Below are 68,929 nucleotides of genomic sequence, written 5' to 3' on the forward strand. Positions count from 1 at the left end.
AGTGAGTTCCAGGACAGCCAGTGCTACACAGAGAAACCCTGTCTCGAAAAACCATAGAAAAATAAAAAAATAAAAAAAAAAGAAGTCAATATGAACAGGATGGTAGTGGTGCATGCCTCAGGCAGATCTCTGTGAGTTCAGAGCAAGTTCCAGGACAGTCAGGGCTACACAGAGAAACCCTGTCTCAAAACCAAACCAAACCAAACCAAAAAGGGTGGGTCCAAGGGAGGGCTGACTGTGAGGAGAGGGACAATGGACCTGGAGGACAGGTAAAGAAATGCCTGGCAAACAGGGAGGGGGGAGGTCTCTCTTACACCAACAGTGCCACTATAGGGTAGAACCAGAAGAAACCCTGTGTAGGGCGGATGTGTGAATGATGAAGACTTGGACAAGAACAGACAGCCACTACCCAGCAAGAAGGGCCTCTTCCCTTCCATACCTGCTGGGTCCCCAGACTCCTGAGATCCTGGCAGTGACACTCCCAAGCATCCTTTGCCAGACTCTCTGGACCACAGCTCTTCCTGAAGGTTGAAGGTGCCTGGCCTTCTTGTCAGCAGCCCAGCTGACCACGTCGAAGCCTGAAGCTCAGGAGCACCAGCTGCGATCAGACACAAAGTTGTGCCTGTATAATGTCTATGTGAAGTTTTTGCAAAAAGGCAGGGAGCTGCGAGCGGAATCCTCGGGGGGGGGGGTGTAGAGGACCCTGAAGGAGACCTACAGTGTTGTTTGGCATGCCAGGTTTAGAATAGGGACCTCTGAATACCTCCTCTTCGTTCAGCAGTGCAGTGTGGAGGAGCAGAGGGTGGAGTCAGGGAGCCAATATCATAGTAGCCAGGACCAAACACATAGTCTGCCAAGGCAGAAAGTCCATCTGGGAAGCCCCACTGGTTAGCTGGGGGAAGGGAGCCACTCGGGGGACAGGCTTAGATTAGAGTTTCCCAGTGGGTCTTCACAGGGCATCAAATATCCCTGTCATACAAGGACCCAGCACAGAACAACTGGCACCATTACATGAAGCCTATTCCAGAAAGATCTATTTACACAGAGCCCTATAACAGACGGGTAGAGGTAGGAACCGCACGGGTGGTGCGGGAAGAAGCTGTTGACAGCATAGTTGTCACATCTGTGCCCAGGTTCACCTCACCCTCTCTAGCTGCTGCATCTGTGAAGGTTCCTGTGTGGGTGCCATCCTATCTGGGCCAGCTATCTGGCTCATGGGTTCAGGTAATGTAGAGCTTGATGGGCATCTAAGGCGAAGAGGAGGACAAGAAAGGCATTTATCCTCTGGGCTTCTTCCTTGCCGCTGGCACCTGGCAGTGTCTAAGAGGTCAAGAGGAGGTGAGCCTCCGCTTCTGGATCCAATTTCTGCTGCCTTCACTTCTTCCAGGCGAGGCAATCTCAGGCTGGCAGCCCCACCCCGGGATTTGGACACTCAGTGACCTATGTTGTCTTCTGCAGGCATGCTACTAGTTGTTACTGGTTTAGACTGAGAACGAGCCCTGCCCCTTCCTAGCCCCTCTCTCATATCTCCTGGGAAAGCCCACTGCAGCCAGCAAGGTTTCTGGCATCTAACAGCACAAGTCCATCAATCCTGGAGGCTCCCCACCCCCACCCCCGGGGGTACTTTTTGGCTGTGTGAGGGCTCACTGAGGAGGCCCCCGGTTCCTCGTTGACAAGGGAAAGACGTCTCTGCAACAGTCTGTGAGGCCCCTGGAAACTCATAGGTGCAGTCTGTAGCCACAGGGGGCACAGTCCACACAAGATAGTCCTAGAGTCGCACAGGACTGCCAGTGACAGCAACAAGGACACGGCAGGGACAAGGGATGCTGATCAACACACCCTGACTGCACACACCTGCTTCCGGGCAGCCTGACCATCTCCTCTGACTGCCAGCAGCATCTTCAGAGAAGTTGCTGCTGACTGCCTCCCGACCTTGCTCTGAAATCTTCCATAGCTCTCACTCTCTTGGGGGATGATGGGAGTTCTGAGGCTGCATTTAGGTCAAGGATTTCTCTCCCTGGCTGCAAACACCGTGTGCTCGATGCTTGGCGGGCTCCACTCCAACCTGCATGAGAACCAAACGGGGGAGGGAAGTTCTGCCTCGCTATCAGAAGGGCAAGCTGAGATTTGGAGAGGGAAAGCCATGGCTGGTCTGGAGCCCAGGCAGCAGGGCCCATGATACTATCCCACCTTCCCCCAGAGCTGCGGGACGGTGCCTTCTAAATAAGGCTAATCTCTGGCTTCATGGGCTCCCTCTGACCGGCACACAGTCTACTCTCCTCCACACAATGTGGATAAGGAATGAGGCTCAGAGGGACAAGTGACCTGCTAGGGACACACAGTCAGAGGAGGAGGAGGACCTTTATCTAAGCGTGTGTGGCCAGGAGAGGCCTGAGGGTACCCAGAGCATACAAGGCTGGCTCAACCTTCCTGAGTTATGAACTGAGACCCAGGAAGGGCAGGATGTCTTTGTCTTCTGGCCACCATTCAGTGTGGTCTCCAGTGGGACCATCAGCAGTACCCGGGAACTTAGACCCTAAATCTACTAACCCAGAACCCTGTGGGGAGGTCGGGGATCCTTTGGTAGGCTTGGAGTGAGGACTTACCTTGACCTTCCACGTCCATGGTGACCAGCCTGGTGTCCTGACCAGAGCAAGCTGCAGGACAGCAAGGGCTACACAGAGAAAATGAAAGAAAACACCCCACAGGTGTACCCATAGGCCAACCCAGTGGAGGCAATCCTTCAATTCAGGTTCCCTCTTTCCGGGTGTGTCAGCTGACAGCAAAACTAATCAAGACACGTTACAGGGCTTAAAGATAACTGAAAAGACGTCGTGGGTGTGGTGAACACACCTATGTCAATGTGATAACCTCATCCATGTCAACATGGTGACCACATCCATGTCAACATGATAACCACATCCATGTCAATATGGTGACCACATCCATGTCAGCATGGTGACCATATCCATGTCAACATGATAACCACATCCATGTCAGCGTGGTGACCACATCCATGCCAGCATGGTAACCACATCCATGTCAGCATGGTGACCACATCCATATCAACGTTGCGACCACATCCATGTTAGCATGGTGACCACATCCATGTCAACATGATAACTACATCCATGTCAACATGGTGACCACATCCATGTCAGTGTGGTGACCACATCCATGTCAATGTTATAACTACATCCATGTCAACATGGTGACCACATCCATGTCAGTGTGGTGGCCACATCCATGTCAACGTGAGAACTACATCCATGTCAACATGATAACTATATCCATGTCAATGTGGTGACCACATCCATGTCAACATGGTGACCACACCCATGTCAGCATGATAACCACATCTATGTCAATATGGTGACCACATCCATGTCAATGTTGTGACCACATCCATGTCAGCATGGTGACCACATCCATGTCAATGTGATAACTACATCCATGTCAATGTGATAACTACTTCCATGTCAATGTGATAACTACATCCATGTCAATGTGATAACTACTTCCATGTCAACGTGATAACTACATCTATGTCAGCATGTGACCACATCCATGTCAGTGTGGTGACCACATCCCTGTCAACGTGATAACTACATCCATGTCAACATGTGACCACATCCATGTCAGCGTGATGACCACATCCATGTCAGCATGGTGACCACATCCATGTCAATGTGATAACTACATCCATGTCAGTGTTGTGACCACATCCATGTCAGCATGTGACCACATCCATGTCAGGATGGTGGCCACATCCCTGTTAACATGGTGATCACATCCATGTCAGCATGTGACCACATCCTGTAGCAGAATTTTCCCCTAATTGATTAAATAATAAAGATGACAAGAAGCCAATCACTGGGCAAGTACTGAGGTGGGGCTTCTGGGCCTGGGAAAGGAAGAGGGCACACAGGAAAAAGGAAGTTCTTTTGGTCGTAGGGAGCAGAGCAAAGAAGATGTAGGGTGGGGGCTGCTAGTTTGGATGGCCACCGGAAGATTTCTAACATAGAATAGTTGGTGGATTTAGGTTGCTAAATTCCATCCCTAGGGATTGTGTTATCTGTTGACTCTGAACTAAGAGTGTCTGGTAACCGAGGCAAGCGTGGGTTTGTGAGAGTGCACTCCCAGCTAGCCACGGAAATTTGGGATTGCTGATCTGACTGGCAGCAGGCAGCTGTGGTGGTTAGATGACTGGAGATGTGAGTGGGTTCCACAGCAAACAAATGGCGAGAAATTGGGTGGACACCGCATGGGGTTAGCCATGGGAGTGGAGAGACCACTGGGGCTGGAGTCTAGCCGGTGCTAGCATGGATTGTATTTTAAGATTACACGCAACAACATCCATGTCAACATGATGACCACATCCATGACAACATTTCCATTATTACCACCAGAACGACTCTCACCCAGGACCACTCTGTAAACCTGTCTTCTGGGCTATGCAGGCAGCCGCCCCTCATCCTCCCACCACGGGCACTCTGAGACTGAGCCAGGCCGCACCTCCCACCTTGGCTCCTGGTCTTTCCCACCCTCCCCTGGCCAGAATGCCCACATCTAGGGCAGACGCTGTGTTGGGTGCTGTCCGATGGTGCCGCAGTGGGTTCCAGAATGGACGACTGGAGAAATGATGACCTGGGCATGAGTCACCCGTGAGGTGGGGAGGAACAGGGAAGCTGAGCCTTTTGGGGGAATGTGTGCCCAGGCCTCTGAAGCACACATCCAGATAGCATGTCAGTCACACTGTTGGCACCTTTTTTTTCATGGTTTCTGTGGGGTACAGAAGGCCTGGAAGGCCCCACTCCTCACCTCAGCATGAGATGAGACCAAGGCCAAAGTGGCTTTGCACTGCCCCCACCTGAGGTCCCTTCTGGAGCAGGGAGTGGCAGCATTCCCTACCTGACTGACTTTGGTCACGGGCTCTGCCTCTAGGTGTGCAGGGAATTTCAAGACGGGGCTTTTACAGTGCAGAATCTGTGAACCAGAAGAATCTGTTCAACCCCAGGCTGCGATGGCGGCAGGGTCTGGTGTCTGCTCTGGCTCATGGAAAGGGAGAATGGCATAGCTCTCCTGGTCCTGGTAAGCAGAAACAGCCTGCACAACTCAAGTTCAGCTTTTCCAGCTGGTCACCCTGAGGCAAGCCACTCACCCGCCCTCATCCTTAGCACTGCTGGGAGGAGGGGAGGTTCTCCACCTCTGTTGAGGTGTGGCTGAACAGTTTCTAGTTACTGAAAGGGATCATGTGATGGTTTGAATATGCTTGGCCCAGGGAGTAGCACTATTAGGAGGTGTGGCCTTGTTGGAGTAGGTGTTTCACTGTGGGCATGGGTTTTAAGACCCTCATCCTAGTTGCCTGGAAGTCAGTCTTCCACTAGTAGCCTTCAGATGAAGATGTAGAACTCTCAGCTCCTCCTGCACCATGCCTGCCTGGATGTTGCCATGTTCCTGCCTTGATGATAATAGACTGAACCTCTGTTGTCCTTATAAGAGTTGCCTTGGTCATGGTGTCTGTTCACAGCAGTAAAACCCTAACTAAGACAGTCATATCCATTTGGAGACTAACAAAGCAAGACATTCACCCCCTCCTATCCAAACTCATTGGGCTCTGGGGCCCCAGGTAGCTTTCCCACCCTCTCTGTGCTTAATTTCTTCTTCCACAGCATGGAGTATCATGGTGTCCTCATCAGGTATCATGGTTAAGGGGAATGATCTAGTACATCCTAGCCTGCCACACAGGAAATGCTGTCAGGCTGGCCAGAATTTTAGAGTATCCTTCCAGAATATTCCTATGTTATACAAACCTGCATAAGCTGCACACATTTCAAAACAATTACTGTTCATTTATTTAAGATAGGCTCTAGAGAAAGACCATCCCCACCTCTATGGACATAAGCTGCCATTTAGTAGGGTAGGTGTGGGGTGGCATGGGCTGGCGTGGGGAACTTCCCAACTGCAGGCTGGCAGCCACTGCCCAGGGTAGTGTTCTCAGAAAGCACTGTGGAGGCTGGAAAGATGGCTCAGTGGTTAAGAGCACTTGAAGTACAGTCATGAGGACCAGAGTTCAAATCCCAACATATGTCTAAAGAGTTGCGAGCCAGGCATCCTGTAAACACTTTCGACTCCAGCTCCAAAGGGTCCAACACCCTCCTCTGATCATGGGCACACTCAAGGACACACACACACAAATGAATAAATAGATAAATAATACTATTTAAAGAAAGCTCTGGGGATAAACCTCACTATTCCATCATGAGCCAGTCCATCTAACCCAGCAGGATGGGTCGGGATGGGGACAGCCAGTAGTTTCACCTGACCTTCACCTGGAGAGAGAGAAGGCGCACCTCCGGGTGGTGGCCTTGGGTGGCCATGTGTGGACTGTGGGTGATGGAATGGAGGAGGAGAGCATATTGCTGAAGCCAGCAGTAGGAGAAGAGTGTCCTTGGCTCAGCTGCCACCCTGGAGCCTGGAGGTGACCCTTCACGCCAGGCTTCACATTCAGCCATTCCAAGGTCAGGCCCTGTCCTGTGGCAGGTGCAGGTCTGTCCCTGTGCCCACTCCACTGTTGTGGGGAGGGAAGATGGTTCCTACCCCCAGCAGGCACCACGGGCTCTGGGCTCTCTGTGTCCCAGGGAACACTGCTCCTTGACCTCTGGGGCTGGCTCTTGGTGGGATTCTCTGATTAAAGTAGCTCAGAACTCTAAAGCTCAGAAACTCAGAAGCTTTCTACAGCCAACTAGTATTTCCTGAGACTTTCTTCTTGTAGTCACCCTGAGGCACAGGATGGTTGGATGGTCAGTTGTGGACCTGTCTTCTCATGATCAGTATACGAGGACAGAATGCAAGACTGTCATTTTTTCTGTTTTTGTCTTCAGACACACCAGAAGAGGACATCGTATCCCATTACAGATGGTTGTGAGCCACCATATGGTTGCTGGGAATTGAACTCAGGACCTCTAGAAGTACAGTCAGTGCTCTTAACCACTGAGCCATTTCTCCAGCCTGGACCGTTGGTTTTATAGCGCCCTGTAAAAACACTCCAAATCAGCTCACCAATGCCTTGTTTGTCTGTCCTGAGTAAAGCTGTGTTTTAGCCAAGTGGCCACCAGAGGGCGACAAGAGCAAACCATCCAGGCCCTAAGCCGACAAGCCCCCTCAGGGCTCTTCCCACCAGTCTCAGAGAAGCCAGAGGATGTCAGAGAGCTTAGTTCTTACCTAAGGGAGCCACTCTGTCCCTTACTCCATTGTCATTGTCAGCGAGGCCCAGGGAGTGGCACGGGTTCCCTCGGATGCACATACAGCCCTACACATAGTTCTGCTGTAATACCAGCTTTGCTGTTCTCTGTGGAGAAGGCCCCAAGTGGGAGCAGGAAGGTAGGAAAGCCCTAGAGTTGGAGACTAAAGCAAAGCTGGGCCCCAAGGTGACTTTGTAGGAAGCTCTGGTCTCTGTCCTGTCTTTACAGACACTCCCTGCCCCAACCCCTTACAGCATAGCACACACCTCAAAGCCTTGAGCATTTCCAGAGAGCTCTCTCAGGACGAAGCCTCAGCTGCTGCAAGTCTCTTGTTAGCTAACACCTTGGATGGCAGCTAACACCTTAGGTGGCAGTTGGCAGTTACACCCGCACTCATAAGCAAGGAGAGCAACTTCTGCCCAGGTGGGAAGGGGGGGGGGATGGAGCCGTGGGGGGCGGGGTATGTCTGCACAGAGCATTTCCTGCTGTGAGGCTATGGTGCAGCTGAAGCCCCAGTGGCCAGTGGCCCTGACAACCAATCATCTGGCATGGGAGTCTTTAGTTCCGACCTTTGAGTTCCTGTGCCTGGAGTGGAGTGTCTAAGTTTCTAAGAACTTGCCTCCCTAAAGTTCTGTTGGAGCCTTTGATGCCTCCATATCAGGGACTGATCCCCTCCCCCCCCTCCCCCCCCTCCATCCCCCCCCCTCCCTCCACAGCATCTCTGCCACAGTCTCTTCCCCTCTGGTCAGAGCACCAGGTCTCCCAGGATGCCACCACAGGTGCAGGGCAGACCTCTACAGACTCCCCTCTCCCTCTCCTCATTCCCCGGAACTTGGCCAGTGTGCTTCACCTGTCCCATACCCAAGAGACAGAGGCCCTAAAATTTACGTCAGTGCAAAGTACATTTCTAAAGACTTATGTTTAGGTATAATTACATGTTGCGTATGTGGCAGCGTGCACATGAGTGTGACTTTCTGTGGAGGTCAGAAGGTGTCCGATTCCCTCAGAGCTAACGTTACAAGTGGTCATGACCTACCTGATTAAGGTTTTGGTACCAGAACTGGGGTCCTCTGCGTGAGCAGTGTCTGTTCCCAAATGTGCATTGCTACTCTGAGACTCCATTCACTGATTTTTGGATCATCAGACCATAAATTAGGACTGATTTTTATTTATCTTCATGATTTCAGAAACCAGCACCAAGCAATGTTTATTATTTATATTGAATTTTTTCTTAGAGATTTATTTGTTTTATGTGTATGAGATTTTTTGCTTGAATGTTTGTGCACCATGAGCATGCCTGGTGCTCTCAGAGGCCAGAAGAAGGTGTCCCCATAGCTGGAGTTACAGACAGTTGTGAGCCACCATGTGGGTGCTCAAGAACAACAAATGCTCTGAACCGCTGAGCCATCTCTTCAGCCATATATATATATGTTATGGGAAATATTAAAAAGGAATGGCAAGTTCCCATGCTACACCAGCACTGGTAGGCCACATGGTTCCAGGGGGTGTTCTCATCTCGGCAGACTCTGGCCTGGAGCTCTTGAGATGTATATATTCATATACAACAAACATTTGTTGTTTTATATATATATATATATATATATATATATATATATATATATATATATATATAAAAAATATTTGTTTTTTTATATATATATATATATATATATATATATATATATATATATGTATAAGGAGGGTGGCTGAGTGGGGATGAACAGATGAACTGTAGATGTTGGGGGATGGGTTGAAGAGGGATGAAGTCAGTGGGTATGTAGTGAATAAGTCAATAAAATAGCAAGCAGGTGGATGGAGGGTAAAAGACAATGGATGGTGAACACCACATGTAAGGCAGACATGGATGGATGGTGGGTAATTAGTGTGTTGATTACTATGGGTCAGTTCAAATAAATAGATTAAGTGGAAAGTTGATGGGCACAGGATTGATGGATGGATGATGAGTGACAGACAAGAGCACATCTGGTGGAAGATGGGTGGGGCATGAGAATGAATGTATATACATATATGCCATATACATACATATACATAATCATATGTGTATATATCATATACATGTAAATATACACCATATACATATATACCATATACATATATATACATAATCATATACATATGCACATAAACACATACATATATGTCATATACATAATCATATACATACGCATCATATACATATATACATACATATATATGTCATATACATGTACATATTCATCATATACATATACACACAGACACACAAACAGACACAGACACACAAATATATATGGCGAATGGAGACACGGTAATAATAGATGACTAACTCTTGGAAAACAGATCCATGAAGGTTGAATGGTGGGTGGGTAGGTAGTGAGGAGACAGTGGCTGACCAGAAGGCAGTATGTGTTGCCTAGTAAGTGGGTAATTTAAAATACAGGTGGGTCAAGGGCAAGTGGATAGCAGGAGACCACTGAAGGCAGACAGCAGATGATAGTAGTAGATGATGTTGCATGGCTGCGGCCCAGCTGGCTGGGTGGAGAATTCAGGGATTGGGGGCGGGGCGCGAACAGTGGTGAGTGCTCAATGCTGTGTCTCCCTCCCCAGTGCTGAGAGCAATGCTGGATACAGAGGTGGAACTCATTTGTAGGAGGAACACAGGTCTCCCTGACAAAGTAGCAGCCACCTCTGCGCCTCCGCGTAAACACTAGGGAGCCACACAGCCAAACACTAGGGAGTCACACAGCTGCAGAGGACCAAACAAATCAAAAGCTGCCTGTGGGCCTAAAGGTCGGTAACACAGACAATGACAGCCAATCAGGAACCGCCACTTGGAGGATACGCTTGCTTGGGACCAATGGGATGAGGGTGGAGAGTATAAAGGGCGCTCAAGAGAATTTTTTTTTTTTTTATTGGTTTTTCTAAACAGGGTTTCTCTGTATAACCCTGGCTGTCTTGGAACTCACTCTGTAGACCAGGCTGGCCTTGAACTCAAAAATCCCCCTGTCTCTGCCTCCCAAGTGCTGGGATTAAAGGCATGCACCACTACTGCCTGTCTTTAAGAGAATTAATCAAGGAGCTTGCTTCACTGTTCTCTCCTGCTACAGGAGTCTGAGCCATTGATTCCATGCCACCTCATCCCCAACCCACAACGGGGAGTTCAGTCGGTGGCCAGCAGTTCAAGGCATAAAGTAAGCTGACATTTTCTAGCATAGAAAAGTGCATAGGTGGTCGTGATGCTTGGGTAGACTTGGGTAGAATAGCGCATTATTGCCGATAGCGCGTGGGTGGATATTGTGAGATGGATATTGAACTGGTGGACATCTGATAGATGACGATAAGATCAGTGGGTGGGTAGATGGCGGCGGGGTGTGGTTCGTATAAATATGGATGACAACTGGTAACTGAATTATAGGCAATGACGTGTGACTGATTGGATAGAGGACAGCAGATAGACAATACATTGACAGTTGAAGTTAGGTAAGGTGTATATGAATGCACGGTTGTTAGTTGATGTTACATGCTAGGTAGGTAATTCTGGAGAGACAATGAATGGGCGGTAAACGAACACCTGTTGGGTGTGTGTTTCATGGATGTGGACGTTCAGTGACGAGTGTGTGGATGGTGAAGAGACAGGTACATAGTAGTTGGGTGGGGTATAGGGTGTCCAGTTATTAGATGTTGGTTGATTCTTGGGCTAGTTCTACAGGAAAAGAAGCTGGCCGGATGGCCACCCTAGTGGCCGGGTGACTAGTGAGGGGTAGATGCTAGATGCAATGCTAGGGTAAGTATTTGGGGATGTGTGCAGAACGGCCGTGTGGTAGGTAGTGGGGGTGTGTGCGGAATGGCCGTGTGGTAGGTAGTGAGTGGATGTAGGATGCCAGATGGTGAGTGGGTGATGGATAGGGATTGGTGGCTGCCAGCTAGTAGGTAATGGTAGACTGACCATTGAACAGAGGTTGGGTTGTGGATGGTAGACAATGCCTGCTAATGAATGGTTGGGTGCATGGTGATGTTGAAGGTCTGAGAGAAATAGGACATTAGAGAGCCCTCAGTGGATCCTAGAAAGGGAGTTGTGTGGATTACGCATGTGGGGATGTGGCACTACGGCCTTGGGTGACAGAGTTGTTCAACAAATCAAACCAACTGTCTTGGGGTAGAGAATGGGCCTGGGGATCAATATGCGAGAGACGGAATGTGGGACAATCCTCCAACCTGCCCCACTTCGCAACACTTCCTCCTTGGGTAGCCGGGTTGGAGAAAATTCTCTTCCTACCGTATCTGGCGCCACACAATGCCACACCTTATATTCTAACCTGGAGATTGGAAGAGGAGGTCTGAAGTGGCCAAGACCAGGTTCTGGGGTAGGGTGGTGTCTAGAGAGGTGGAGGCCAGGTCCTTCCGGCGGCCCTGCAGAGGGGAGGGCGGGAGTGTGAATGAGAGGCCGGCTGCGAGCGCGTGTGTGGGCGGAGAGCTCCGAGGAGACCGAGGGAGGCGAGCTCCCGAGCCAGCGTGGAGTCCCCGCAATCGCCAGCGGTGAGTGTCGGTGAGTGTGCAGGAGGCACAACGCCCCCTCCCCACCCTCGCCCGCAGGGTTCAGTCCTCCGAGGTGCACCTTGGCAGCCAGGGGTGGGGAGGAGGGCGAGTGCGGTAAGGAGTTAGTGGGAGCATCCCGAGGAAGGGACGGGTGTGGGTTCCCCCCTGGCAGCCGAATGCGGGGGAAGGGGGGCTCTGGATCAAGCGTCCCTCTACCCGGTGCGGTCCACAGCACCTGGTCCTCTGCACCCCAGAGCGGCTAGAGGAGTGTGGGGCTCTCTCAGCGGAGGCTTCGGACACCAGGCACCCTGCAAGAGCAAGGCAGCCTGTGGGCACTTGCCCCATCGTGGCTCCATCCTTGCTGCAATCTTGGCTCCCCAGGACTCTCCTGCCGCTCTCTCCCTCTTTCTCCGTTCACTCTTCAGCTCTGTCACCTCTTTGCATGGCCTCCGTGGTCACTCTCCCTCCCTCATTCCCGAATGTCTCTGAGACATCTCTTTGGGTCTCAGAGGTTCTCAGAACTCTGGAGGTGTGCAGGAACTCTCTCAGCCTCTCAGACCCTCAGAGCCTGAGCCTGACTGAGCCTGAGCCAGCGGTCCGCGGGGGATCTGGCGGGCTCTGGGACAGAGGACCACTGGAATGACATGGCTGCCTACTGCCAGGGGGTGCCCATCACAGGGTGTGTCCCCCTTCCAGACTTCCTTGGGACTCTGGAACTTGAGCCAACCAAGGTGGACATCTGGTAGAGGGACCCTCTTTTTCTAGCAGTTGATCTTGTGGTGGTCCAGGGTCCCCGCACCCCAGCAGGGTGTCTCAGCCATTCTGCCCTACTGGTCAGTACTTCACCTTGGCCCAGTCTCCTTCCAGAGCAAGGCCTGGGCTGCCCGACTAAAACCTTCCAATGCCTGTTAGACCCGACTCGTTCCTTGCTCTGGCATTAGCTAGATGCCAAGAATACCCCCACACCCCCCACATCCCTCTACCCCACCACCACCTCACTACAGTGCTAGGGGAGTGTCCGAGGGCGGGCCTCTGGTTTCTGACAGGGACCCTTTCCTCACCCTGGAGGCTCCGATCCAGCCTCCCCAACCTGTGCCTGGGCTGGGTAGACATGGCCATAGGCAGGCAAGATGTCAGCTTCTCTTAGGGCATGGCCTGAGGGTCTGTGGGTGAAGGGGTGCTCTTGGGCAGGACCGGGGCACCTTGGCTTCTGGCTGGCTCATACTCAGTCCCGGGTTTCTCCCAGCCTCCGGACTCAAACCTGTTTGGGTCCCAGGTCTGCTGTGTTCTCTGCTTGTTGTTCATTGCCTCAACATATGACTCTCTCTTCTGCCTGCTCTCCATCCCTCAGAGGGGCCTCAGGCCAGCTGACCTTCCTCCAGGAAGCCTTCCTGGTTCTCAAAGCTGGGTCAATCTCTCCCCATCTTGCCACATTCTCTATGGTCCTGGGCACAGTATGGCAGGTCTCCTGTGCTCTTGAGATCAGCCCTGAGCTGTGGGTGCTGGGCCTGACTAGGCTGAGGTGGGGAGGGTTCCTGGAGGAGGAGGAGGAGGAGGAGGAGGAGGAGGAGGAGGAGGAGGAGACCTGGCACTGGCTGCAGTGGATATCTCATTTTTACTCTTGTCTTGGTGTAGCCCAGTAGCAACAGCAACAGCATGAGCACCCCACAGTCAGCCGCACCAGAGAGCCCCACTGAGGGCCCCAGAGGCCCAGAAGGGAAGGTAAGTGACAGGAGGGAGCCAGCCTCAAGCTCTGACCTGTGACTTCAATATGCTTCTCATCTCTATCAGCCTCCGTTTACCCTCCCATGTTGGGGAGGGCATTGCTGTTTTTGTAGAAATTCGGTGGATAGAGCAATTGGAAGCAAACTGCCCTGGCTTACTTAGCACCCCAGCTGAACCTGGGGCACCATGGCTTATTCCCCAAGCACAGGATCCCACTCTGCTCTTTAGGGTGATACAATTCTACGGTGCCCTCAGATTTTTAGGGGGCTGGGATGTTGATGCAGCGATGTTTAAAGCTGTAGTAGGGTGCACTGACACACCCCTGTAATCCTAGTAGTCTAGAAAGAGAGTCAGAGGATCAAGACCAGCCTTGGATACTTAGTGGGTTTCAAAGACTCTAGAGTATAAGAACCTGTTTCAGAAGTAAAATAAACTGAGATTCTAGTCCTGCACAGAGCAGCAGGGCCACGGAAATCTGCCTCAGGTCAACAGAGCCAGGGCAGGAAGAAAGAACAGCCTAGACTCTGGGCTCAGGGGCGCAGCTACCCTGACGGGCTGGCTGGCTTGGCCATCTTACCATAGCGGGTACCCTCCAGACAGAACCCGTGGCTGACAGAAAGGACTAGCGTGTAGTCAGGATGCCAGGATGGGGAAGGAGGCCTGGTTTGGCAAGGCCAGCAGAGTGTCAACCTCACAGGGTCCAGCTGTGGGGGCAGGATGAGGTCCCCCTCTGCTGTCTTCTGAGGCCCTTTATCTTTCATTCCACAGATAGCCCAGCCTGGTGACACCTGTTCTCAGACTTCAGGGTTACCTGAAGCACTTGGCTAACAAGGTCCTGGGTAGAGTGTGGGAGTGTATGGGGAAAACAGTGTCCATTGGTCCTAAGCAGCCATTCAGAGGCAGTGTGACAGTTTGCCTGCTCTGTGCCTACCTTGCTGGAGGACTGCATGCTACTGTGGGAAGGCATATACGTTAGGTAGCCATCTTTTCCAGAACTTCAGGAGGGCACAGAGGTGGACCAGTGCAGACAAGTCAGGGCCTCGGGGTACTGAGGGATGGAGCTGTGTGAGGCAGCCTCGGCCTTGAAAAGCCTTGAATGGGAGGTGGAGTTGCTGAGGGCACCCAGAGGGCGTGTGGGCACCGAACAATGAGGGAGAGCCAGCTCTGATTGCCATGGCAACATCTTCCTAGCTCCTTGGCCTGCCAAGTGGAGGGAGGAGGCCAAGGACCCAGCAGGGAAGCCCCTAGAAAGGAGTTGCGCTGGCTTCCAGGTACAGGAAGCAGCTGGGGTGCACAGTCCTGGGCTCCTGGTGACTGGTCTCTACCATCTTAGGCTCTGTCTGGGAAATGGGCTTCTCTGGGTCTGAGTCCAGGTGAGTTCTATGGTGTTCCCTGGGTACCTGATTCCCCAGCGGTGGCACTAGGCCGGGCTGTTCACCCTACCTGTTCTTGGCCTTCCTAGTAGAACAGGACAGAGGGTACAAGAGGCAGAGCCAGCAGTCCATGGCCCGGTATTACCCTGGTCCTTCCCCACTCTCTCTGTAGGCTGCAGTAGGTGTCCGGGAGAAGGGCCCTCGGCTCTGTCAGCGACTGCCCTCTATTGTGGTGGAACCTACTGAAACGGGTGCCGTGGAAAGCGGGGAGCTGCGTTGGCCACCCGAGGGTACGCAGAGGGGTACCCCTCAGATCCAGGCTGCTGCTGGTGTGAACACAGTGCCCATTTCCTGTCTGTGTGTGCAGTAGGTGTGGGACCCCAGCACCCAGAGCATCTGCCCAGGGCCTGGACTCTGCCTCACCTTTACCCACTCCTCTGGTGACTGCCCTTCCTCTCATCTGTACCTGTCCCCTTAATGCACACCTGTGGCTCCAGGCCTGGCACACGAGAGGGCCACAGGCCTCTCCTACTGTCCACACTGCTGTCTTTTCTCCCTGACTTGAGACCTTTGGAAGGATTCATGTTGCCCACAAGGACCTATAGGGGCCAGAGCTCAGGAGCACATTTGCCAACAGGGGTTCCTCATAGCTTGGCAGCAGGTGCCAGGGTGAAAGATTGGAGCTTCAAGAAGAAGGTGGGACAGGAGTGGGCAGTCCTCAGGGCCTCCAGAGTGGCTCGTAAGCCACTAAAAGCTGTGGGCATGAGGGCTGAGCGGTTCCCTGGGAGTCTTTATTTTCTGAAGCCTGTGGAGGGCCTCTCTCATTGTGAGGACGTGAGTTCGGCTCCCGTGACAGATGCTCAGAACCACACAAACCTTCCTCTCCCCAGACCTCAGCCTCTGGGCTAATCCTTATACCAGTCCTTATCCAGCTTGGCCCTGAAGGGATCTATACCCATGGCCCCCACTTCTGCTCAGAGCTCTCTCACCCTGCGTCAGGCCAGCAGCAGAGACAGCAGCAGTGGCTGCTGTCCTTTAGGTAACCACTGAGGTGTGGGCTGTGGGGAGACCCTCAGGCTGCCACACTCTCTCTGCCATACCTTTCCCTGACACACAGGGCAGGGCGGTGGAGGGTTGCTTCAGGCTTCCAGAGCTGGGCTTCATTCTCCTTCTCTTTCCCTAAAACGAGGGTGTGATCACCCCTTCCTTCCCATCAGCCCCGGGGAAGATGGCTATCCCATCCAGATGTCTGCCAAAGGCTCTCCTCAGATCCCCCAGGACCAGTCAAGCTACAGCTCTCACCAATGGAGAGGCTTTCTGGCTTTATGCTTGGTTTTTGTTTTTCGCTCCTTTGCTTGTTTTCAGCTCCTTCCCCAAGTCCATCAGGGAAGGAAGCAGATGATGATGTCATCCAGGGTGCTGACTCCGGGCACCAGGCATTCCCTGCTCCAGTAACAGATGCGGGTGTGGCAGGCTCTGCTCTCTGACCACCAAGAGGACCACCATCCCAGGATGACAGGCTGGTTCACAGAAAAGGCTGGGCCCACCCAGGAAACCCAGATCACCAAGCTTCCTGTCTGGCTAGGTGTGCCCAGGACTCCGGCCCCTGCCTTTGCACTCCATGGCCCAGATCTGGAACATACGATACCCCTCTATGTTCAGTGGCTTGAAGCAGAAATAAAAGCGTCCTTCCTGGTGGCTACGGGCACCTTCATGGGCACTTGAGCTGCTGGGCACAAGTTTGCTTCTACTAGTGGTATTCTAGTCTGTCTTAGGCTGGGCAAGTCAGAATGTTGGATGGCAAGCACTTGGTGCTTGGCAGTCAGCCCGGGGTGGGGAATGCCAGGCTGAGCAGAGCCAGAGGCTGCTCACACTGTCTCTGCCTAGGGACCCTCTCTCTACTCTAACTCCTCTAGACTGCCTATGGCCACTCTTCCTGGTGGCCTCCTACCCTTGCTAGAGATCCCCTGGAGGTCAAGCACCCTTGGTACCCTGCGTCCTGGGTACGTTAGGGCACCCGGGGTACCTAAGGTGAATCTTACCTCGTCTTCTTCCAGCCCAGACTATATTAATTCCTTGCAAAAGTCCCATTTTATAGATGAGTACATTTAGGTTCAAAACGAGGTGCCCTGGACCAGTTTTGCCCAAGGCTATGGAAGGACCCTCAAGCTGGTCACAGCACCCATATGTGACCTTGGGTGAGCAAGCACCTCCTCTTACCTTGAACGATGGTCTTGCCCCTCCACAACCAGGAGGGGAGCTATGGTATCTCATCAGGGCTGACTTGGGGAGCAGAAAGCTGACCATGCCTAGGGCTCCCTCTGAAGATGTACTGCCCTTCCTTGGCTAAGCCTGAGGAAGTTCAGGGCCTAGCCACTAGGAAGTTTCCATCATGTTAGCTCAACAAAGCCCTCAGGCCGAGGGCCCCACCGTGAGTGAGCTGGTAGGGCTGTGGGAGACACAGGCCTTCTGTTCTCTCCTGGCCTCCTTGCTAACCTCCAGGATGAATAAAGCAATTTCTCCAGCCCTCCTTCCTTCTAAATATAGCCTGGCCCCCAAACGCCAGAGGTGGGAGGGGAGGTGCGGAAGTTTGCCTGGAAGTCTGCTTTAAATTTAAAACCGTGGGTGCTCTGGGTCCAGGCTGTCAGCGTGGGCCCTGCCCGGGTTCACGGGTTAGAAGTGTTGTTGTCCTAGAACCTCCCTGTCCCCAGCCCTTCTTGTGGGTTTTGAGAAAGGGCAGTGAGAATAGGAAATGGGGAGGGAGTGTGGGGATCCTCAGGGGGCTGACCTTTGGCAGGAAGTGGTGTCCACTTCGAGAGGCAGAGCAGAACGGAGCGAGCGACAGGATTGCGCCACCTCTCTCCCGGGCAGGATTATGCCTAATTAAACAGCGTCCCACAGAAGACAAGCCCAGGGCCCTTGGAGGGGGCGGGGGTGTCTCCTGGGACCCAAGCCCAGGCTTTCTCCGTGGTTTACCAGGGTAGCCCCAGTGTAGTGATGACCCATTCCGGAGGTCCGAGAGCTAGAGGGGGCGGACCTCTGCCCACTCCTCCTCAAGCAGTGGGAAAGAGCCCGGGTGGGGCCAGAGCGGACGCCACACCCACTCAGCAGCCCAGCCTAGCCCAGCCTCTCCTTTGCACACAGGAGACCTGAAATCTGCCTGCGGCTCCCCCTAGCGTCCGCCGGAGTCAGTACTTAAAACCGCAGACGCCACCGTCTGGTGCCTTTAGGTCCACCAGCAGGCTGCAAATTGGCCTCAGAGGGGACAATCCACACCCACTCCGCCCCCGCTCCCGCCAGATCCCGCAGCCGCCAGGGACACAGGGTGAACTCCACCTCCCCAGTCTTAGAATGGATTCCAATCTGGGTCCCTTAGCATTCTGGGCAAAATTGACCCCTAGACAGGTAAACATCTGTGGAGGGTCCTTCCTGATCCTCAGGTGAGGTGAATCATGTCATCTCAGTAACAATCCTATTTACTTAAGAGTATATAAGGCTTAGAGACAAAGATGCCTCTCCCAAGGTCGTGGGGAGCTGGAGTTGACGTTCTTGGTGTCCTAGCTGTGACTTTCCTCTTAGCTGCCCCCTGCATGGCCCTCAGCTGACCTCAGTTTAACTGCCCTGGTGCCTGGGCTTCTCTTAGACTATGCTGGGACTTTTCCGCTGGGATTTTACTGAAAAAGCCAGGGGAAAGCAACATGGAAAAATAGAGCAAGTTGCTGGGTGTGATGGTACATCCTGTAGTCCCAACACTTGTGAGATGAAAGCAGGAATGGGAATTCAAGGTCATCCTCAAGTATGTAGCAAGTTCAAGGTCAGCCGACTTGGAGTTGAAGAGTTGGCCCAGCAGTTAAGAGCACCATCCACTCTTCCAGAGGACTAAGCCTGGGTCCCAGCACTCATATGGTGGCCAGAGGACGTGACACTGGCACCGGGAAAGCACAGACGTACATGTAGGCAAATCACCCATGTACATAAAAATAGACAGATTAAGGCTGGAGAGGTGGCTCAGTGGTTAAGAGCACCTGCTGCTCTTGCAGAGGACCTGGATTCGGTTCCCACCATCCACCTAATGATTCACAACCATCCCTAACTCCAGTCCCAGAGAGTCTGTTCCCTTCAGACCCCTGCAAGCACCATACATGCATATGGTGCACATGCATATTAGCAGGCAAAACACATAAAATAAAATAAACACATTTAATAAATTAAATACATTGTATAATATATATATATATATATATATATATATATATATATAATTTAAAATTCTACTTTGTTGAAAGAATGTTTAAGAAGACAAAAATACCACCCAGCAACAAAATCAAAGACGAAACTATCACAGCCTCATGGGCTTAGTCTGGGGTTTGGTGAGACTTGGGGGAGGCCTAGAACAATCTCCTGGGCCTTGGTGTTAGATTTCTGAGGCAACATAGACACAGAAGTCAGAAAGAGATCAAAGTCTTCTTGCTTGGACTTCTGAGGCTAGACTTCAAGCAATTCGAACCTGGAGATTCCAGGTCTTACATGTGACTTGGAGACAGTCTTGGTCTCTCCAGTTGACTGTGTGGTGATGGGTAGGTCCCTGAGCCCAGGGCAGCCCCCTGAAAGGGAGCCAATAGGCAGGTCAGGCTGAGCTGAGGGGAAAGGGCCAGCCTGGCACCTCTGGGCTTGCACTGGTGGTTCCACGTAGGGAGCTATAGTTACTGAAAAGTAATTAACTGGAGGACATCCTGGAGGTGGTTCTGATGGCTTCTGTCTGCTTGGCCTGTCTCCAATTGCATGGGGTGATGCAGTATGCCTTGTATCATCAAAGCTATTATTTATATGTTGAACCCTTAGCTCCAGAACCTGAGAACGTGACCTTATATGGAGATAGGGTCTTTAAAAAGACAATCAGTTCAAGTCAGGTCAACTGGGAGGTTGGGTATATAGCTAAGCTGTTATGTTGGCTATCAGAAGAGGGTGCAGAGACACAGCTCTGCACTGTCACCTTCACCAGCTTTAAGACCCTCTTCATCTTTTACAGACCCAACTTATGCTAAATGGAGACTTACGGCTTTAATGAAGAAAAGAATTTCAGGACTAGCCAGTCTGAAGTAGAGTTGGAGATTTTTACCAAAGATACTTTAACATAGGATTACACTTGAGGCTTGGAGAAAGAGTGAGACTTAATGGAGGACATGTTGGGAGAAGAGCAGAAAGTAAGACACACCCACGGGGGGAGTCAGCCTGCTCAGGGGGCTCAGCAGTGGACGAAGCTGTCCTAGCCTTAGCCACAGATCCCTGGTCTTGGTGACTCTCAAGTTGCATCTCTGAGGTTACCAAGAAAGCGTTATTTTTCTCCTTTCCTGCTCTTCTGATAAGTCAGTGGTGGTGATGGAGATGTCTTGTATGCAATAACAATTTGATGATCTTTCTCAAGGAATTTAGTACACATCCTTCTCTATAAGTGAGGGGTTTTTGTAGAGGAAATTCCTAGAAAAATTGAAGGTTTATAGCTGGCGGGGGAGAAAGGCCTTCTGCAGGCGTTGATCACACAGGATCCTTGCCTGCTGCTGAGGTACTGCAACCAGGGGAGCTCCTTTTATTCTCATGTTCCCACGCTTTGCCCAACCTTCTATCTTGCCTCAGAGAGCTTACCTAGCGTGCTGTCTTAGTTAGGGTTCTACTGCTGTGAGCAGATACCATGACCAAGGCAACTCTTATAAGGACAACATTTCATTGGGGCTGGTTTACAGGTTCAGAGGTTCAGTTCATTACCATCAAGAAAGGAGCATGGCAGCATCCAGGCAGGCATGGTGCAGGAGGAGCTGAGAGTTCTACATCTTCATCTGAAGGCTGCTAGCAGAACACTGACTTCCAGGCAGCTAGGATGATGGTCTTAAAGCCCACACCCACAGTGACACACCTACTCCAACAAGGCCACACCTATTCCAACAGGGCCACACTTCCAAATAGTCCCACTCCCTGGACAGAGCATATACAAACCACCACACTCCACATGCTATAAAGAAGAGAAAACAGGACAGACACCCACAGAGGAAAGAACACAAAGAGAGAAAGCACCGGTCACGATGGCACATGCCTTTAATCCAATTTCCGTGCATTCAAAGCCAGCCTGGTCTACATGGTGAGTTACAGGACATCGAAGACTACATAGTGGGACCCTGTCTGCAGAAGAAGTAGAAGAGGGAGAGGAGGAAGGGGAGGAGGAGGAAGAAGAAGACAAAGGTAGCCTCAGAAGAATCAAGACCTTAGCCCGCAGGTCCCCCAAACCGGGATAGTATAGCCTGTGTGGCACTGTGTGCTCACAGTCCAATGCTGAGTACCCAGTACTGAGTACCCAGTACTGAGTACTGTAACTGGAGCATCCATATTGTACCCAGGTGCAGGGCAGGACAGTCATGAATGTGTCCTTGGATTTCCCCCAAGTTTCTTTCTTAAGACGCTGACTGTGGAATCCCCCTGAAATCAGGGAACATGCCTCTTCTGAAATCTCCACAGCCCTCTCCGAAAAAAATCTTCCTGTCTGAGTCTTTGTGAAAGCAGAAGGCCTGAGTTCCAAAGCCATCACAACAGCCCCTCCTCCACGCTGTTCACTCTGCGCTGTGTCTGCCTAGAAGGCTGCCTGTCATTCCTGAGTGTGAGCCCCTGCCGTCGTCCCTCGGGTCCTCTCCCACCAGCACTCCGGAGCAGTGTATGGCTCACACCTGGTCCCCCAGGCATTACAGAAAACTTCCCTAACAGGTCTTGGTCTCTGCTGTCTGCTTCTCAGCTCCAGCAGGCATCGGGGCACTGGAGTGAACGGCCTAGCCTGGCTTGGAGCTGCAGCCCTTCGCTGGAGGGAAGAGAGTTTCTGGGCTTGACCCTCCCATTTAGCTTACCTCTGGCAGTGGTGAGGGTCTGACAATCCCCAGTGGTCCCCAGCCCCCACTGCTGCATCCTCCTCCCCTGGCCCCACCCCCTAACCTCCCCTCCACTAATCTCCACCTCCTCAGCTTCCCTTCAGGCCCTCCCTAGCCTCCCCTCCCCAGTCTTTCCCTGTCAAGCTCCGATCAGGCTCAGGCAAGCTCCGGGACTGTGGCTGATCAAAGGTTAGAGTGGCTGTCTCTGGAATGAAAGGGGTGGAACTTTTCTGAAAGCGAAAGTATGGGGTCCGAGTAGAGAGTGGGTCAGGGCGGTCCTGTGGCTGGGAAGTCCCAGCTGTTGGTCCACTAGTTGGGCTGTGCTGGCAGCCGCCTCTCTCCTGGACCCTGGTCTCAGAATCCTGCTTGACTGGCTTCCTTAGGACCTCTGCTGCCTGGGTGCAGTTGTTTGTGCGCTTATCAGGTAAGACCCAGCCAGGTGGGGCAGGAGGATGTGAGGGTGTTTGGGGCAGTGGGTGGGGACCCAAGAGGCTGAGGTTACTCTGGCTTTTTTAGTTGGCTTTGTGGTCAACAGTCTGGGCTCCAAGCCCATGCCGACTGAACTAGAATACCAGCTCAGCCGCAGAAGATGTGCGTACATCCGAACACATGAACAGCCACACACACTTGCAGAGAGCAGAGACATCCATGAGGCATACAGACACAGACACAGAAGACGCACACACATATTACAAGACAACCACACACACGGGGAGGCACTGGAGCTAGCTAGCATGAAGATCTGAAAGATGTACCACAGGTTCACAATCATGGCAGGACCACACCATTCCTTGGGTACCTGACATTTATTGGCCCCTTCATGGGTCTGAGTCAGGCTCATTCCCTGCTCCCTGGAGGCTCCTGGCCAAGTGGCAGAAAGATCTCAGATCATGTAACTACTATCTAGACCCAGAAAAGGGTCTGCTGTTTGCTAGGGCTCAGCTGGTCAGGGAGGGCTTCTCAGAGGAAGAGCCCCAAGGAAGCTCTTGGCTTGCTCTTGGAAGATGAGGGGCAACTCCCAGAAAGGCTAGGAGGGGGGGGATGAGTCCTGGGCCACAGAGGGGCAACAGAGAAAAGCAAGACAAAGCCAAGGAAGAGCCATGTGTGCCTCCTTAAGAAGTCTGTCCTTCAGTGGGGGATGGCTACCAGGGATGTTTGTATTTTGGCAACTGTGAAGGGAGCCTGTGTCTTTTTAAAAATAGGCCTGGCTGGCACATAGAACAGCTACTGATCGTGTTTGCAATATCAACACATGAAATTTACTAAACTCTTGTTATTCCCATAATAACCGCGCTTGGGGTTTTTCGGCGGGCAGCTATAACCAATTAAAACGGCGATCTAAACTGCTTCTCTCTGACATTTGCAGCTCTTACTGATTTCCCTAGCTTGTTGATTTAACTAGACCTCGAAGGCGAGCACTGAGGCAGATTGGAACCATATTTTCTTGCCCTGTTCCATGTTTTCAGGAAAGGACTCAGATTGCAGGGAAAGTTTCAAGGCACGAACGCCATAGCCTGCTGGCTGTGGTTGCCCCTGGGGCTTTGAAGGACAGAGGACAGCCAGGTCCTAGGGTAGGTGGGGAGGAAGGATGTGGTGTGTCCCAGAGAGAAACAGAGTGGGAGTTGGTGCAAGAGGGACGGTCTAGAAAAGTGTAGAAACAAGGCCAGAAGTAAGGGAGATCTAGACCTAACCTCATGGCCACAGCCGGAGGAGCCACGCTGACTTCCCTGTACCTATCCTTGCAGACGGTACTGGCCGGGAAAGAGGTGAGCTCAGGGCCCAGACTGTCATGGATCTGCAGGATCTCGGGCCTAACGCCAAGTCAGTCAGGGGGTGACAGCAGTGGAAATGGGAGCTGGAGGACCAGGACAGGCCTTGTGGCCACAGAGGGAAGGCATGGGGATAGGGTCCACAGATCATCCCGGTGGGCACCAGAATGATGCCTGACCCCATCCTTGGGTGGGGCACCCACCCACACTGGAGAGTCCACACTTCTGAACTGTCCTCTCTGGTGAAAGAGAGAGGAGGCAGACTCTCAAGCCTGGAGGAAAGTGACACAGTGGAGACAGCCCTGAGGAGCCACTGAGCAGATGACACAGAGCTGAGGATTCCTTGGACGAAGGGAAGTCACTGAGTCCTAAAAAACAGGTCCAATGTGGAGACTAAAGAGAGAGGGGACCAGGAGGGGGACACAACTCGAGGGGAGACCAAAACCGGCACACTCAGCAGGATGGAGGGGGTCCCATGAGCTAACATGTGTAACATGCATGCCCAGGAATGAAGCAAAGAATTGTCCATCTAGAAAGAGAAGAATTTGAATGCCAAGCTATAGGGCTTGGGGTGGCTTGAGGGTACTGGGGGAGTCACAGAAGGGGAGGTCAAGAGTGGTTTGGGTGGCTGCCGAGAGCTGCAGAGCCAAAAGTGGTGTGGCTGCAGCCAGAGGGGCTGTTTGGTGGCCGGGATGGCCCCTTAGGACAGGCTTGGTCTGATATGAAGGTGACTGAGTATCGTGAGCCCAGAGACTCCTGTGTAGCCTGCCATGAAATTCCATGTGTCCAGATGCCCCTCCTTATCCAGAATCTGCCTCCAGGCTCCCCTGCAAGGACTGCCAAGTCTGACTCTCTTGTGGTCCTCACAGGGAAAGAACTTTTTGGGGGTAACATCTGATCCTCCAGTCAGGAGCACACACCGACCACCCGTTGTTCATAGCTTCTGAAGAGACATGGAGGGCCAGGCTGAGCAGTGCGTTCCTCAAATGGAGCAGATAACACGCCTCGGGGGGAATCGTGGGGACCACATCTGCGTCAGCACTGGGCTGGACACGTAGTCAGTGCTTAGCAAATCAAGATGGACTCTTACCAAGCAAGGCAGGACCCGTCTTATCCTTTCCCAACATCCCTGCTGTCAGGGAGGCCAGAGAATGCAGCAGGGGAGGCATGGGAGGTCACCTTAGATGAAGGAGCCAGCCAGAGACTGCCATATAATGTCAGCTCTGTGTGGGGCAGGGTCCCTGAACCTGGGTGGCAGGCAGGATGGTGACCTGTGGTCAGGGTGGGGCTGATAAGGCCCTAACCAATCAACTGAGTTTCCCTCCCTCTCCTGGGCTTCCGTGAAGTTGCTGGTGGCCTCTGGAGCTCCAGAAATCCAGGCCTCAGCTGACTCTAACAGATACCTTGCTGGAGGGCTAGACCCTAGGGGACGGCCTCTGTCCAGCATGCCTTAAGTCCAGGGAAGGGCAGTTGCTTTCTGACTCACCCAGGGGTCTGGCCTACTTGGATTTGTCCTGGTATGGTAGGAAGCCCTAAAGAGGGCTGGGAGCTATGCCTCTGTTGGGTCAAGCCTTTCTTCTTCCTCCTCCTCTTCTTCCTCCTCCTTCTCTTCTTTCTTTGTAAAAAAGATTTATTTATGTATTTGCTTCTTTATGGTGTGTGTGTGTGCGTGTGCGTGTGTTGCTTGGATGTATGTCTGTGTACCGTGTGTGTGCCCAGTGCCCTCGAAGGTCAGAAGAACATATTGGTTGTCCTGGAACTGGAGTTACAGATGGCTGTGAGCCACTGTGTGGGTGCTGGAAATTGAGCATGGGTCCTCTGCAAGAGCAAGTAGTGCTCCTAACCACTGGACCATCTTTTCAGCTCCATCCAATCCTTTTGGCACAGTTTCTCGAAGGGCATAGAGAGAGCTTGCTGGCCCAATACCATCCCCCACCCGTGTCTGGCTTGCACAATGTGGTGGGCAGGAGCTTCCAGTGGCCGGGAAGGCTGGCTCTTCTCTTCCACCCTTAGCTAAACATACAGTCAGAAAGGCAAACAACCAGGCTTTGCTAGTGAAAGGGAATGTGGTGGTAGTGCCTGTCAGGGGCCTGAGCAGGGGGTGTCTCCCATGAGACCCCACCACCACACACCCCATGTGGTGAAGGTTGGGGTTTGGCAAGAGGGGGTGATGCAGTAGGTAGGAAATACATTGGGATTCCTCAGCTCCAGGTTAAATATAGACCTGAAGGCCCTCCCACCACCTTCCCTTTAGGCTGTGTGGTGAAGATAAGTGGCTGGGTGCCTGAGGCTAGGGCTCTAGGTCACCACTGTACCCTCCTCCAGATCCAAGGCTCCGGCCCAGGAAGGGAGAGCTTCTTAAAGAGCTTCCAGTTTGAGCAGACGAGATCCTGCCTTCTGTGCTGAAGGGGTGAGTCCACGTCTCTGGAGGGGGTAAAGGGGGGCTGTGGGAAGGAGGGATGGGGAGAGGTTTAGGCATTAGAATCTAAAATCCTAGAAATATGGGGTGTGGGTGCTGGGCTCTGCCCTTGTGGGTTGTGGGTTGGGCTGGTTCCCAGAATAAGCAAGCTCAATACTCCTTCGAGTTCAACTGGGAATTCCTCAGGCTCTGTGAAGGTGGACACCTGGGAGAGAGCCTTCTGGGAATGGCACCAGGAAGGCATTCTGCCAGCAAAAGTTGTCTGCACCCTAACACCCATTGCACTGGGCATGCAGAAGGCTCTGGCCAACCCAGGAGCTAGCAGACATTTCTTTTCCCATAGAAGTGACAAAGCCTTCCTGCACCATGTTCCGGGGTCCCCGGAGTCCTGGAGTTTAGCCAGGGTTGGGTATCTGCTTCCTGGGCTGGGCTTGGCGCCCTCCAGGCCTCCTGAGCTGCTTTCTCCCCCCCAGCTCTCCTGCTGCCAAGATGCCTTTGCCACAGACAGGGGCCCCTGGGCCAGAGCTCAAAAGCCCCAGGGAGCCTAGGAAGTCACAGACCCTCCCTGTGAACACCTGGAAGTCCAACAGTATGAAAGAGCAGAGCGTGCACCACGGGGGCAGCGTGAGACCCAGCCTGGGCATGCTGAAGCAGACCCTCTTCCGGACCAGCCTGAGAGCTTCGACCCACAAGCCCAAGGAGGACCAAGGCCTTTTCAGGCGCAGCTCCCGTTTCCTGCTCAGGTCCTTGAGGCGGGCCATAGATGAAGGCCTAACTGCTGGGCATCCCCAAGGCCCTGCAGTACCAGAGAAGCCCTCCAGAGTCACAGATGGCGTCAGCAGGCAGGGAGCCACTGGGATGGAGGCTGAGGATCTGGAACCCCAGGCAGGTAAGGTCTCACACAACACCGTGAGAGAGAACAGCCGGTAGAGGGGGCAGGAGCTGAGCTGGGTATCCCGACAGACTCTCCTTGAAGCCTAATTCACCCAAACTCTGCCTTCTGCACAAATTCTTTTAGTATCTCGCAAGGGAAGCCCTTTCCTCTCAACACAGCCACTGGGCAAATGAGAAACATCAGGCTCAGCTAAGTGACTTTCTTGGTGTTTTACAGCAACCAGTAAGAGGTGGGATTTGAACCCACATCTGCATGACTGTAGAGCTATGAACCATGCACGTGCCTTTCACAGCCTGGCCCCTTGACCAAACCCATCCTAGGCATTAGGCTCTGACCACAGAGTCACAGAGGTTCATAGAAGCCATGGTTACTTGGAGGAGCAGCTAAGGGTCGGTTCAGGGAAGGAAAAATGGAACTTGGACTCTGAAGAAGGGATCCAGGCAAAGTAGAGAACCCCTTGAACACAGGGTGGGAAGAGAACAGCACGATAGAGACTAGCTTTGGACTTAAGGGCAGGACACACCCTGCCCGAGCTCTGACCCTATTAGACCTGTAATTACAACCACATATGATGTCACCAGTACCAGCTCAGCAGAGATGGAAGAGAGGATTGGGGGGAGGGGTGCAAGGTAGAACGTACTGGTTACAATACAGCCAGCTGTGCAGTCAGGAACTAACCCAAATTGCTGTTTTTAGCCATTTATTTGGGACCCTGTCACTGTTCCTTCTAATGTGACTATTAGCAGGGACTTCTGGCAGGTAGAGCAATTCAGTTGAGTACAGGACAGCTGGGCAGTGGCCAGGCGGCCCAGCCCAAAGCTCGCAGAGCAACCTAAATGTCTGGATTAGTACCTCTCATTGCGACCTTTCTCACTTGCGGTTGCAGAAAGTAAATCCGTGGCAGACCTCATCACTGAGCGGCAGCTAGTGAAGGCCTTTGAACAGTTGCGGTACCTGGAGACGCAGCTGGTAGCCGACAAAACCTCACGCACCTTTACACAGGACCCTACCGCCTATGCGCGGCGCGCTATGGACCTTTGTCTACATTACGACGGAATGGCTGCGGAGATCGGAGCCATTGTGCGCGAGGCGCTGAGTTCCGAAGGCGTGGATCGAGATGCTCTGGGGGAACTGGCCCAAGTGGTACACTTGGAAGAGGAGGCCCATCAGACCTCCCAGGCCGAGGGTGATTTTTTGAGTACACCCCGCCACTGGCGTCAGCACTGGGAGGACGCGGTGCGGCTCAGTGCCCAGGAGCGCGTACAGCAGGCAGGTGCCAAAGTCATCCCCGGGGCTGCGGAGGGCTCATCCGACCTAGCCCAGCTTCTGGCTGAGCTCGGTGGTGTAGTTCGCCACGACCTGCAGAAGGTGCGCTTAGAGATGCAGCCCGCTTACGAAGCCACCGACTTCCCAGTGTGGGAGACCTACTTGCATGCCTTTCACAGCGCCGTGGCCCAACGCCTGCAGGAGCTGGCACGAGACGCCCGCGGCTGTGAGCAGCTCTATGTGCTGTTAGACTGGGCCGCTAATGTCTATGGCAGGTGAGGCCTGAGCTAGGGTATTTTAGGCAGGAGCGAGTACCATTAACCAGCAGGAAATCATGGAAAACGGATACAAGAACATAGGACACCTTCCTTCCCCATCACTGGCAAAGGCGATGGGACACGAGGAAGACTGGGGACATGGTCATCCCTTGTCCCAGGCTATGTGCTCCCATCCCAGGTTTTCCTAAGGAACCCATGTGCAGGTTCCCAAAGCTAGAAAGTCTCTCTTGTACGCGTCTCACCAGTGCCAGGAGCCCCATAGAGCAATGCCAGCCCATAAGATGGCTGCAAGTGGGAAAGGGTGGCTTTCCAGTCACACCACCACCCAGCTTTCGTCCCCTCTGGGTGGGCATTCACATGCAGAGTGCAGCCTGCAGGGGGCTTCCAACCTCGGTGCCTGCTGTGTAACAAGGGTGTTTTAGGTCCCCAGACGAATGGGCCCCAGCTTTGCCCCAAGCAGGAATAAGTAAGGGGAGAAGGCTGCCGGAGTTCTGGCCTCTTTAAATTGCCATGTGATCTCAAGCCACTATCAGCCCCTGTCTGGGACACCCTGATTTGGGTTAGATGGTAATGGGGCCGGAGGATGTCATTTACAGCTCAGTCTTCGAATGTAGGCTGTCCATGAGGGCAGAGGTCACATTGAGGCAGTCTGGCAGAGGCCCATCTGAACAGGCCCATTCTGAGCAGGACCAGCTGTTTGCTTGAGGGTCAAGAAGTCTGCCCCTTCCAGAGGTTTCTGGGAAGGGAAGTGATGGCATAGAACTCTGGAGGGTAGGGGAGTAGAATGTGTCAACAGAAGAAGTTCAGGACTCTAACAATGACTTTAAGCCAGGTGAGGGAGAGGAGGTAGTTGGTGGAGCATCAGAGGCTCGCCTGGGTCCTAACAACTCCCTCATCCCATCTTGCTTTCTCAGTCCTGACTTCCTGGGTGCCCCGGACTTGGCGCTGCCCACCGAACCGCTGCCCCCACTTCTAGAGCCTGCTCTGTGGGCTCGACTGGAAAGTGATTACACTAGCTTCCTAGAGGTGAGGCTGGGGAGGCTCCAGGCTCCAGAGGTTGGGTCCTACAGGAGGCTTGATGTGGAGGATTGGGGTTGTGCTGGCAGTACCTGTAAGCCGCGGACGATGACTGGAGTCCGGTGGCGCTAGTCCTTGAAGGCGCAAAATGGAGTTTGGAAGGCAGGGGGCGCCCTTACCTTCCTCCTGGAAAGCTTCTCATCACAGGCCACTCCTAACCCGACAGACCAAGATCACAAGCTGTTTTGACAGCATCTTGCAGCTGGAACAGAATCGCTGGGAAGCCAATGAGGACCGGGAAGTGCTGCAGGGCCTCTACCACGCGCCCCTGTCCATCGACGTGCACATGGTGCGCCCGGGAGGGGCCTGAAGGAAGGGCTGTGTTCAGGACTCAGGCTCATGTCGGAGATCCCTCAGAGGAATCTCAGTTTTACTGAGAGGAACCTGTGGGGTGATCTAGACTCCTGGGGCACATGGCCAGGCTAAGTCACAGCTCTTGGTTCTGCCGGTAGCTGTGTGGAGGGGTTTGGGGAGGTGACTCTCACACTGGGGCCACTGAAAACCTGCAGCGAGGGGTGGGCTGGGTTAGGGACTCAACTGCTCTCTGCATGTGGCATCCCTGGCAGCTGGTAGCTGAGCACGTGAAGGCAGCTGGCGCTATCTCCGCGGAGCTGGAGGCCACCACCCTGCAGATCTGTGCGCGTGCACTCTGCCTCTTTGTGCCCAGGTACTGGTGGCATTCTCTGTCCAGGACGGGTGCCCGAGAATGGGTGGACTGGGTGTGAGGCCCTCATCACGGTGACGACCTAACGGGGGCGCAGACCTGAAGTCAGAGGAATGATTTTTTTCCGATCCCCAGGTTTGAAAAGGCTTTTCTGGCTTCGAAGGCGGTGAGCGAATGGTACCTGGGTGCTTACATTAACGCCTGCGTGGAGCTGAGGTAGGTCGTCCCAGCTCCAGGACCTTGCCAAACACTGCCAGCAGGAGGCGCGCGAGCTCAGGAAAAGAGATCAGAAGCAGAGGTGGCTAAGGACAGGAGTGGGGGAAGAGGCTTAGTGTGGATTCCTGTGGGTTCCCCAAGGCCTTCCGGGATTGTCTCCTCTTCGCCTTGGCCTTAAGTTACTCAACAGGGCTAGGATTCTGGAACAAATGGGGGGCTTCAAGGCTGACCAGAGACTGAGGAAATGGGGGTCTCTCGTCCCTGAGTTCCCTGTTTATTTCCTCCATCCCATTCTTTTCTTTTTCCTAAGTTTACTTTCTCCTCCGAACCCCTCCCCCTCCCCGAGTCCCACCCTGGACCATCCTGGGCGCCTCTTCCTTCAGAAGACAAGGTCCTCTCTATTTGGCAGAGACTGCTACCATACCAAATGCCCTCTTCCCCACAGATAAGCTAGTCTGGGGAATACAGTATCTGGACCACCTTGTGGGTTTGGATCCAGCGTTGACCATTGTTGGCTGTGTGAACAATTCACTTCATCTCGGCGCCTCTTAACTCTTCTAACAAAGCCGGAGCCATGGGGGACTGAATTCATATGGACTCTTAAAAAAAAAAAGATTTATTTATTTCTTTTATGTATATAAGTGCACACTGTAGCTGTACAGATGGTTGTGAGCCTTCATCTGGTTGTTGGGAATTGAATTTAGGACCTCTGCTCGCTCAGGTCAACCCTGCTTGCTCTGGTCTAGTCAACCCTGCTCCCTCTGACCCAAAGATTTATTTATTATTAAAATAAGTACACTGTAGCTGTCTTCAGATGCACCAGAAGAGGGCATCAGATCTCATTACAGATGGTTGTGAGCTACCATGTGGTTGCTAGGAATTAAACTCAGGATCTTTAGAAGAGCAATCTTACCCACTGAGCCATCTCATCAGCCCCCTCATATGAGCACTCTTTATGAGCACTGTGATACACTATGTGCCTGCTTAATCCACCCAGTGTGACTTCCCAAGCCTAGGGTACCCTGGTACAGGTGGGCAAGTGGATGCTGGTGCAACCAGCAACCCATGCAGCTAGGAGTTGGACCAGGCCTGCCTGTCCAATGGAACATTGTCATCCTCAAAGGCAGGGATGAAGCTCAGTGGAGAGTTTCTGCCCGGCATGGCTATGCTACAATGTCCCATCACCAGGAGGCATGAAGGTCTGACTCAAAGCTGCCAGACGGGACCAAAGCTGCCACCCTGCCACCCTGCTGCCAGAGTTAATGATTGGGTCTCAGGGCTTTGATGTTGTCCTTTTATTCAGTTCTGTCCCTGGGTGCTACTTTGCACAACTCCAGGGACAATACAAGCCAAACCAGGGATTCTCAACCTGTGGGTCCCGACCCCTTCCACAGAGGCATCAGATATCCTGCATATCAGGTGTCTGCATCGCGCTTCATTACAGTTATGAAGAAGCAACTAAAATAATGTTATGGTTGGGGGGTCACCACAACACGAAGAACGGTATTAAAGGGTCGCAGCGTGTTGTGAAGAAAAAGAACTGCTGGAAAATGAGCAGAGGCAGACCAGTTCTGTGCCCAGCCTTCAGGGGTGTGCCCTGAGGGAGGGGGTCTTGCTCCTCTGCCTGTTTTCCTGTGCCCCAGCTTACTCCTTGTCTTGGCCCCTCCCCAGAACCAGTCTTCTGGCCAGGTTCCCAGGAACCATAAAGGAACTGGAGAGACCCCTGGTGACTGCCACCAATAGCTTCCAGAAACATTTGCTCCAGATTGTACAGCAAGACATGCAGGTGAACTGGACACTTTCCTTTGCCCTCCAAGAGTTCTCCCTGAGCAAGGGTGGTTGGGAAGCACCCACCAACCCACTGCTGCTCCTTCCGCTCAGGGATCAACACCCAAGCTCTGGGATGGTGGGCCAAGAAATAAGGCCTTAAAGCCCCTTGACCAGACACTCAAGGTGTACCCAGCACACACCGTAAGCAGGGCCTGACAAGACTCGCAGACTCTACCATGCCCATTGGAGGAGGCATTATGAGAAAGACCTAGTGATAAAATCTGTGCCTAGAAAAGAGGGCTGCACAAGGGGGCCCAGAAGTGAAGGGGGTTGGGAATGGTGAACAGAGCTCACTTCCCATGCCCTTCTGTCCCCAGCCTCTATTCAAGGTGCTATATACCAAGAGCTGGCTCACACAGGACACACTTCGTCCCCTCATGGACAAGGTGGTGGACTTTGCACATCACCTTGAGCATGTGACCCCACCACTGGCACAGGTACCAGGAAGTGGGTGGCTGGCATGGGTGTGCAGGGCTGTCCATGGCTTTGATCCTGACCCTGCCATCTCCCTTTCCCAGGAGACGCTGCAGGAGGTGCACCGTTTTGTGGTCCGAGAATACCTGGGGCAGGTGCTGAGGCCCCACGAGAGGTTCAGTGGCCAGGATCGATTGAAGGGCTCCAGTAAGATGAACCTGGATGCCCAGGCCATCAGCAACACCTTCCAGGGCTTGGTAGGAGCTGTGTCTGAATGTCAAGCTGGCTCAGTCTCTGGCCAGCAAACCCAGCCAGGAACCCCCCTATTCTGTTGTTTTCATTCTGTAAAGAGCCCTCACAGCGGGTGCAGGAGAAGAGAGCTTCCACTAGGCGGTTCTTCAGACTCCACAGGGAAAATGGCAATGGGGCTGGACTCTAAAGGGGTGGGCCCAGGTGGGAGTTTCACTTTACATTGTATTTGTGGGTGAAGGCAAAAAAGGAATGAGGGTTATGATGGGCAAGGTCTGTGGGAGATCTTTCCGAAGCACTTTCAGCCCAAGCCCCTTATCTGGGTTGCTGGCCTCCTACTGGTGACAGGTTCCAATCAGCACTCTCCTGGTCAGGGCTCGGATTTCCGTCTGTGCAGACAGGAAGAAAACTCTCCAGAATCATTGCAGATGTCCACTCTGTGGAATCTTATTCCCTGACTCCGTGGAATCTTCTTATGGGCAAGCCACCCGCTGCGGACACACGGGAGGGGTGTTTCTGGGCACGACAGGAGAGGTTGTAGGCAGGGACTCCTTGGGGGAGATGGACCACGCACATATCTCCTTGTTTCCTTAGGGCTCTGAAGCCAAGTGGCTGGACCAAGCCATCCTGTCCGTGGCTGAGATCCTGGGCGAGACATACAAAGACGACATCCGGCGGCACCTGGAAACACTTATACGGAGCTACCCGGACATCAGGTTAGCAGACCCCCCTTCCCGCCTAGAGTCAGGGGTCACTGGAACCTGGCACTCGCGCCTTTAGCAAAGTGAGTGCAGGCGTGGAACGGAGGGAAGAGCAAACTTGTCAGGGTAGAGAGAACTGTGGCTTAGCCGGGAAGCGAACTGCGACGGACCCGTGTGCGCATGCCCGCGAGGAAGGTGCACAGGGAGCGTAGGCAAGCGGACCATCCCCTCCCTCGTGTTCTCCACCATCTGTGGACGGCGTGGCCCCACTCTCGGGCTCAAACCCTCTCTGGAAGCCCTCTAAGGCCTCGGCAGCCGTGAGGAGGCTCGTATCCCCGGGCCGTGTGGGGCAGTGAGTCATCAGAGCCCTTGGAAATCCCGGTTCGGCTCTCTCCAGTGCTCTCGGAGATTCCGGGATGGAAAGATCACTGAAAGCCCCTGGTCCAGCCCCTTCTCTGGCTCCCTGCTGCTCGCAGCTTGTTTGTTCTGGTAGATTTTGGATACGTACTACTACGACGACCCCATTAGCTTCTTCTAAGTCTCCAGTTTCCCTACCGCTCCTCGGGGGTTCCCCAACTGGTGTTTGGCCCTTCCTCCCTGGCTCCAAGAATGGTCCTAGATGGCTGCGGGGAAGCAGTGGGGACGCAGAGACACGGGGTGCCCCTTTGTACCTGCTCCCACCCCCCACGTCCACCCCTCCACTTCACCTGCCAACTCCCCCACCCCCCACCCCCCACCCCACTCTGTCTCGCACACTGTGAGGACATTCCCCAACCTGCCACCTGGCCTGGCCTAGCCTCTACCTGCCTAGCATTCTGCCAGGTTTTGGAGCCTTCCCTAGATCAGAGTTCTTGCGTTTGCCTCTGCCCAGAGCTTCTTTCCCCTGTGCGCATGCCCCCTCCCCTGTCTCATACCTGTGTGTTCTAGGTCCAGTTACTGTGCACCTCCAGGCCCACACTCCTGCCTCCTTTTAGAGCCCCATCCCCTCCCGGCCTGGGATAGTCCTAGCCTTTCAGCCTCCCTGATCCAGCTCCAGAAATGCTGGGTGAATCATACTTCCTCCCAAGCCTGGGTTCCTGCCCTCCCGGGGGCGGGGGCGGGGCGAGAGCTGGAGGGTGCCAGGGGGCACCGTTCTGCAGTGGGGACCCCCATGTCTCTACAGGCGAGACCACATTCTGGCCATTCTGGCACTACGCAGACTCGGCCGCCGCCGGAACCAGAATCTCTTGCAACACACCCAAGACTTGCTGAGGGCAGCCCAAGAGACCAGGCTCCCCTCACACCACGTGCTCTTTGAGGAGATTGAAGTGCCCACCTCTGTGGACGTGCTAATCACCTGCATCTAGGACTGAAGGGCGAGCAGGAGCCTTGTTGGCCGAGGATCTGCCACCCTCCCCAAGTCTGACCCCAGGTGGGAGCCCAGTGAGTCACTCTGGCCCTACCCCCAGCCCTGAAGCCCCGGGCCATGGAATTTTTGGTCTCAGCTGCCTGGCTGCTCAGTCAGAGGAGCCAGGAGATGAGGCATTCCGGGCATTTGTGGGGGAGTCTTTTGGGGCTGCGGAGTCTCCTTGCAGGACTTCAGGCCAGTGAAGGCTTCCCTTTCTAACTGCTCAGCACATCCACACTGTAGTGTGAAGCTAAGGATTCTAAAAATAAATGTGAATTAATATAGTGTCCAAGGTTGGGCAAGCTAAGCTGGTTAAGAGAGGTGATGCTGGATTGAATGAATGGGATGACTGAACCAGTCCTGAGCTGGAAAAGCCCCTACCTGCAGCAGCAGATCAAAACAAGAGCCTTGGCTCCCCCTTCAGAGGTTGTGCTCCCAACACTCACAGGGCAGTAAACAACCATGTTTAACTTCAGTTCCAGAGGACCAAATGCCCTCTCTGGCCTCTGTGAGTGCGCTTGTGCTGAACACAGACATGCAGGCAGGCAAGACACCTGTGCATAAAGTAAAACTAAATACATTAAAATACATTAAAACAACAACAAAGCAAAGGCAGACCCCCACCCACCCTGGGTCCCTAGCCTCAGACACCCTGTTGGTCTTGCCCAGAAGGGGTAAACAGCCCTCAGCCCCTTGCTAAGCACCTGAGCCCTCGTGAGCACCGGTTCTGCAGCTTGCGGTCTTTTAGTTTCATGTAGGAGGGACTCTCAAGCAATAAAATTGGCCAGGTCACTGTGTGGTGGTGGTGTACGTTTGGGAAGGTAACCATGCCTCGGGTACATTTCCAGGAGACAGTGCACCTGCTCCCTAGATAACTTGAAATCTGTCTATAGCCTGTGGGCAAAGGCTGGAGGCCTGTTTGCATTGTTGGCTCCAATTCCCAGGGAATATGTGAGCCAAACCAGGATTAACGGAGTTGATGGCACGGGGCTATGATGGCTTTCTTACTCTACTGTTCCTCAGCAGATTGCCACTGACCCTGACACTAGCTTGTGTGGGGACAAGTAACTGCAGGTGGTCTGGGGTCCCAAAAGCCCTGTGAAATTCTCCTCCTCAAGTGTATGAGACCAGGGTTCTAAAATGCTGCAGTGTGAGGGGGGTGGGCAAAGCATCTCTCCCTGCTCTCCCGGAACCCTCCCTCCCCTGCGCAGGGGGGCGGGGGGGCACAGAGCCATGTCTGAGTCTGCTGGGAGCCCAGGGATAGATTCCCCGGGAATTCTTACTTCCTTCTAGGAGCAGGGGTCAGGGGTGGATGCCTGACACCACCATGTGTATCAGGGCTGGATGCCAGCAGCAGGTCCAGACCTGGGGAGGGCTGGAAGGGGAAGCAGGGAGGGTAGGGAGGGCAGGAATGAGGAAGTACATTGCTGAGGTTCCCAGGCTCCAAAGCCAGAGGTGAAGGCCAGGAACTTGTTCCTGCTGATGACTGATGAAGCAGTTTTTCCTGCTGGCAGGGAAATCGAAGCCCTGTAGAGAGCAAGTGGCCTGGAAACCTCATAACCTGGAGTTCAGGTGTGAGAGGCTCTGCAATCACAGAGGGGGGTGGGGTGGGTGATGTTTCGCAGGCCAGGCGTCCTAGCTTGGCCCTGCAGGTGCCCTTCAGTAGCTATCAGAGCCCTGGCAGTGCAAACAAGTCCTGAGAGGCAACAGAGAATCTGACCCTAGCCAGGTTCTTCCCAGAGAGTCACCCTCCCCAGGGCAGCAAGGTCCCATCCTGAGCCTCAGGGCTGAGTGGACTTCCTCACCACACTGAAGAGAAAAGAGAGTGTAGTCCTAGCTCTACAGTTGTCTAGATGAGTCTCTAGGCAAGTCTTCGTGCCTGCCTGTGCCTCACTATTTCCAGCTGTGAAATGGGCATGCTGTCAGTGCCTTCCAGTCAGAGGAGCTAACATAGAGCTGGCTGAGGAGGGTGGGACAGGAGTTAGCCATAAAAGCCAGATCCCTGACCTCCCTATGATGCTATAACCCAGCCAGACCATAATTGGCAAAACAATGATGAAAGTTGATCCTGAGTACAGCCATGAGACCAGGAGCCAGGGAGAATGGAATAGGACCTTGAGGGTTCAGGAGAGGGTAAGGTGGGTGGGTATCGCTGGTTTGAAGAGATTAAGAGGATGTGCCCAAGGCTGAACAGCCTCATACTGCATGGAGGACTTGAGCCAATCCTTCTGCATGGAGGACTTGAGCCAATCCTTCTGCATGGAGGACTTGGGCCAATCCTTCTGCATGGGGGACTTGAGCCAATCCTTCTGCATGGAGGACTTGGGCCAATCCTTCTTAGAGCCTTGGGCTGTCTTCCTGAGGCTCTCTAGACCTGGAAACAGGAAGTCTGGGTTTCCTGGCCGGAAGTGCACATTTAGAACACTGGTACCTACTGCAAGGAGTGGCAGCATGTGCTCCTTTGTGTGTGCTGCTGAGCCCTGCAAGTGAGGGTGTGACAGTGGACGGGGAGGGTGCGGGGGGAGGGGGAGCTGGGCCCACCTTCCCAAGGGTCAGCCACAGGGAGCCAGAGGCCAAGGGGACAGTCAGAAATACTGGCTGGGGACAAGAGGGCAGGCTTGAGTGAAGGACTCTGGCTGCTGGCTACTTAGCTCTGAGACAGCGTGGATTGGGGGCCTCCTATCCCCCACCTACACCCACTACCCAGAGAGAGTCCTTAGGATCTCCTTGGCCATCCTGCTCTTTAGACAAAGCTTGAGGGGACAGGAATTATCTCTCAAAGCTATCCTGTGACTCACTGACCAGCTTTCTGGTGGGTAAGCTGTGCATGTGTGTGTGTGTGTGTGTGTGTGTGTGTGTGTGTGTGTGTGTGTATGTTTGTGTATGTGTCTGTGTGTTTGTGTGTATGTGTGTGTGTGTGTGTCTGTGTGTGTGTTTATGGAATCTGCTAGTCCTTGTCAACGTTGCCACCCTGTCCCACAGTGATGTGTTTATAAAAAGATAAAGGGGTAGACTATGTTCTATGGGGGTGTGGTGAAGTATGAGGGGAAGGAATGGCCTCAGTGGGCCCATGCCTAGGCATCCCTTCCCCCTGAGGGACCAGCCACAGGATGGTACAGTAGAGAATAGAGTTGATTCGGGGCATGGGGAGGGGAGTTAAGAGGGTAGTAGAGGCAAAGAAAGGCAGAGAGAGGAAGAGAGTACGGAAGTAGAGGCTGGCCAGGAGCACATGGAGAGAGGGGGGAAGGCAATGGGGAGAGAAGGAGAGCAAGAGAGATAGAGGCAAGAGAGAGGGGCAAGCAGCCCCTTATAGTGGGCCAGGCCTACCTGGCTGTTGCTGGGTAACTGTGGGGAGGAGCATACCTGGCTGTTGCCAGGTAACTGTAGGGTGGAGCTTAGACAGAATGCTAACACACAGGACTATGTCCAGCTTCTTCTCATCACACAAGCAGGGGAGCCCGAAACCACCTTCTTTGCCTCTCACACTCAAAGCGCAGCTGCCCCTTGGTCCCTAGCCTCTTCCTGCCCCCTCTCACAAGGCCTCTGCCATGATCTCTGTCCCCTTGTCCCCTGGGCTCTGGTCCAGCCTGGTTCAGTGTGCCAGCCCTGTCCTCTGGAGCTCTCACCTGCGGCCCCTTTCCTTGCTGAGTGAGGTTCAGTCCATAGAATGGAGTAGCTAGTAGGGAGGAAGCTTAGGGGCAAGTCAGGCTGTGCGCAGAGGTCCTGGTGTGAGGGGACTTTAGGTGGCAGTCAGCTTGTCATCCTCCAGCCTTCCCAGCCTCTCCCTCTTCCTTCCTTGGCTGCTGATCCTGGCTCCTTCCTTCCTGGCCCCAGACCTCCGCAAGCCACACTCATGGGGGCAACACCCTTGGTGACTTTGAGGTGTTTCCTGCACAGCCTCTCATCACTGCCCGGGCTGCAGGGGGCAGGGGCAGGAGGCAGCAGCACACTCTATTCCCAATCTTACTGCCTTTGCTAACACACACACACACACACACACACACACACACACACTCACACACTCACACACTCACACACTCACACAGAAAAGAATAACCACAAAACCAAAGCCCCTTGGGAACAACGGCAGCTCACCAGAGTTTCCATCCATCCATCATCAGTCCTGGGGGAGGGCCAAGCCTGGGCTGCCTTGAGACATTGTCTTTCTCTAGTTGATCTAAGCAGGAGGCTGGGTGGGATCTGTACTGGCCACTGAGATAAGGTGAAGGGGCTGCAGATGCTGATAGTGGATTCTGGAGTGTTCCAGGCAGCCCTGCTCTGCAGCAGCTATGATGTCTGCGGTCAGAGGCAAGCACCCTGTAGTAAGAATGGCCAGAGGTTCATCCCAGCCTGTGTGTTTGTCCCAACACGAAGGGAACTGAAGTGTGGATATCGCTCCTGCCCCCAGTCCACTCCACTTCTGGACCTAAGAAGCCTGCAACAGTCGTGGCAAAGGCGCTTTGTCCGTGTGCAGACAGACCCACCATCTACTCACCACACAAAACATTTACCATGTCTAGTTGGCTCTTGGTTTTTGAGGCAGGTCTCACTATATAGCCCCAGATGACCTGGAACTCTATGTAGGGAAGGCTGACCTTAAACTCATAGAGATTTGCCTGCCTCCAATTCCCAAGTGCTGGGAATAAAGGCGCGCACCACTGGGCTCACAGTATTTTCTTATACAGCTTTACCGACTTTATGGGTCTGGGCTGGCAGGATCTGTACTGGCCTAGCATCTGTATTCGCTAGGTCAAAATTTAAAAATGTCCGCAGAAAACACAGATTTAAAAGTCTCATATCAGGGCTGGGAGTGTAGCTCAGTTGGCAGAGCACTTGGCTGGCACCCACAAAACCCTGGATGGATCCTCAGCCTCCCCATCAATCAGGCATGGTGGCATGTGCCTGTAATTTGAGCTCTTGAGGAAGAGGGTCAAGAGAATCAGGCAGGAATTCAAGGTCATATTTGGCAGAGAGCTCCAGGCCAGCCTGGGATTAGAAATCCTACCTCTAAAAAAAAAAAAAAAAAAAAAAAAAATTCTGTGGTTGGGGGGGGGGGGGGGCGGCTTCCAAAATCGATGCTTAGCCAAGGAATGTGCACAAGACCACATTTCTGTTATCACCAGGGAACTTGGTTTTGTTTGGGGAGGCTAGGACGATCCAAAAACCAAGCATTGAAGAACCCCAGGCTTTCTGAGGGATAGAAGTTGTCAGAAAATGAATCTGGAATACTGGGATGAAGAAAGGTCGGGGGGGGTCTCCCCTGGGGGTGTTCCCTTGTGCCATGACACAGCCTACCTGCTCCCCATGTAGTCACTGTGGTTAAATCTAGTCTCTGGATGCAGACGGTGTGGGTGGGAATCCCACTTATGGCTGCCTAGCTGTGTGACTCTAGGCTCTGTCTTTCTGTGTAAAACTAAGAGCTCACAGAGCACACTGCTGCTGAGAAGGGCTTGCTGCCCCTACCCCCAGGAGCAATTTCCAGGCAGCAGCAGTTACTTCTCTGCAATGTCTCCTTTAGAGACACTGACAGCCCCCTGGGACCCCCAGGATGCTCGTGGGTCACTAAAAGCCACAGATGCAAGTGATGAAGCTCCCTAAGGCCCAGATGGTCCCCAAGCCTGAGCCTACATGACCTCTCTTGAGGGCTTCTGGCTATCAGGCAATGGTGGGTGGGACACGTGCAGACTTGCAAGCACCCTTAGCCATCTTCGGCAGGCCTGAGATTGCCAGGAGAGCTCCAGTCATATGGCCAGCCTGTGTTATTGGGAGAAATTTGAGTGGAGCATACTCCTCCATCTGATTCCTGTAAGTCACGCCGTTTCAGAAAAGGCGCATGGGAGGGAGAGCTTGAAGGGATGGAAACTATGTTTGCATCACTGCCTGAGAGCTATTGAGAAAGGCTGGCCACTCTTCAACAGAACAGCTGGCTGGGCCCAGGGAGGACAGCTCTTGCTTTCAGGCAGGGCTGGCGCCTCTGCGTTGCATCCTATGTTGTACTCTTCTAGAGACCTCCTAACCCCAGAGCTGCTTTCTTGAAAGAAGCCCACCACCACCCCAGACCAGGCCGGGTGAGATAGTGCAAGTCTCTAATCCCAACACTCAAGAGGTAGAGGCAGGCAGACCTTTGTGAGTTCGATGACAGTCTGGTCTACATATGGAGTTCCAGGACACCTAGAGCTGCATAGTGAGAGCCCATCTTGAAAACAAAACATAAACACACAAAAAGACACAAAACTTAGGCAAGGGAGGTAGGCCAGGCTCAATTTCCCCATTTGACAAACAGAAAAATGAGTTCTTGACTTATTTACATCATGGGAAGGGGAGGGTACAGAAACTCTGAGCAGTTTCCCACAGAATAGGGGTGGGGCACTACTTTCTGGTGAGGAGCCTCTGCTCCCAACTTCTGTAACTGGGCATGTTATTATGGCTTGGCTGGCCCGTCCTGGTCACCCTATGATCCCAAGGATGTCAGCAGACCCCAGTCCCTGAGAAAATCACTTCCTCTCCTGGGAAGGCTGGGTGAAGAAAGGAGACAGCGGCCCTTGGTGCCCACTGCTCTGAGTCTGGGTTTCCTCATCTGTTACAAGGAATCCAGTGGCTCTGTTGTGTGCCATGAGTACCTGGCATGTCCCTAGGAAGCGGAAGAGTCTGACCAAGGTCCCTAGACCTGGCAGTGGCCTGAGAAGTGAAAGGGAGAAGCTGTTGTCCTGACAACCAGTCAGGTCAGTGGGAAATGCAAGTCATCCCAGAGGGGGAAGTGAGTCTGGTGACCAGGGGGCATTAGAAGACAGCCTGAAAAGCCTTAGTCTTCCTCCTTAGAGGGTCCACTTCACAGCCAGCATAGCCCTGTGACCAAGGTGACCAGCCATGCCAGGTGGTATAGCCTCTCCCCTTTGCCAAGTTTTCCACACCTGACTAATCTCTCCACCTGACATTTATGACTGCTGAACTGCGCCCCACAATGCTGTTCCTTCTGCTTTCAGCTTCTCCTTCTGAGGGTTTCCTTCAGCTCCTCTCTCAGCCAGCCAGAAAATAAGCAGAGTCAATAATACACCACCTTGTATTATTCTCTGACCAGAGCTGAGGGCGGGGTGGCCTGTTATGTTGCCCATGATGGTTTAATCAGTTGACTGGATAAGGCAATATTGATTGGTGCTCCCCCACCCTGTGACAATGAAGGACAGTGCCTCCTGTTTCCCCATGGAAACTCTTGTCTTTCCTGTGTCTATCTTACATATATCATGTTGTATTTCAAATATAAAGTAACCCTGAGGAGGAGCAGTAGAGCAGAGTGTAGCTCAATCCTGATTGGCAGATGGTGGGTGAGGGGGCTTCTGTGCCTCAGTTTCCTCATCTGTGAAAAAGGATGGTTAGGCAGTACCTAATTCATATGGCTGTTAGTGAACACAAACCCCTCAGAGTCTAGCTTGGCCGCTCTAGAGGTCAGAGAAAGTCACCCGTCCACTCACACAAACTGCAAGGTGGATCCGAATGGAGCTTTGAGTTCGGCATCCCCAGCATCGGTATTCACAGCAGCCAGTGTGCCCATGGAGGACAATTAAGTGCGGTCCACCCATAAGACAGAATAGAATTAGGATCCTAACGGGAAGAACGCTAGGCCTTGGGAGCCTGCAAACTAAAGCAGGCGGTCCTGTGAGAATGGCTTCTGGGAGAAATGCAGTTTAAAAGTCCTTCTTTACAAATCAAACTTTTACCCAAGCTGCAACCAAGTTACTGCTGTGCTTTGAGATCGTTTATAACGATGTATCCTTCTGCACAGCCAAGCTGTTCAGAATGAACTGACCTCTAAGAAAAATATTACCACCTTACTATACTTTGGACTGCAAACACAATAAAGTCTTCCCAGCACAGCTGGATGCTGGCTTTGATTATGCTATCTTTCCTATCTCTCCTTTGTAACTTTGTATCGAGAGGCACTATTCCTGGGACGATAGGATCACATGTCCACTCACCCTAATAGGGAGCACATCAAAGTACAGATGCAAAGCTCAGCTTGGTGACCCGATGAGTTTCATTGGGGTTGAGTACAGATATGTGGGTGGAATGACTCAAGACAGCTGTTATCACCAAAAGCCACCAGCAGCATCACAGTTCATAACAGTGGGACCTGGAGCTCATAGTGAACAACTGGAGGTCGCTCAGTAGGTTGGAGTGCCCTCTGCAGACAGCCCAGATGGTCCGAGACTCTTCCAGGAAGTCTGATTTGTTTCTTTCAGGCAATTTGGTTGATCTCTGTTTTTCCCAGGAGGCTCAGTTGTTGGGTCTTCTAGGCAGCCCAGCTTATCTGAGAGTGTGTCTTAGCCATTCTTACAGCTTATATACATGCTTGAAGGAGGAGAAGCCTAGTGAGTATGGTTAGTTTCAGGGACTTCCTGTAGCACTTCTGAGTTGTTTACTTCTTGTCTCCGTAGAACATCCTATTGTTCCACCTCCCTGCACGTGTACCTGGTCCTTAGAAGCCTCCCTCCCAAACTGAAGCTCTTAATATTGAGTAAACTGCGGCACAGCAAACCCATTCAAAACAATGTGTGTGCATGAGACTGGTCTTGGACTGCTGGAAGCAGTGAGGCACACTGTAAACAAGTCACAGCCCTACCCCACCCCCAAAATGCCCACCCTCCCCCTACAAAATGTGTTGCAAGCAACTTGTGATTATAGCTTGATAAACCTGAATGTGACTTTGTGTACTATTGTGAGTCAGTAGGGCCAGGAAAAACACGATTTTTCTCCCTTCTGAGACTCCTGTAAAAGAAAGAACAGAGCTGCTGTTTTTGTTACATTTGCTGAGCTGTTCAGTATAGGGAGGAAGTCCAGGATTCAGGGCTCCCTTTTTAGATTAGGACTTTCAAATTAGAATTCATTTAGGTTAGACCTATTCTAGAGTAGACTATTACAATGGAAGAGACTCAAACTCTTTTGGGTAAATCAGGTCCACTCCTGGGTAAAAGACACCAAGAGTTAGTCTTTCTTCCTTTATGAGGCATCACCACACTGGCACAAAGGCTGTATCCACCCACTCACTGGATCCATGGAGCAGACATAACCATGGAATAGGGTAGCAGGGATGCAGGGATACAAGGGAATGGACAGTGGTTGTGTAATGGAGACACATTATGTATGTGTAGTATGTTTAGTTTTGCAGGGTAAAAAGTTCTGTGGAGCTGGAGAAGCAGTTCGGTCGTTAAGAGCACTGGCTGAACTTGCAGAGCACCCGAATTTAGTTCCCAGCACCCGTATTGAGCAGTCTCACAACTGCCTGTAACTCCAGCTCCAGGGGATCCAACGCCCTCTTGTGGACTACCAAGCACCTGCACTCACATGCAGATACACAATGTGCAAAAAAAAAAAAAAAAAAAGTTCTGTGGATGGGGGTGGTTGCAGCTGTACCTCAGTGTTAGTGCACTTAGCTAGAATGCCCAACACTGTTAAAACAGTAACTCTCTATTATGCATATATTATAAATAAAACATAAAAAGAGAGCCTGTAGCCGGGCAGTGGTGGCACACGCCTTTAATCCCATCACTTGGGAGGCAGAGGCAGGCTGATTTCTGAGTTTGAGACCAGCCTGGTCTACAGAGTTAGTTCCAGAACAGCCAAGGCTACACAGAGAAACCCTGTCTTGAAAACCCAAAGAGAGAGAGAGAGAGAGAGAGAGAGAGAGAGCGCACCTGTGATGGTGCATGCCTGTCATCTCGGCACTCAGGATGTAGAATAGGATGCTGGGTTCCAGGCCTTGGCTCTTGTCCAGGTACTGGCCAGCAGAGCTTCTGTGCTGGACTAGGAGCCTCTGCCAGCCTACTCCTGGCTGCTGTACCAACCCTCAGACGCCAGAGTCGGGCTGGGATACCAGCTTACCAGGTAAGCTGATCCAGATGTGTCTATCCTGTGGGATCCATTTCTTGGCAGGATTTGGGAAGGGGACTATGAAAAGGAGTTAAACTATCACTGACCCTGAGAATCAACCGATCTTTGGCCCCCAGCTATCCAAATAGCCCTGTTTTCACGTTTCCTTTGTGTTGGGAAATTCACAGAGGACCTTTGACCCTCATCCTAAACTCTGACAGGGAAGTGCTTGGTGTGCCCATGCATGATGGGTGGCATTGGCTTCTACTGACTGTGCTCTGAGCAAGCTGCTGTGGGCATCGTGGGGGCAAGAATGGAAGTCCAACATCTGTCCCACAGAGCCCATAGGCTCTGAACAGATGTGGGTTCTTGAAAGCCTGACTTCTCTGTCTCTCAATTCTACCTGTGGAGTTTCCTAACCATTTCCTTATCTGTTTGAAATTTGGAGTTGGATCAATAGAGCAGAGGCTGGATACTCTGGGGAGGTCATACGATGTGTCAAGAGGCCGCTAGGAGGTAGAAGGCTGGAACTCCTGGGTTCTCATCCTCTTTCTATATTTGGATGGGATTGTGGGTACAGTTCTAGGGTCTTTGTCTTCCCTGGGTGCCCTGTGGAGCAGAGGCAACCCCCAGCTTGGGCCCTGGAAACTCAATAGAAATATCACCCATTAGGACCTCAGGGAGAAGAGGTTTGTGTTTTAAGACAGGCTCTCATTGTATAACCCTGGCTACCTGGAATTTGCTCTGTAGACCAAGATGGCCTCAAACTCAGAGATCTGTCTGCTCTGCCTCCAAAGTGCTGGGATTGAAGGTGTGCACCACTCCTGCCCGGCAGCCTTCTGTTCTTGCCTTCTACAACCTACCATGGCATAGGATGGAGGAGAGTCTTCTTAAACCTGGCACTTGGCCACTGCTCCCAGGAGGAAGAGGAAGTTCTGGGTTTCCAGGGACAATCCCTAAACATAACCCACCCACTCAGCTGCCCTTCCCTCTCTCCTCAAAGCTCGGTGCTTAGGCAGGCAGGGAAAGTAGAGAAGGCCCGAACAAAAGATGGGGAGGAGCCGAGTTCCAAATAGAGGCAAAAAAGAAGCTGGTGTCTAGCAGGGAAATTCCTGAGTGAGCCCATCTTCCAGGGGGCAGAAATTCCCCTTTCTACTCTAGCCTACAACCCCACCTTCCCCAAGGCAGACCCCGAGAAAAGGCCCCCAGCCCCATTCTGGAAAATCTTGTCACTGGGAGCTCCGGAGAAGGAAGCTCAGGTGAGGGCTGTCTGTCATTTCTGTGTGACCTCGGGATAACGATGAAGATGGGCCCCATCACTCAAGGCTTAGTGATGAGAGGTTTTGAGAGGTCCCAGTACCAGTCGTGTGCCCAGCCGCCTTAGGACACCTCCTCCAGGAAGCTTTCCTTCCAGACTTCCAAGGACACAGGGGTGCTCAGAGCGGTAACAGCACGTGGCAGAGGCGTTGAGGTGGGAGAGGACATTCCCCAGACCTAAGTAGGTACTGATTATGTGACGTGGGACAGAGGCTTTGTGCGTGCGCCCCTGCTATGTAGCCAATCAGAGACCGTGGTGGGACAACGGGTCTCCGCTAAGCGGAACTCGTGGCTGTGCACGCATACCAGGACCACTCTTTCCAGGCTATTGGGAACAGCAAAGTGACCCCGCCCCTCTCTCTACTGGCCCGGCCCCGCCCCCAGCACTGGAATCGCCGGGCCAAGGCGTCCGCCAGCGGATTTTCCGCGGTTGCGGTTGGTGGAGCAGGCAGAGTCTGGGCGGAGCCTGCGACTATTTTAGGAGGGCCCCTCCAGGGTCGGGACTAAGGCGTCCTGTCCTGGACACAGTAAGTGACCTCTGCCGCTGTGCCTCTGTCCCTGCCGCTCCACGTCGCTTCCCTTCCAGTCCTGACACAGAGTGTCGGACAGGATTCGCTGGGGGAATGGCCCTGAGTGGCCAAGGGGACGCGGGCGGGATATTTCGAGGTCCCTTGACCTCCAGCATACCCACTGCTAGGGACTTACAGGCTTTACTCTGAGCCCCTCACGCCAGGGCCCGGGATCCCCGCGCGCCAAGTTTCTCAAGTGTTGTAGGGACAGGGACAAAAACGAGGGAGTCTCAGGTTTACAAAAGGAAGGTCCCAGCACTCGCGGGACTCCCTGTCCGGATGATCTCTTGTGGGGCAAGAGTCAGTAAGTTGCAAGACCAGTGAGGTTCTCTGTGGTGTTTAGAATTGAGGGAGGTGACACCATCCAGCCACCAGATGCAGCCGTTCCATGTGTCTCTGAGACCCCTTCGTGCCTCCGCGGGCCAGGCTTGGTGATGCTTTAAACAGCATCTCATCACTCCTGCCGCCTTCCCCCTCTGCAGTCAGGGATACAAGGGAACTTGCTTTCTAAGGCCCACCCAGTGCCAGGCTTGTGATTTGCCACATCCTCTGAGCAGCACTCAGGAGTGAGCAGGAGGGCTCATTCTCATTTTACAAACTGGAAAAATGAGACCTACTGAGGAAGGGTGTTGTTTAGCCCTAATCCTGGTGAGAAGTGTAGCTGAGCCCGCAGCTGCTCCTCCCTTTTATACCAATAGCCTCTGACACTGAAGGGCAACTGGGGCCAGACATTCAGTCAGCAGTTCCATCAGCCAGGCCAGCCCTTATGGGTGTTTGCCATGTGGGTGGGATAGATTGGCACGGGCTTTAAAAACTGCCTGGCCCGACCTCAGGCCTCATAAGGTTAGAGAGAGAGAGAGAGAGAGAGAGAGAGAGAGAGAGAGAGAGNAGGAGAGAAGAGAGAAGAGAAGAGAGAAGAGAGAAGAGAGAAGAGAGAAGAGAGAAGAGAGAAGAGAGAAGAGAGAAGAGAGAAGAGAGAAGAGAGCTCTCTGCTCAGGGTACCTGGTGAGGGTGATAAGAACTGGGGTAGAGGAGCCCAGGCTTTCTGTCCAATCAGGGTGCTTTACCCATGCCCCAGTTATGAGACAAGCCCCTCAGGAAGTGATCCCGAACCTGGGCAGTTAAGCTGGTGGAGACAGAGACAGTGTGTGAAAGAGCCCTTAGAGTGTGTTGTGCTTGGGCAAGCACCTCCCCTCCGCAGTTTCCGGTTCTCCTTTGTGATGGTGGGTCTTCCCAGTTGCCTTACCGGGAGCGGGTCATTTGGAAGAACTGAAGCTACAGCTTGGGGTTTTTATTCCTGAGAGATGGGGCAGGGCAGCCACCTCCTGGTAATGGGTCACACCATTTACCAGAAAGGCCCTCCTTCTGCCCCCTCCCTCCCTCCAGGCTAGCCCACTCTTCCTCACTCTGACACACACAGTCGGGATGTGGAGGCCCAAGAAAAGCCAGTCCTTTGAGGGAGATGCTCTCTGGCCTCCAAGCTCAAGCTAGTGACCACAAGATTATTTTAAGCTAAATAACATACTTGCTGGGGAGACAAGAGATGGGCACCCGGGAAGGGAGGGGAAACAGAAGGCCTTGTGAAATTGCATCACCCCACTTGGAAACAAGCAGGGTAGGCTGCAAAGTGGGCAGTGTGGGCTCCACACTCAAGTTGCTGTGTGACCTCAGGAAGACCTGTGCTTTGCTCACGGGTAAAAGGTTACCTGGGGTCATTTGCCCAGGGTCCGAAGTCTGACCCCCTAATCCTAAAGCAGCATAACATAAGGGAGAAAATCAGTTCCTCTTGTGGGCCCAGGACCACAGCCGTATCTTTGCTTGTGGCATATTTCTGTGACTCCAAAGCTAAATTCAGACCCGTGAAAGAAGGCGGGGGGGGGGGGTTTGCTGGTCTCTCAGCAAAGGTGCTAGGCTTTGTGACCACTGCATGGCTGTGAGCTTTTAGTCCTGTTCTTGCTGTCCCAAGGACTATCAACCGGTCCTGTCTCCGCCTCAGAGTCTGGTGGAGTCAGAGAGGTACTCGCTGGTCACAGCCTTTCCCTCCAGGAGGCAGCACTGACAAAGGAGGGTTTGCCCAGGGGCAGAGGCTGCCCATCAGCCTGGAAACTCTGGAGCCTCCAGAGTTTCCTTGCCTAGGGAGACAAGCTTTGAGCACTACAGTTCCGGTGGCCAAGGAGAGGGGAGGGTTGGGGACCAGGAGTTGAGGGGTTTTTACAGGAGAAAGCAGAGGGAACACTGCTGGGGCTGTGAGCGGCTTGCACTCTGGGGTGGCCTCTGGGGTCATCATTTCCCATCTCCAACCCGCAGGCCTGAGCCAGGGTGATGCTGAAGATGGTGACCTTCTTCCAAGGGCTTCCTGGCCAGCAGTCTGTGCCAGGGACCCTGGACTTCGCCGGAAGCCCCCCAAAGCCACGCTCTACATCCGAGGCTGAATCAGAGACCTCCATGTCTGAGGCTTCCTCTGAGGACCTGATGCCATCCCCGGAGGCTCCCGATGGGGAGGAGGAGTCTGCGAAGAAGAAGGAGAAGAAGTCCAAAGGACTGGCCAACATGTTCAGTGTCTTTACCAAAGGGAAAAAGAAAAAAAAGGACCAGCCCAGATTATCAGATCTGGAAGTGCAGCCCAAGTCCAGGCCCGAGTTAGATGGTCCACTGCCCACAGGTAGGCTGTGGTCTCAGCTGGGGCTGGAACGGAAGGAAGGGGTTGGTCCAGGTTTGGGCAGTGTAGGGGAACTCATAAACCACTACTCAGCCAGGACAGTGGGCAGGTGAGATAGCTAAGCAAGCCACAACTCTGGGAGAGGGGGTTCTCTGCTGCGGTCCTGTATGGGACATTGGCCTCCTACCTGGGACCACAGCCTCCTCTTGTCCCGGGGGGGGGGGGGGGGAGGAGTCGGCCTGATGCGGGTTTCTGGGTTTCAGTGGAGGAGCTCAAGGAGGCCCTGCAGCGCGGGCAGCTGGAGGTGGCATGGCAGGTGCTGGCGTTGGAAAGGCAGCTCGAGACTGCGGCAGCGGCGGGTGGCACCAGCAATGAGGAGCTGGTGTGGCGGCAGAGCAAGGTGGAGGCTCTGTACGTGTTGCTGTGCGACCAAGTGCTCCGGGTGCTGCGGCGGCCACTGGAGGCGGCGCCCGAGCGGCTGAGCCAGGCGCTGGCTGTGGTGTCGCAGGAGGAGCTCGAGGACCGGCGGGCGTCCAGGGGACCCTTGGCGGCGGCACTGGAGGCCACGCGCCCGCGGCGATGGCTGCAGCTGTGGAGGGGCGTCGTAGCGGAGGTAGCAGCGGAGCGTCTGGACGCGCAGCCTGCCACGGCGCCCGAGGGCCGCTCGGAGGCCGAGAGCAGGTTCCTGCACATGGGTCGCACCATGAAGGAGGACCTGGAGGTGGTGGTGGAGCGCCTGAAGCCGCTGTTCCCCGCCGAGTTCCACGTTGTGCGCACCTACGCCGAGAGCTACCACGAGCACTTCGCCTCCCACCTGTGCACCTTGGCGCAGTTCGAGCTGTGTGAAAGGGACACCTACTTGCTGCTGCTCTGGGTGCAGAACCTCTATCCCAAGTGAGCAATGCCAGTGGATGGGATGTGTCCCCTCTGCAGGGAGAGGTGCTGAGACACCAGAGCCAGACCCTTGAGTTGGGGAACTGTACCAGGCAGATTGGCTTTGCACTTTTATTTTCTGGACCTTTCCCGTTCTGTTCTGCTGTTGGGGAAAGGAATGAACAGAAAATGGACCCTGTTATTAGTTCTCTAGAAGCCCCACCCCCTCATCAGAACAGGGATGAAATCGAGTAGGAGGGGCTGTGACAGAGGCATGGAGACACAGGGGAGGCCAGAGCACAGGGCTCGAGAAGAGACCTGGTCTAGGGGAGTCAGGCAGTATTTATGTGCTGAGTCAGTCCACATTTTCATGGGTGTACAGTCAGGCAGGGAAGGGACAGAACATTCAATGAAGGAATGGGGAGGCCGGCATTCCAGGCAAAGGGAGTGACAAAAGTGCAGGCAGCTCAGCTGGTGCGTCTCAACAGCCTCAAGCTAGAGAGGTAGCAACCAGGGAGTAGCCTTAGGTATCCCTCTCAATTAACCATTCAGATAGAGTCCCCAGGAGCCCATTGAGACCTGAGCACCTTAGGTAGGAGGGAGGCTGTTCAGATGGTGAGCACTTGGCACTCAACTGGTCTGAGCCTCAGGCATCCTTTGATTGGCCCAGACACCATGGATCCCAGAGCATGCCCATCATCCACACCGCCTGGGGGAGAGTGACTTGTGGGGACATCATAGCATTAGAGACCAGGGATTCTTTTTTTTTTTTTTTTTTTTTTAAAGATTTATTTATTTATTATATGTAAGTACACTGTAGCTGTCTTCAGACACTCCAGAAGAGGGCGCCAGATCTTGTTACGGATGGTTGTGAGCCACCATGTGGTTGCTGGGATTTGAACTCAGGACCTTTGGAAGAACAGCCGGGTGCTCTTACCCGCTGAGCCATCTCACCAGCCCTGAGACCAGGGATTCTTACTGATTCCTCAGACCTGAGTGTAAAGTCTGCAGGAGGGAGACTGGGGGTACGGACATCCTGGGCAGTGAACAGATTGGTGCTGAACCAGCCTGGGGGTGGGGGGATGTGGAGAAAGGACACAACAGGGTGTTAGGTGAAGAACCAGCAGGACACAGGGAAAACAGGCAGGGACTTCCAAAGATAGCTGGGCCCTGCTGTAGCTCCTGCTGGCTTGCCCTGACTCACCAGGAAGTGCCAGGCACTCATGCCCCTGCCTGACCACCTTTCTGCTTCTGTGATATTCTGGGGTCTCCTGACTTGGGGTGTAGCTGCAAAGCAGGAAGCTAAGGCTAGTCTGAACATGAAGTCCAAGGGAGGCCCAGAAGGACCAAAGTGCGGCTCAATGCATCCAAATTACTGAAGGGCACAGAGAGGGTCCTTCTCAAGGTTCTCAGCAAACAAAGGGCCTTTAGGAAGTGCCAGGGCTGGGCAGGTCCCCTGGGAACTCTGGGCCACTTTGAGGCACCAAGAAAGCTGCATGGAGCTGCTCCAGGGCAGCCCTTCCTGTTCAGCGGCAGAGGCTGACCTGGCAAGAGTGGAAGGACAGGCTGGCAAGGCCAGTGGGGTCAGAAGCTGTGCTGTAGCCGTGTGAAAGGGGAGACCTGGTAGATAGAAAGATCAGATTTGAAAGCTGGCTCTGGGGTGAAGGCATCATTGGTGGCCAGGTCAGAAGCAGAGGAAAGGAGGGAACTCCTTCAGTGAGCTGGGCAAGGGAGGATGGGGATGGGGGTGGGGTAGGGGGGCCGGCGGGGGTGCAGGGCAACCCCAAGAAGTCTGGGAAACTAGTTTAAAGCAGGGGTGGGTGGGGAGGGGGGGTAAGAAGATGCAGGATGACTTCATCCTGAACTAAACTGGGTATGGTCTTACATGAAGAGTCCACCCTGGTGGTGGTGGGGGTGGGGTGGGGGGTGGGGGAGGATCAGAAGCTGAGAGGTGTCTGAGCTAAGCTACTGGGCCACTGCTGGGCTGTGTTCTCAGGCCAGTGTCTCTGCCCGCAGTGATATTCTCAACAGTCCAAAGTTGGCACAGGAGCTTCAAGGTGTCGGGCTTGGGAGCCTCCTGCCCCCGAAGCAGATCAGACTGCTGGAGGCCATGTTCTTGTCCAATGAGGTGGTAAGTCCAAACGTTAGGGGTGGGGCCGGGGAGGGCCAGGAGGGAAGAGCAGAAACAGGACTCTAGGCTCCCAGCATGTGACAGAGATTTCTGAATGAACTTGGCAGACAGGCTTAGTGCTACCGTGGTGTCTTTTCCCCTAGACCAACGTGAAGCTGCTCATGACCCGAGCTTTGGAGCTGGAGTCTCAGCGCTGGGCCCAGGATGTGGCTCCCCAGAGCCTGGATGGCCACTGTCACAGTGAACTGGCCATCGACATTCTCCAGGTACCACTAACTGACCCCCTCAGTCCCTTGGTGCACAGGGACGGCCACAGCTCGGATGGGGGTGGGAGGACCTCAGAGCTCAGGTCCCATGCTCCCACATCCTCCCATGCTTGGCCTGGCCCAGCCCAGCCCAGAGGGGGGTGTTATGCTATGCTCACCCACTGCTCCCTGCAGATCATTTCACAAGGCCAGACCAAGGCTGAGAACATCACTTCCGATGTGGGGATGCAGATAAAGCAGTTGCTGCTGGTGGAGCTGGCTGCGCTACTGAGGAGGTGGGTGTGTCTACAGCACACAGGGGCCCCAGCACCAATGAGCCCCTGGCCCTCTTTGCACTTAGGGTGGGGAATCCAAGCTAAGTCAGTCCTTCCCTGCCTTTGTCAAGTACAGCGCAGCATCCTCTGCCCCTGCCCGAATCCAGGGCACTGCAGCTTCCAGTAGGGTGGACTCCACAGGGAGCTGGCATGCTTCAAAGAAGAGATGCCACCATGAGGAATGGAGGCTCCTGCCATCCCTTCCCATGACACCCTCAGAATTCACTTGTTTTCCTCCCCACTTCTGAGAGCACCATCGACCTACAAGGACACCCTTTGGCCTCCCAGTTGTAGAGAGGGACTGGGGAAGAGGAGGGACCTGGGAAAGGAACGCAGACCCCAGAGTCAGGCAGCACTTTCTCATGCGCCCTAATGGGACTCCGGCTCCTCAGGTTTTGCAACTTGTAATATGATGTTTAGGAGCTTACAGCCCTTCCCAGCAACCCGCAGACCAAGGGAGTGGCCTGTACGGTCTCGGTGCTTGGACTGCAGCTGAAGGTGCCCCTTCTGGTTTTGTCAGCTACCAGCGCACCTTTGATGAGTTTCTAGAGAAGAGCAAACCCCTGAGGAATTATAGAGTCAACATCATGGCCAACATCAACAGCTGCCTGTTCTTCCGGTGAGAGTGCTGAGCAGATTAGCCTGATGGAAAGACAGGACACATGGGAAGTGGAGCAACTTGGGAGGAATTAAGGGTCACGAGGCTGTGAGGAAATGACTGGGCCTGGAGCAGCCACAGCAAAGGGGTGGGGTGCTGAAGGAGTCACCAGGATGCAATCGACTTATTTATTAGTTTAGCCTTATGATAAAACTGTGAAGCAGAGGACAAGCTAGGGGTGGACAGCTGGAGATTTGCCAAGGGCAGGGGGCGGGGAATGTGCCTGGGGCATCCATGGGAAGACTCGGCCTGGATCCGGAAGGGAACAGGAAACTGCTGAGCCTCCAAGGACCAGTGCAGGACGCTGCAGGCTGAGCAGGCTGTCACCACCTCCTCCTTTCACTCTCCAGGACTTCTGTGGAGCAGAGGTGGCAGATACCTCATGATTCTCTGAACCGCCTGCTGGAGCCTTTGAAAGACCTCAAGGCCCACGGCTTCGACACCCTGCTCCAGAGCCTATTTTCGGACCTGAAGGTATCAGGAGCTGCATTCTCCCCTGCCTTCCTCCTAAAGTCTGGCACGGGAGAGGAGGCAGGGAAGGGGGTGTGGTAGAAGCTACACACACACACACACACACACACACACACACACACACACACTGTGCCTCAGACCCGTGAGAGGCTCAGCCTGGGAGATGCGGTGTTGCTGGGGATGTCCATGTGCTGGCCCCCTGAAGTGCTCTCTGGCTGACCCACCTGACATCCTGACTTTGCCTTGGCCTGGGAGGGTCACAGGGCTTGGGAGCTCCTGGGGAAGGCTCCTTCTACCCCATCCCTGTCTGCCAGTTCCTGGAGCTCAGGACCTTTGATAGCCAGATTCCATCTTGGGGGAGGGATGGGGGAGGTACTCAGAAAGCCCATGAGAGCTCCCCTGCACAGCCTCAGGACTGGAGGTGCAGAGGGCAGCCAGTGGGTAAGGAAAGCCCATGCATAGAGTGACCCTGGATGCCCTGGCACAGGCTCAGCCCAGCTGAGCACAGGGCCTTGTTTATGCAGGAATTTATTTATTTAAGAAGGGGGAGGTGGAAAAGACCTCAGGGCTGCAGACAGGCTCCTTTTGGCTCTCCTGAGCCACAGCTGGGTGACCTTGGAACAAGGGTACACTCAGGCTGCCTCTGCTTCCGATCTGAGAGCAGGGACCTGAGAGCCCGCCAGCTCCTGGAAAGCCCTTGGGACCCTGCTGGCCATGAGTGTCTATGTGAGGGTGTCTGCCCTTAGCCGCCCTTCCTTTCTGGGTGTGACCAGACATCCTGCCTCTTGCCTGTCCCAGCCGCTGTTTAAGAAGTTCACACAGACCCGCTGGGCAAAGCCAGTTGAGACCCTGGAGGAAATCATCACTACTGTGAGCGCCAGCCTGCCTGAATTCTCAGAGCTGCAGGACTGTTTCCGGGAGGTGAGGACTGGGGGATTGGAGAAGTCCGGACACCCACACTGACGAGCAGTGTTTATACCCCACACCCACGTGTGTTCACACATGCACACAGACATGCAGACGCCCATGATCACACTTTTGCCTCTATGGACTGGCTGGGTTTCTGCCTTGGAAGCTTCAATTTGGGGGAGGAGATGGGCCCCTAGGTGTCCGCGGGTGGCTCACTCCCTCTGGCATCTGCCTGCCCAGGAGCTCATGGAGGCCGTGCACCTGCACCTAGTGAAGGAATACATCATCCGGCTCAGCAAACGGCGCCTGGTCCTCAAGACGGCCGAGCAGCAGCAGCAGCTGGCAAGGCACATCCTCGCCAATGCGGATGCCATTCAGGGGTTCTGCACTGAGAATGTGAGCACCCCCACCCGCCCCAAGAACCCTGGACAACCCCACAGGGCCTCTCCAAGCCTGGGTATCTACTGCTCTAAGTGTCTCCTAGTGTCCCTGGGGGAAAGGGACATCATCCTTCAACCAGCCCTCTCCCTTCAGGGCTCCACGGCAACCTGGCTGCACCGCGCCCTCCCTATGATCGCTGAGATCATTCGCCTGCAAGATTCCAGTGCCATTAAGATCGAGGTGGCCACATATGCCACTTGGTACCCTGACTTTAGGTAAGCACTAGAAGCTCTGAGGAAATGGTTTGCCAGGTCCCCACCGTGTCCTGAGCATGCTGGGACTAGAGTCTCCTCATGACCCACTCAACTGTTAAGGCTCCACACTTGAGGTGGGGTTATGATGTCTGACTTATACCAGGCGCTGACTTCATGCCAGACACTGTGCTAGGAACTCAAGCATTCGGCATTATCAGAGCCCCTGAAGGCTGGCGCTGCTCACCGTTCGCAGCTGAGACCTAGGGAGCTGAGGGAACGTGACCAAGTTAGTATGACTAGTGATGACAAGGCCAGGTGGCGTGTTCCCGCACTCGTGTGCTGAGCCTTGTGTGATAGCGCTATGCAGTGAGAAAAGTGAATCCAGGATCTATCACTCAGCCTGGAGGAGACTGTGTCTTACACCCTCGTGTTCCTGTTAAGGTCCTGTCTGAGGACCTGGAGAACCATGGATGGTGCTCCTTCCTAGGCCAGGTCCTCTGATGTGACAGTTTGAATTAGTCTTGACTCAGGTTGACCTAGCTTAGCCTAGCCCAGCTGTGACTGACCCGCTCTACCTGATCATTCATCTGTCTGTATACATTGAGCTACACACACGCACAAGCCCCCATCCACCTATCTACTGGTCCATCCACTAGTCTATGTGCTTACCCACTCTCTTGTCATCCACATATCTATCTGTCTACCTGTCTACCCACTTCCCTGTGTAGTCGTCTATCTGTCCTCTGCTTACCCATCTATCTGCTCTCCTGTTCTGTCCATCCTTTCAGTTACCTATCCATTTTCTGCTCACTTACTCCCAACCCGTCCATCCGTCCATCCATCCATCCATCCATCCACCCATCTACCCTTCTATGAAGTTACTCATCCATGTGTCCATCTGCACATCTATCTGTCCATCTGTCCATCCATCCATCCACCCTTTCATGTAGTTACCCATTCATTCATCCATCTGTCCATCCTTGCACTCTCTCATCTACCCTTACCCCTCTCCTTTGCTCCCACCGACAGCCCTTGATTAGTATTCTGAATACTAGACCCGCTGCTGCTCTATGCTGCAGGATGCGGTGAGGTACTGGGCAAGCTGGGTCCCAGTCCTCTTCCTGTAGCTTACAGCCTGCTGAGGGCTAACCATGATGAGATGATCAGGCAGAAAGAGAAAATTCCAAGTTCTAGTGAATAACAGGGGCTGCTGACCAGAGAGTGCAAAGCCACTTAGAGACATGACATTTAGCTGAAACTTAAAGAGAAGGAGTTGGTCACCTCAAGGGCGTGAAGAGAAATATTCTGAGGTGACAGTCAGTGCAAATTTGAGTCTGGTGGGTAGGGGAAGGAAAGATCCAGGGAGGGCAAGGCTGCCTACGGGGCAGAGCAGCTGGTTGCAGGTTCTGTGGCAGCATCTGGAGTCAGGACATCCAGCAAGGGCTGTGAGCAGGGGTGTTTGTGACTGTGGGACTGACAGGGTGTACTCTCTCCTTACCAGCAAAGGCCACCTGAACGCCATCCTGGCCATCAAGGGCAATCTACCAAGCAGTGAAGTCAGGAGCATCCGGAACATACTGGACATCAACACGGGAGTGCAGGAGCCTCCCAGACCTTTGTTCTCCCTTATAAAGGTTGCTTAGCTTTTTCCAAAGATCTGATATGCTAATGAGGCCCGGGGAACATCAGGCACCACACCAGTTGGGGATGCACAATGGCTCCAGCTCCATGACCCATCACCAGGCTCCCACATTCTGCTGCTGCTTCTGCCCAGCCCTGGCTTGGGAACAAGATCTGGCAGCCAAGATTGCACAGATGATGGGTCCAGTGGGGTCCACACCCTACTCAAGGGAGCTAACATGTGAAGCATGCAAGAGATTTCTTGTAAATGATTATTCATCTTGGGTAGAGTGACCTTTGTCTACCGACACTGTAGTCTGCCTTTTAATGGTCTGCGTAGCCCTGTCCAGCTCCCTGGGACCGCGGCGAAGCCTCATTTATACCATTTTCTTCAGCTCAGGGATGTCATGAGATAGAACTGAAAACAAGGGAAGAAAGAAGAAATAGTATCTAACCTGGGGCCTGGAAGCAGGCCTGTGAAGTGCCCATGACAGAGCTAGACCCTGCAAAGTGGCTCCTGGTACCACTCAGCTAGGAGGACCCTCTTATTCACTCCCCGTGGGCTGCCCTGCCCTCTGTGTGTGTATAGATGTGTTTGGGAAGTGACCCTGGAAGCCTTGGCAGAGCAGGGACCTCCTGAGTTCTCTCAGATCAAATCTTCTCCCATTTAGGAACAAGCAAGCCTAAGGCCACCCTCTGAAGTCTGGTGGGAATGCAGGGGTCTGGCAAGTGCCTTATTAGCTTCATGTTGGTGCTGTACCAAATTTCCAAGGCAAGTGTTCCTTCAGTTCTGCAACGTTTCCTTCAGTTCTGCAAATCAGAAGTCTGATACTGAACTGAAGTCTAAATGTGGTCAGGGTCCACTGCCTCCGGAAGCCCCAGGGAGAATCATTTCCTGGTCTTTCCCAGTCTTTAGAGGTTACCCACAGCTTATGTCTGAGGATCTTGTACCTTCAGATCCAGGAACAGCTACATATGTTCCTCACACCACCACAGTCTCCACTGGTTCAGATCCCACCGTGACGTAGGATCCCCGTGACTGCAGTGAATCTGCCCAGAGTCTCAGCAGCCACCACATTAACTCCCGCCACCCAATAGTCATTGACTATGGGGACCAGTGGGTCCCACAGGGCGCTACACTGGAAAACAGGAAGGCAGTTTGCCATCAAGGCACCTGCTACTCCACGGACCCTGCTCCTCTCTAGCCATGAGAGCCCTTCTCAGCACTGACCCAGCCTTGACGCTTCATGACTCGAGGCTGGGATTTGAAGCCTTTCCTGCCCCTTTCCCAGGTACTTGCTGGAGCTGGCCAGGGCGAGCAGTGCACACAGTTTTTGTATTCTTGTAGACGTTAGCTTGTTGATGACATTAATATTGTTAATATTATTTTTATAGTGTTGATTTTTGTATGCATGTACTCAGGACAGAATCCAGAGATTTTATATATATAGAGAGAGAGAGCTTGATATAAAACAGATTTCAAAAGTGACTGGAGGGCTGGTGAGATGGCTCAGCAGGTAAGAGCACCCGTCTGCTCTTCCAAAGGTCCTGAGTTCAAATCCCAGCAACCACATGGTGGCTCACAACCATCCGTAACGAGATCTGGCGCCCTCTTCTGGAGTGTCTGAAGACAGCTACAGTGTACTTACATATAATAAATAAATAAATCTTTAAAAAAAAAATAAGTGACTGGAGTGGTTTATTTGGGGAAATTGCAAAGTTGGGGGAGGGGCCGAGCTGTTTCTAGTGGCTTCTTCCACCTCCTGTGTCTGCAAACCCTCTCTCTAGTTCTGGTTCACTTCACAGTTCTGGCTTCCCAGCTCCTAGGGTCCAGCCTATGGTATGTTTGCCCCCTCCCAGATCTAGATGTATTCCCTCACCCCTGCATGTCTCTTTGCCTAGAAGTTGGCAACTGGTCATCCTAAGGCTGTGGGGCAGAGCTGGTGGTGAGATGTGGGATGTCCATGCTTGGACTCGGTGAACAAGAAGTTTCTGGTTTACATGCAGTGGGAAGGGCATGATGGCCTCCTCCTCTGCATCCTGCTCCGGACCTAGGATCTGAGGCAGAGCAGAGTCTCTAGGGAATAAGGGAACATGACAAACCTATTTCACAAAGTTCAAGAACTCAGGGCTGTGGTGAGATATTGGCGCACCTCCCAGTGTCCCAATGAGGGGCGTGTGGTGTTTATCTGTGTGTGCCTGTCTCTGTGTCTGTGTGTCTTGCTGGAGAACTCCATGGGATGGGGATGGGATGAATCCCACCATGAAGAGGGAAGACGGACTGGCTAGAGAGCAAAAGGACAGCTGGGGCAGGATCCCTCGTTGCCATGCCATCAGCTGCAGACTTGTGCTGGTCTCAGGCTCCCTCGCAGAGCGCAGGGAACTGGAGTCAGACATTCTTACCATACCTGGTACCTCCCATTAGCGTGAGTGGAGGCCTCGTGGTTGAAGAGCAAGAGGAAGCTAAGCTTCTGAGCCAGGTGGCCACAGCACACTGAGCCCCCCAGTGCCAGGGTGCACACATAGAGGATGACCGGGGTGTCTCCAGTGGCTCCTGGCTTTCCGTAACCGTGAGGCTTGGCTCCGGTCACTAGCCGAGCTGCCTCACCTTCTTCACCAGTCACTTCTCCAGGAAAATCCCATGAGAAACAGAATTTGCCCCAGAAAGGGGAAGTGAGTCATCCGGCCTGGGGGCAGAGGCTCTGTACATCAGGCCTGCCAGCTCCCGAGGCTGAGCAGGGAGGAGATCACCCTGTATGATCTCACTGCTGAACATCCTTCCGCCAGGGCCCACACGGAAGGGCTGATCTCCTCAATGCCCACTGTTTTCAGAGGCCCACACAAACACCAAGTAAAAGAATAGTTAAGGAGAGCCAGGTGGTGGTGGCGCATGCCTTTAATCTCAGCACTTGGGAGGCAGAGGCAGGCAGATTTCTGAGTTCAAGGCCAGCCTGGTCTACAGAGTGAGTTCCAGGACAGCCAGGGCTACACAGAGAAACCCTGTCTCAAAAAACTAAAAAATAAATTAACAAACAAATAAATAAATAATAATAAAAACAACAATAATAATATAGCCACAATTTGGGCTGGTGAGATGGCTCAGTGGGTAAGAGCACTGACTACTCTTCCGAAGGTCCTGAGTTCAAATCCCAGCAACCACATGGTGGCTCACAACCATCTGTAATGAGATCTGAGGACAGCAACAGTGTACTTATTTACAATAAATAAATAAATCTTAAAAAAAAAAAGAAGAGTTAAGGAGAGCTAGCACAGCAGGGCGCCAGTTGAGGAGACTGGAGAGATCGGTCACAACTCAAGCCAACAGGGTCTGGCCAGAAGAGAAGACGGTTGGCTGGAACCCCAGACTTGAGGAGCCCCTAGCGCAGACCTGGACTGAGAGTCACCTAGACAAAGGTGGGCAGATGGAAACTGGGAACAGCCAGGCTGTAGGGGGAAAGACGGTGGAATTGTGGAGTGAAAGCAAGTCCTGGGAGGGGACCCCGTCAGGAAGATAGGCTTGAAAGCAGTGAGTTAGACAGGCCAGGTTCATTCCAGCTGTTAAAGGAAGGGTTTAGAGAGTTTGAAGAGAGGATATAGTGACTTGTGACCTGGAGGAACCCCTCAGGCTGCTGCCTTGAGAATGGGAGGCAGAGACGAGCCCCTGGAGACGTCATAAGGAGCACTGATGCTTCCAAGGGAAGGAGGAGGGTGAGGGAGGACTCCATCTCTGGACAGAGATGGCTTGTGTTAAAATCAGTTTATCAGCCTGTAGTCTGGAGAGCTACTTCAGAGGTGAGGAAGCCCTTTAGGGGGCTGGGAGCCTGGGGAACACGGAGAGGGGCTAAGCCAAAGTCGGTCTGAGAAGTCTGCAGAAAGAGAGTGTGGCTCATTACAAGACTAGAGTAACAATAGTGCCCTCGGTCAGGTTGTGGGGAGCCAGGGCTCCACTCTCGCTGTCCTGACATCATGCTGTGGGGTGGGGTTTGAGACTAGTAGACAGATCTCATAATGGCAAGACCCTGTCTAGGACTTTACCTGAGCTGCAGGCCAGCAATTGGGCAAAATGCCCAGTCAGCCACTTCCATTGTTGAAGCAAAATACTGGAAACTCCCAAAGTGCCCATCAGAGGGCACCTGGGATAATCTCAGCACAAGGAAGGTCTGTGCAGCTGTGAAGAGGAGGGAGGTCCCTCTGTGCTGACCAGAAAAGTCAGATCGAATAACAAAGGGAGAGCATGGTACACAACGCTTGTCATCTTCTGCCTTCAAACAAATGAAATCAGAAGATAAATATACATTAAACTTGTGTGTTGCTGGAGTGACTTCATGGTGGAGCCCTGTGTAGATGTTGGTATTTTATACTTAAATGCTTAATCGAGGAAATGAAAGTTCTTGGGGACCCAGGAATGGAAAGGAGCAATGACATTCAGTGTAGGATGGTCCAGCCACTGTTAGCATTTGGTGGGGGCAGGTACACCACAGCCTGAGGTTTTTCCAGCCATGTTCAGTGGCTCAAGTGCAGGCAGACCAAGAGTGATGGAGTTGGGTTCAACTATTTCAAGAAATCCTACCAGAGAGTGAGCTAAGTTGAGGTGTGAAGGGCTTGCTGGGCAGAAGTTCTCATGGAGGAACCATGGGGTCCCAGCAGGCAGGGAGAATGGGACATAAAGGGGTCAGGAGTCCTGACACAGGGATGCATTGAAGGATGGAGGAGTCAGACACAGGATTCGTGTGTCACAGAGGAGAACCCTGGCGATGGAGACCGTGGGGCTGCTACAGTTGCTGATCAGGACAGAGCTGGGGTGTTCCCTGAGAGTGTGGCTGACATCACTGGGAGCTGAGAGTTCAAGGAACTGGCCAGTATCACATGGATGCTGGTGGGAACCGCAGCTGGTGTCCTCTGAGAATTCAGGAGGCAAAGAGAGAGGGGAGCAGATGACAGCAGCCTGAGGAAAGGAGAGACTTCTCAGAGAGAAAGCTCCTCTGACAGGGTGAGCAGGCATTGACCTCAGCAGGGCTCTGCCTTCCCTGTACTGAGGCAAGGGGAGAATTCGCCATTTATTGGGGGATTAGCCTTGCTCTACCTTGGAGTCCCACCCCCACCCCAGAAGGATAAATCTATAGGATTCCAGTTCCCTGGGCCTGAGCTCAGGAGGTATGCAGACATTAAACCTATGGTAAGGACTGAGTGAATCATGTCAACCCTTCTGTATAAGACAGCAGCTGTCATTATAAAGTCTAGTATCAGGAGCAGGCTGGGGTATGGGTAGCCAATGTCTGCACTAGAGGGACACCCCTCGGGTGGGTGGAGGGGAGTTAGCTGATGTGTAGGACTGATGCACTTGGAGGTTGGAGCCACAGCCTCCTGTAGCCAGGTGCCTCAGAGGATCCTGGAGCTGATGGATCCTCTGAGAGACTCTGGGAGACTGGCCTGAACTGGACACACGATGGCAGGAGGGATTCATTCATGGTCAGAGAGTGTCTTAGTTATAGTTTCCATCACTGTGAAGAGACACCATGACCAGCATCCAGGCAGTCATGGCACTGGAGGAGCTGAGAGTTCTTCATCTTGATCTGACTGCATCCAGGAGACTGACTCCCACGTGGCTAGGAGGAGGGTCTCAAAGCCCACCCCTACAGTGACACACTTCCACCAACGAGGCCACACCTCTAACAAAGCCACACCTCCAACAAGGCCACACCCCCTATAGTGCCACGCCCTCGGCACTCTTCTGGTTTCTGCTCCAGTCACACTTGTTGGTGTCTCATGGCCACATGATCGAGTCCATATGCACGAGTTAGAAATACGTTGTTTTCCCCTGTGCTCTGTGGCCATCCCTCCTGCCACCACAATCCACTCTGACCACAGCTGTATACATCCCTTTCATGAAAAAAGACCCATTCCTAGGTCCCCAAAGCCCATGCAGTGGGGACCACCTCAGGACTTAGTGCTGATGCTCTCAGCATGGTTCCGTGAATGAAGCCACACTTCCTTTCCTGCAGTGCTGGGATGGGACCTATCTCCTCGGTCCTCTGCAGCGCTCTGCCACGGAGCTGCATATCCAGCGCCTTTCAAAAACACTGGGGTTTTCAAAGCTATTGGAACTTACTGACTTCCCTGGCTGGCCTGGAACTTACAACTCCTTTGACCCAGGGGTCTCCTTCTGCACCATCTCTCTTGATCCAGGGATGCGTGAGCTAAAAGGCCAGGTTGGGTGACTAGACACACTTGTTGTAGAGTACTCAGAGAGGGACAGAACAGGATGGCTGCTTTGGGTCATGTCGTGAAGAGCAGCCATGGAAAATTCCAACAGCTGCATGGCCTTGCTCCCCAGCCGGGGAAAGGAACTGCACCTCAAAGGAGAGGCTGCTTTGCGTGCAGCGTTTACTAGGAATCGCTCTCCGTGCTTCCAGAGTAGTGCACAGGCAGTAGCTGGGCCCTGAGAACTTGTGACAAAGCCATAGAGCCCTGAGAGAAGCCTCAGGGAAACTGAGCCCTTCATAGCCAGCAACCCAGTTAAAAAGAAAACCCTTCTGGCTTCGTTGTCCTCCTAGCGCCCTCTGCTGTTGCTACTGAGTACTACCAATTAGCAAGGGACGAGTGCCAGAACTTAACATTTCATCCTTTTATTCTCATATCTGATCAATGTCCAGGCTGGCCTCAAACCAGTCCAGGATGACCTTCAATTCCCCATCTTCTGGTCTACTTCCTGAAACTTGGTATTACAGGCCTGCACCACCACTCCCAGCTTGTGTGGTGCTGGGGCCTTGTGGGTGCTAAGCAAGCTCTCTACCAACCCAGCGGTGGCTTAGAACGTCTAACCTTTCTCCACACAAGCGGTATCCATCTTTCCTAAAAAGAAGCCAAATGGCAAGTGGCACCTCAGCTTCCCCTTAGTGATGTCTCACGCCCAGCTCCCCAAAATTGGTTGATGGATTAAGATATAAAGAACTTAAAATTGAAAGAAATTAACTCTCATTTAAGGTGAGTGATCTCTTTCTAGAGTTCTCGGCTCAGTGGCACTGTGAGCCCTCAACAGCCACGTGGCAGTGTCATCCTTCAGTTTAATGGGACTGTTCTTATGCTTGTAGTTGAAGGGCCTCCCTTGTCGAGATAACACCCTTCAAGGGGGCAGAACTTCGGGACTTCCGGGACGAGAAGTCATCATCCTGCCGATAGGTGTGGGAGCATGGACACACCCTGTCCTGGGTTTACTGGGTTTTGGCTGTGGAAGACAGCCACGGTGCTCTCTGCTCCAAAGCACGCGTGAAATCCTGTAAAGCAGAACACTGCCCTTTCCGGCATGCTGCCTGAGTGGTCCCAACCGCACATCTCAGAGTCACTCAACCGTGGTGTAGGACCATGTGCTTCTGGGCGACGGGACAGGAGTAAGACTGCGTATCAGAAGCCCACTGCAGCACTTACTTGGGAATGAAATTAATTTTTTAGTTGAAAGCAATGGTCCGTGGGATACTAAGATGGCGGATGAGACATATGGTGAATCCACAGACTCAGCTGCTAACACATGGGCAGGGAAGGCCGGGCCATTCCCAGCAAGGAAGACAGTGTTACGACAGAAATGTTTTGACATATGCAGCTGGCTGCCTTCTCCTAGGACTGGTGTCACCAAGGGTCACGTCCCTGCTAAAACCAGATCAGTCTGGGACACTCATCCCATGCCACTGAGCCAACACATAGCCAATGCATAGCCAACGCTTAGCCAAGGTGTAACCAACGCTTAGCCAATGCATAGCCAATGCATAGCCAACACATAGCCAACGCGTAGCCAACGCGTAACCAACGCTTAGCCAATGCATAGCCAATGCGTAACCAATGCGTAGGCCCCATCACAATCACCACAGCACAGCTGATTCTGGTCCTTTGAGCAAACACTGGACTATCTAGGGGAATCGTTGTCCTTGCACTCACGCTGAGGTCGTGACCCTCAGTCCTTCAGAACGTGACCTTATTTGGATACGGTAATCACCTTAGTAGGGTGAGCTCTCAGCCAACGACCAGTGTCCTTTCAAAGGAGAGATGTGGACGCAGAGAAGCAGCAGCACTGGAAGCTGTTGACAGACAGATGAGGTTTCTCCAGGCTCAGGAAGGTCAAAGATGATTAAATCATCCAAAGCTGAGAGGAGCTTGGAATCGATCTCCCTCACAGTGGTGTGTGCGTGTGCGTGCGTGCGTGTATGTATGTGTGTGCATGTGTGTGTATGTGTGTGCATGTGTGTGCGTGAATGTGTGTGCGCGCGTGCGTGTGTGTGCGTGTGTGTGTGCATGCATGCATGCGTGTGTGCATGTGCATGTGTGTGTGAGTGTGTGCGTGTGCATGCGTGCGTGTGTGTGCACGTGCGTGTGCATGTATGTGTGCATGTGCGTTTGTGTGTGTGTGCGTGTGTGTGTGCGTGTGCATGCACGCGTGTGCATGTGCGTGCGGGCGAGTATGTGTGTGTGTGCGCATGTGTGTGCGCATGTGTGTGTGCGTGTGTGTGCGCGTGTGTGTATGTGTGTGTGTGCGTGCGTGTGCGTGTGTGTGTGTGTGTGTGTGTGTGTGTGTGTGTGGTAGGTTTCTACCCTGCAGAACTACGAGGCAATAAACTTCTGACATTTAAGCCACCTCTCCATGGTGCTTTGGTGTAGCAAATCCAGGCCACTCACACTGAGAACTCCACAGGGCTGACTGGCAAGACTCTCATCACCCCTAGAAGCCAACCTTCCAGAAACCAGCGGGAGAGGATGGTTTTCACTCAGGATGCTAGAGAGCCAGAAAGGAGACAGATGAATGTCCCATACCCACTGCTCCCAAGCCTTGTGAAAAGGATCCCTGAGAGGCTCAGGTTGGGGCTGTGTGCAGTAGGCAGTTTCCCCTGGAGTCTGAGTCAAGATGTCTGATGTTTTGACACTGACCGGAAGCAATGTTTACCTAGTGACCTCCTATTCTTATCTTGACAGTAAGACACCAGGAATCTGGACCAGAGCCACATCCTGGTAAGGAAAAAGGAACAGGCATAAAGCAAGACGGAGCCACGGATGGCAACAGCCTGTCACAACACTTCTGGCTAATCAGATCCGACCAGGAAACTGCACCAGTATGGCGAGCTCCTGTGCTGTGTGCGGACTGTTCAGATAAGATCGGCTCTTAGAGGCAACGGTAGAGACGAGCTGTGGTGGGCAAGGAGCTGATTAATCCTAGCCAGTGATTAATGCATACAGAGTCTGGGATTACAGGATGGAACGGGTCTGGAGATAGAAGATGGCTTTGGTCTATAGAGCATTGTGAGTGAATGCACTGTATACATTAAGGACGGGGCCAGGGTGGGCTGGAACGATGATTCAGTGCTTGCGAGCATATACTGCTTTTGCAGAGGATCCCAGGTTGGTACCAAGCCACATGTCAACTCACAACCACCAGTCTCAGAGAATCTGCCTTCTTCTGGCCTGTGCTAGCCCCAGGCATACCTGTGGTGAGCAGACACTCATGCAAACAATACGACACGCATCTAAGTAAACAATCCAAGAAGAAGGAAGAAGGGGAAGCTTCATGTGTGTTTTATTGTAAATTAAAAAAAAAAAAAAAGAAAAAAATGGAAAGAACTAGGTGTGGTTTTGCACACCTTTAACCCCATTACTCGGGAGGCAGAGGCAGCAGATCTCTGTTGACTTTGAGGCCAGCCTGGTCTACGCACTGACTTTCAGGCCAGCCAGAGCTACACAGTGAAACTCTGCCTCAAAAGAGGAAGGAAGAGAAAGATCTGGTGTGAACTTTTACATCTGTATTCCCGTCATTCCAGGAAGCTGAGGCAGGAGGATTGTTGTGACTTCAAGGTCAGCTTTGGCTATAGAGCAAGACCTTGTCTTATATAAATAAATAAATAATAATAACAATAAAAAGAGGGGTGGTCTGGGGAGATTTGCACTCCTGACTGCAAATGTGCAAGGAGCCTTCGAGCCTTGGAGTCAAGAGTTGGTTATAGAAGATCTCCTGAGAGCAGGAAGCAGGCATTACTGCCTGTGACAAATCACTGTGAGCAATGAACTACACTGTCTCAAAACAACTTCATTGTCCTTCTAAAACATCTCCCCTCGACTCAGCCTCCCCAGATATCCCGAGGATCTGGCTGCTCTTCTAGGGGATTTCCAGCACCCACATCAGGCTGCTCACAACTCCCTGAAACTTCAGTCCCAGATGAGCCCACCCTCTTCTGGGCTCTGTGGGCATCGGGCACACACATGGTGCGCAGGCATATACACAAGCAGACACTCATGCACACAAAATAAATTTAAAATTTTAATTTAAGGGCTGGTGAGATTGCTCAGTGGGTAAGAGCACCCGACTGCTCTTCCGAAGGTCCGGAGTTCAAATCCCAGCAACCACATGGTGTCTCATAACCATCCGTAACAAGATCTGATGCCCTCTTCTGGGGTGTCTGAAGACAGCTACAGTGTACTTACATATAATAAATAAATAAATCTAAAAGAAAAATTTTAATTTAAAAAAGGAATAGCAAAGGATTGTTTTTAAAGATGGGGAAGATGACTGCACTACAGACAGTTTTAAACACACAGATACCAACCTTATACCCCAAGACCAGGACCTTTACTTAATCCCCCAGATGGTTCATAAAGACTGAATTTTTTGTTTGTTTGTTTGGTTGGTTGGTTTTGATTTTTTTTTTCAAGACAGGGCTTTTCTGTATAGCCCTGGCTGACCTGGAACTCACTTTGTAGACCAGGGTGGCCTCGAACTCAGAAATCCGCCTGCCTCTGTCTCCCAAGTGCTGGGATTAAATGTGTGCGCCACCACACCCCGCAAGACTGAGTATTTTTATCATCTTTGGAAAAAAAGAGAAAGAAACCTAATCTATAAACAATGAAGTTACTAAAGCAAAGGGGAAAGAAATGATTTCTGCATATTGTAGCAGAGAGCAAGGGGGTTGACATGGTCAAGAGGCATCATGGGGAAAATGCACTATTGTCCCCATTTGGTAAAAGCAAATAGAACCTTGAAATGAATACAGAGAAGCAGATAGTTCAGGTCATAGCTGCAAACCAAGGGCCAAGGGTAAGGTTAATTTGCTCCAATAAACATACTACCCCAGGACAGTGGCTACAGGTGCTCTTCATGACCACAATTCTTATGCTTCTCATTCTCCAAGGTCTGTCCAACTCTTGCAGCCCTGTCCGGTCCGTCTCTGTTAGGAAATGACTGGCATCCCCATTCCCGCTCCCAAGGCTGGGCATTGAACATGCTGAACAAGTAAGTCTTCGTACTCTGCTACATCCTCAGTCCCCTTCTCTGCTCCAGGATCATTTGTTGTGGGAAAATAAATCTCTAATTTCTATCCAGCAATGTGGTCAGGGTCAGGACCAAAACAGAGGCAAGTGAGACACCAGGCCCAAAGTTCAGAGAGACACTCACAGGTCCATCTGAGCTGAATCCACATCTGATTTTTATCACTCGGGGACTTCATTCTTAACCAGCCCCTCACTTCCCAGAATGGTGCTGGCTGACTGCAAGGTCATCTTGAGGCAATTAGCCTGGGAGACTCCTCCTCCTAGCAAACACAGGCAATGACTGGAGCCCTCCAGGCCGGCAATGGAGGTCTGCCACTGTAGAAGCTGGCAGCTGACCATCTGTGGGGTATGATGTCCTACAAGTCTTGCAAATAGCTGACTTATTCTTCTC

At 52.9% G+C, this 68,929-nt stretch overlaps 3 protein-coding genes across 9 annotated transcripts; all 3 read left to right on the forward strand.

Moving 5' to 3' along the window:
* The first annotated feature begins 11,707 nt into the window (after window positions 1-11,707).
* Lbhd2 (LBH domain containing 2) lies at window positions 11,708-16,617 on the forward strand. Of its 4 annotated transcripts, none has more exons than XM_021202786.2 (4): window positions 11,708-11,780; window positions 13,416-13,502; window positions 15,051-15,207; window positions 16,244-16,617. In XM_021202786.2, the coding sequence occupies exons 2-4, from the start codon at window positions 13,437-13,439 to the stop codon at window positions 16,363-16,365; spliced, it is 345 nt and encodes a 114-aa protein (XP_021058445.1). In that variant the 5' UTR covers window positions 11,708-11,780; window positions 13,416-13,436; the 3' UTR covers window positions 16,366-16,617. The 4 variants fall into 4 exon arrangements, with proteins under 4 accessions (XP_021058445.1, XP_029396892.1, XP_029396893.1 ...); XM_029541032.1 differs by having other exon boundaries at window positions 15,051-15,168; XM_029541033.1 differs by having other exon boundaries at window positions 11,740-11,790; window positions 15,051-15,168.
* A 4,865-nt stretch (window positions 16,618-21,482) lies between these two features.
* On the forward strand, window positions 21,483-35,236 carry Exoc3l4 (exocyst complex component 3 like 4). 4 transcript variants are annotated; one of them, XM_021202303.2, is made up of 14 exons: window positions 21,483-22,210; window positions 23,253-23,357; window positions 25,881-25,965; window positions 26,448-26,863; window positions 27,756-28,410; window positions 29,328-29,439; window positions 29,657-29,779; window positions 30,057-30,157; window positions 30,290-30,370; window positions 32,042-32,156; window positions 32,518-32,637; window positions 32,719-32,871; window positions 33,458-33,579; window positions 34,727-35,236. In XM_021202303.2, the coding sequence occupies exons 4-14, from the start codon at window positions 26,464-26,466 to the stop codon at window positions 34,908-34,910; spliced, it is 2,166 nt and encodes a 721-aa protein (XP_021057962.1). In that variant the 5' UTR covers window positions 21,483-22,210; window positions 23,253-23,357; window positions 25,881-25,965; window positions 26,448-26,463; the 3' UTR covers window positions 34,911-35,236. The 4 variants fall into 4 exon arrangements, with proteins under 4 accessions (XP_021057962.1, XP_021057963.1, XP_029397135.1 ...); XM_029541275.1 differs by lacking the exon at window positions 23,253-23,357 and having other exon boundaries at window positions 21,931-21,975; window positions 22,170-22,210; XM_021202304.1 differs by lacking the exon at window positions 23,253-23,357 and having other exon boundaries at window positions 21,900-21,975.
* Window positions 35,237-46,585: 11,349 nt separating this feature from the next.
* On the forward strand, window positions 46,586-58,726 carry Tnfaip2 (TNF alpha induced protein 2). The gene is made up of 12 exons (XM_021202195.2): window positions 46,586-46,659; window positions 49,009-49,363; window positions 49,624-50,254; window positions 52,250-52,364; window positions 52,508-52,630; window positions 52,805-52,905; window positions 53,465-53,563; window positions 53,953-54,076; window positions 54,872-54,994; window positions 55,223-55,378; window positions 55,517-55,638; window positions 57,119-58,726. Exons 2-12 carry the CDS (start codon window positions 49,024-49,026, stop codon window positions 57,258-57,260), a joined length of 2,076 nt encoding a protein of 691 aa, XP_021057854.1. The 5' UTR covers window positions 46,586-46,659; window positions 49,009-49,023; the 3' UTR covers window positions 57,261-58,726.
* The last annotated feature ends 10,203 nt before the right edge of the window (window positions 58,727-68,929 follow it).

The sequence above is a fragment of the Mus pahari genome, chromosome 7, assembly GCF_900095145.1.
Source record: "Mus pahari chromosome 7, PAHARI_EIJ_v1.1, whole genome shotgun sequence".
Classification (NCBI taxonomy): domain Eukaryota; kingdom Metazoa; phylum Chordata; class Mammalia; order Rodentia; family Muridae; genus Mus; species Mus pahari.

Coding starts and splice junctions, on each gene's coding strand:
- Lbhd2 (XM_021202786.2), top strand. CDS start 13,437: ATGAGCACCCCACAGTCAGCCGCACCAGAGAGCCCCACTGAGGGCCCC. Junction 13,503..15,050: donor CCAGAGGCCCAGAAGGGAAG/GTAAGTGACAGG, acceptor CTCTCTCTGTAG/GCTGCAGTAGGTGTCCGGGA. Junction 15,208..16,243: donor TCAGATCCAGGCTGCTGCTG/GTGTGAACACAG, acceptor GCTTGTTTTCAG/CTCCTTCCCCAAGTCCATCA.
- Exoc3l4 (XM_021202303.2), top strand. CDS start 26,464: ATGCCTTTGCCACAGACAGGGGCCCCTGGGCCAGAGCTCAAAAGCCCC. Junction 30,158..30,289: donor CTCTGCCTCTTTGTGCCCAG/GTACTGGTGGCA, acceptor TCCGATCCCCAG/GTTTGAAAAGGCTTTTCTGG. Junction 32,638..32,718: donor TGACCCCACCACTGGCACAG/GTACCAGGAAGT, acceptor TCCCTTTCCCAG/GAGACGCTGCAGGAGGTGCA.
- Tnfaip2 (XM_021202195.2), top strand. CDS start 49,024: ATGCTGAAGATGGTGACCTTCTTCCAAGGGCTTCCTGGCCAGCAGTCT. Junction 52,906..53,464: donor CTGGCTGCGCTACTGAGGAG/GTGGGTGTGTCT, acceptor TGGTTTTGTCAG/CTACCAGCGCACCTTTGATG. Junction 55,379..55,516: donor AGGGGTTCTGCACTGAGAAT/GTGAGCACCCCC, acceptor CTCTCCCTTCAG/GGCTCCACGGCAACCTGGCT.